The sequence below is a fragment of the Oncorhynchus tshawytscha genome, linkage group LG34, assembly GCF_018296145.1.
Source record: "Oncorhynchus tshawytscha isolate Ot180627B linkage group LG34, Otsh_v2.0, whole genome shotgun sequence".
Classification (NCBI taxonomy): Eukaryota; Metazoa; Chordata; class Actinopteri; order Salmoniformes; family Salmonidae; genus Oncorhynchus; species Oncorhynchus tshawytscha.
The window spans coordinates 2,160,467-2,232,555 of record NC_056462.1 but is presented as its reverse complement, the minus strand read 5'-3'; the positions used below and the strand labels follow the sequence as shown (position 1 = coordinate 2,232,555).

Sequence of the window (72,089 nt, the reverse complement as noted above, 5' to 3'; positions counted from 1 at the left end):
CATCACTACAGACCCCGGTTCGATCCCAGGTGTATCACAACCGGCCGTGATCGGGAGTCCGGGGTAGGACCGACATTGTAAATAAGAATTTGTTCTTAACTGACTTGCCTAGTTCAATAAATGATAATAACAAATATTAAAAATCTGTCAACTGGGTCAGGCCTGAAGCTGTAGCTAGCGAACTTGCAACATTGTATCAACTATCTAATTCCGGGCCCTCAGAATTTCCTGCACCAGTGAGCACGGGACAGACAGCTGTTTTTTTTAGGATGTTGCTGCTGGATATATGGGATCATCAAATCATGATATTTTGTTCTTTCACATCAAGACTTGGTGATTAGCAAGACCTGGAGTGTGTTGAAAATATTTTTCTAATACTGTGAGGAACTTTTATAATTCACAATGGATGTAAAAAAAATAATTAAAAAAACTCTGTTTATTAGTGGTGGATGTAGTGAGTTAAGATAATCAGAAATCAAATATCCCAAATGGGCTATTTACACAGCAGGCCAGGTAGGCCTACTTCTATGCGAGCTCAGGGGGATGAAACCAGACACATTGGGAAAGGGAGGGATACCTAGTCAGTTGTACAACTGAATGCCTTCAACTGAAATGTGTCTTCCGCATTTAACCCAACCCCTCTGAATCAGAGAGGTGCGGGGGGCTGCCATGATACACTAGCACAGGATGCCGCGTGGAGAAACACCGCTTCCCATTCATTTCAATGGAAGGAAAGCGGTGTAGAGGGCGGGGGACCTTTGGGTGGTGCGAAGGTGGCGTGGAAGGCAGTGAAAAATCTAAACTTTTCCCAACTTTATGCAAATCACCAGAGGCGACCAATCATGTCGAGTGGTTCCCATGACAAATTTGACAATATCCGACCCAAAGCTGGAGACGTTCTTCAGCAAAGATGTCTGACAAAAATACTAGGATGGAAGCAAATATAAGTGATTATAACGTCATAACGAATCATGCTAAAAATGTCAAGTTGACAGGAATATGTTAGTTAATGTAGAGACAAACGATTATGCATCTTTTTTTTAATCATAAAGTTAATTTACCAGCAAACCAGGCTGTCGTCTTCTGAAACAGTGGATATAAAGAATCTAGCTAGCTAAAGCATTTACTGGAATTTGAATGTACAATTTTGTAAGCTTGCCTTGCTGATATTTGCCATGAAATGCAGATAGATGAAATAACGTAACTAGCTAAATATGTTCTTGCTTATTGTGCATTGGATTATAAAAATACATGTATGCCTAAGGATGTGTAGCTAGCTATCTAGCCAATCTGCGTATGGACCCAAACATTTGGTATACATATTAGTTCAGAACCTAGCTATGAACCTCAGCTATCATAGCCAGTTGTATCAACTTCAAAACAGTCTAAATGACATTAATGAAGCCCATGGATTGAGTAGAATATAATATAGCTTTGTGCCAATGTAACAGTATAGCTTCCGTCCCTCTCCTCACCCCTACCTGGGCTTGAAACAGGGACCCTCTGCACACATCAACAACTGCCTCCCACGAAGCATCGTTACCCATCGCTCCACAAAGCCAAGGGGAACAACTACTTCAAGGTCTCAGAGCAAGTGACATCACTGATTGAAACGCTATTAGCGCGCACCCCGCTAACTAGCTAGCCATTTCACATCGGTAACGCCGATGTCGTATATACCAAGTCGTATATACATGTAGTTATTACTATGCATGAGATCCCCACATTGTAGCCTGTACATTTAATATATTCACTGATCGTGTACTCTACCTTGGCAAATAAAGGTGCAGTACAGGTATGAATGTCTTTTTAGACTATTTTTCAGTCATATCCAATACCAGGAGTATCAAATTCCAGTCTTTGAATGACACTGTGTTTGCATGTATGTATTACAATTTTGGTCCTGGGACATCAATGGTTACAAATTCTAACGAATAGACTAGAAACAGGATTTAACTAGTAAAAGGCTGATTTGTAATTCCTATATACAGAAAAATAATTTTTAAAAACTGTACAGTACATTTCCTATGCATCATGTAAATACTCTAAAACCGGTTCATCGCAACATCTATTGCCCTTCGTCTGCATTGATCTGATAAACACAGGATAAGGTGTAGTATTTCATCAAATGAGACTTAATTTCAACCAGTAGAGAATGTGAAACACTTTATTGAAAGAAGTTCATTATCAAAGTGTTCTAAATACATGCATAAATATAATTGTAATATTATAAATACAAGTACAATCTGTACTTCAATGCACATCTGTTGTGCATTATAAAAACCGAGGGAGAAAGAGGTGAAATGCAAAACTGACCTTGGATCATTAACTCTGTGACTACTGCATCTCTATCTGCATTTCAATGTTTTTTTTATTTATTTCACCTTTATTTAACCAGGTAGGCAAGTTGAGAACAAGTTCTCATTTACAACTGCGACCTGGCCAAGATAAAGCAAAGCAGTTTGACACATACAACAACACAGAGTTGCACATGGAATAAACAAACATACAGTCAATAATACAGTAGAAAAGTATATATACAGTGTGTGAAAATGAGGTAAGATAAGGGAGTTAAGGCAAGAAACAGGCCATGGTGGCGAAGTAATTACAATATAACAAATAAACACTGGAGTGATAGATGTGCAAAAGATGTATGTGCAAGTAGAGATACTGGGGTGCAAAGGAGTAAGATAAATAAATACAGTATGGGGATTCAGTAGTTGGATGGGCTATTTACAGGTGCAGTGATCTGTCAGATGTTCTGACAGCTGGTGCTTAAAGTTAGTGAGGGAGTTATGGATCTCCAGTTTCAGTGATTTTGCAGTTCGTTCCAGTCATTGGCAGCAGAGAACTGGAAGGGAAGGCGGCCAAAGGAGGCTTTGGGGTTGTCCAGTGAAATATAGCTGCTGGAGCGTGTTCAACTGGTGGGTGCTGGTATGGTGACCAGGGAGCTGAGATAAGGCGGGGATTTACCTAGCATAGACTAGTAGATGACCTGGAGCCAGTGGGTTTGGCGATGAGTATGAAACAAGGGCCAGCCAACGAGAGCGTACAGGTCGCAATGGTGGGTAGTATATGGGGCTTTGGTGACAAAACGGATGGCACTGTGATAGACTGCATCCAGTTTGTTGAGTAGAGTGCTGGAGGTAAATGACATCGCCAAAATATAGGATCGGTAGGATGGTCAGTTTTAAAAGGGTATGTTTGGCAGCATGAGTGAAGGATGCTTTGTTGCGAAACAGGAAGCTGGATTGGAGATGCTTAATGTGAGTCTGGAGGGAGAGTTTACAGTCTAACCAGACACCTAGGTATTTGTAGTTGTCCACATATTCTAAGTCAGAACCGTCCAGAGTAGTGATGCTGGATGGGCGGGCAGGTGCAGGCAGCAATCGGTTGAAGAGCATGCATTTAGTTTTACTTGCATTTAAGAGCAGTTGGAGGCCACGGAAGGAGAGTTGTATGGCATTGAAGCTTGTCTGGAGGTTAGTTAACATAATGTCCAAAGAAGGGCCAGAAGTATACAGAATGGTGTCGTCTGCGTAGAGGTGGATCAGAGAATCACCAGCAGCAAGAGTGACATCATTAATGTATACAGAGAAGAGAGTTGGCCCAAGAATTGAACCCTGTGGCACCCCCATAGAGACTGCCAGAGGTCCAGACAACAGGCCCTCCGATTTGACACACTGAACTCTATCAGAGAAGTATTTGGCAAACCAGGCAAGGCAGTCATTTGAGAAACCAAGGCTGTTGAGTCTGCCGATAAGAATGTGGTGATTGACAGAGTCGAAAGCCTTGGCCAGGTCGATGCACGTCTGCACAGTATTTTCTCTTATCGATGGCAGTTATGATATCGTTTAGGACCTTGAGCGTGGCTGAGGTGCACCCATTACCAGCTCTGAAACCAGATAGCATAGCGGAGAAGGTATGGTGGGATTCGAAATGGTTTGTAATCTGTTTGTTGACTTGGCTTTCAAAGACCTTAGAAAGACAGGGTAGGATAGATATAGGTCTGTAGCAGTTTGGGTCTAGAGTGTCTCCCCCTTTGAAGAGGGGGATGACCGCGGCAGCTTTCCAATCTTTGGGAACCTCAGACGATATGAAAGAGAGGTTGAACAGGCTAGTGATAGGGGTTGCAACAATTTCGGCAGTTAAGTTTAAGATATTGGCTGATGGATCTCTTCAGCTAACAGTCCAATATGCTCGAGACAGCTAGCAGGCTAGCAGATGGGCATTCGGGGGACGTCACGACGATGTAGCCAGTTGAAGTACACCCTCGGGCAGATTATGTCGGTAGTCCAGTCATGAAGGATCGGTGGGGCTCCGAACCGGCAGTAAAATGGCGCCCATTGGCAAAATAGGTATTGTAGCCCAGGAGTGGCTGATGGACCCCTTCAGCTAGCCGGGAGATGGACCTAGCATGGGCTAGCTCCAGGCTAATTGGTGCTTGCTTCGGGACAGAGAGGTTAGCTAGGGGAAGCCATTCGGATTGCAGCTAGCTAGCTGCGATGATCCAGGTGAAAAGGCATATTAGGTATAATGTAAGGTATAATGTTAGTTATAATATTAGGTATAATGTAAAGCATCTCTTTAATAATACTTCCTGTTGGCCTGACCAAGTGCCCTCTATGTAGCCAGTTCAGATGTGGGAGGGGTTCTCCGACACAGGGAGAAGAGGGATGAAGTGAAGGAGAGAGACTGTTATTGAGAAAATAAGGTAGTTAAAGTGACAGTGTTCAACAGGAATCTGTGCATGTGTCCTCACCTGGTGTCCACACCACACTAAGTTGCTGCAGAGTATTTAATGCTGAAAAACTTGAACGGACACACGAGGACAAACAATATAGCGTAATTATGGAAATAATGAAGTGTCTTGTTATTCTCCATGCTTGGCCCTCTTGCCTATTCTTTGAAGGTGAAAGGTGCCACAGTTATACACCTTAGCCTGCTTACTGCACAACACAATCCATCAATCACATTTATACAGGAGAGTGTAGATTTAAAATAGCCTGTTGTGCTTTTGTATAGACATCACACCCTTACCTAAACAGCACCCTCATTTGAGAAGTAGAAATCAAAGGGGGAGAAACTGGGAATTTAATAACTGTAGTTGACATAGCTAAGTAAATGGAAGGGTACTCTTATTGCAATGTGAATTACTCTTAAGAGCCGTTGGTTGTGTATAGTGTTGCCAGGGAACAGCACCCTCTTCGAAGAAGTAGGAGGTGAAGATCTCCCGCACACGGATTGCCTTTTGCTGCGTTGTTGGACCCCATCCTTGAAACATCCTGCAGAGCAGGAGACTTCTCCTCTGGCACATGGCAGCGAGCTGCAGATCCCCTCCTGGTCCTCGTGTCCATCCTCATGAAGTTATGCAGGACACAGGTAGCCTTCACAAATCTGAATTCCTCCAGCAGGCAGTCCCAGATGGCCCTGATCACCCAACCTTGCAGTGCCCTACACGTTAACTGTAGGCAATCGTTTTGAAGGAATCTCCAGTTACAAGGTATCTGTAGGAATATGGAAGACAATGTAATTATTAGACTTAACATCACCAGGTCATTGTGGATTACTAAAGTATAATATCCCTGATAACAAATCATGATAATTTTGGATTGATAGACGCATGGGCACACATAAACATCCCTTTTTCAGGACCCTGTCTTTCAAAGAAAATTCTTAAAAATCCAAATAACTTCACAGATCTTCATGGTAAAGGGTCTAAACACTGTTTCCCATGCTTGTTCAATGAACCATAAACAATTAATGAACATGCACCTGTGGAACGGTCGTTAAGACACTAACAGCTTACAGACAGTAGACAAATAAGGTCACAGTTACGAAAACTTAGGACACTAAAGAGGCCTTTCTACTGACTCTAAAAAACACCAAAAGAAAGATGCCCAGGGTCCCTGCTCATCTGTGTGAACCGTGCCTTAGGCATGCTGCAAGGAGGCATGAGGACTGCAGATGTGACCAGGGCAATACATTGCAATGTCCATACTGTGAGACACCTAAGACAGCGCTACAGGGAAATAGGACGGACAGCTGATCGTCCTCGCAGTGGCAGACCACGTGTAACAACACCTGCACAGGATCGGTACAGTCGAACATCACACCTGCGGGACAGGTACAGGATGGCAACAACAACTGCCCGAGTTACCCCAGGAACGCACAATCCCTCTATCAGTGCTCAGACTGTCCACAATAGGCTGAGAGAGGCTGGACTGAGGGCTTGTAGGCCTGTTGTTAGGCAGGTCCTCACCAAACATCACCAGCAACAATGTCGCCTATGGGCACAAACCCACTGTCGCTGGACCAGACAGGACTGGCAAAATGTGCTCTTCACTGACGAGTCACAGTTTTGTCTCACCGGGGGTGATGGTCGGATTCGCGTTTATCGCCGAAGGAGTGAACGTTACACCGAGGCCTGTACTCTGGAGCGGGATCGACTTGGAGGTGGAGGGTCCGTCATGGTCTGGGGCAGTGTCACAGCACCATCGGACTGAGATTGTTGTCATTGCAGGCAATCTCAACGCTGTGCGTTATACAGGGAAGACATCCTCCTCCCTCATGTGGTACCCTTCCTGTAGGCTCATCCTGACATGACCCTCCAGCATAACAATACCACCAGCCATACTGCTCGTTCTGTGTGTGATTCCCTGCAAGACAGGAATGTCGGTGTTCTGCCGTGGCCAGCGAAGAGCCCGGATCTCAATCCCATTTAGCACGACTGAGACCTGTTGGATCGGAGGGTGAGGGCTAGGGCCATTCCACCCAGAAATGTCCGGGAATTTGCTTCCTTTGGTGGAAGAGTGGGGTAAACATCTCACAGCAAGAACAGGCAAATCTGGTGCAGTCCATGAGGAGGAGATGCACTGCAGTACTTAATGCAGCTGGTGGCCAGATACACCAGATACTGACTGTTACTTTGATTTTGCCCCCCCCCCTTTGTTCAGGGACACGTTATTCAATTTCTGTTAGTCACATGTCTGTGGAATGTTTTCAGTTTATGTCTCAGTTGTTGAATATTGTTAAGCTCATACAAATATTTACACATGTTAATTTTGAAAATAAACGCAGATGACAGTGAGAGGACTTTCTTTTTTTTGCTGAGTTTATGTGCATGTGTAGCATGTAACAATAACAGGATGATATCAAGGATAGCATCACAAATGAATACAGAAATACCATATGAAGCTTGATGATGAGTTGATCATTTGAATCAGCTGTGCAGTGCTGAGGCAAAAACAAAAATGTGCACCCATTTGAGTCCCCAGCACCAGGACTGAGAACCACTGCTCTTCATTGGGACCTCTTCATATGCAGACAGGCTTTCATAGCTCTCTTTATCTGAGAACAGAAAACCTCACAAGACTTCATTATAGTCAAATTACACTGCACTAAATATTATGTTACCATTATCTCCATCCTCACTTCTAGGGACAGGAGCTACACAAAAGTACCTGCCCTATCCAGAATAGCCTGCTCTCTCACTGACAGTTGTGTCTACTATCCTATCACCCGCCTCCATGGCTGTTAGCTAGCTACCTACAAATGGATTTGGAGTTTGTTTTTTACAGTGATAAATACATTAAGATAGCTAGCTAATATGAAGTTAGGTAGAGGGTGATATTTGATTCACTTAGCTATCTATACAGTATGTGAAGTTGGCTAGATAGCTAGCGAGCCCACTAGCTAGCTCATTTGAGTTAGCCTGCACTGTAGCTAGTTAGCTAATAATATATCGGGGTTTTTTCTTCACATTTTCGAAATGTATTTACTTATGCGAATAGGTTCTCCCAGCCATGTGGACAATAGGAAACAGGGTAGCAAATGTTGTTTGTCACCAGTGCGTTTTAGAGGATATTACTATTGAACTATGTACTAATTTAATAACCAGACCTTCATACAAACTTGCTATCCTAAATTATTGACACACAATTGAATATGCTGCCAGCACGCCCAAAGCGAGTCCACGTCTTCCGCACGCCCGTGGAACGGTGGGTTAACTGCCTTGCTCAGGGGCAGAACGACCAATTTTTACCTTGTCAACTCGAGGGATTTGATCCAGCAACCCTTCTGGCCCAAAGACAATTAATACATTCGTAATTGCTGGTTATGAAATTAACCAAAACTTGTTTCTCACAAATGTAGCAGATTGTGAATTATGCAAACAATGTTTCCACTCAGAGAATGAGAATTGCAAGTGACTGTAGCTGAAATTAATACATGCATTAACATAATTTATGCAACCAAATTATCTAACATTTACTAGGCCTACTGGTGACATATGTAATGGGGAATTTATAAAAAAATATATATTTAAAAAAACAATCATAAGGCAAACAATTCGCACAATGAATTGGCTGAGTGCATGCATTCTGGAGAGAGATGCTACATATCTTTGCCACACACTCCTCCCCTCTCAACATTTTAAATTATACTCAAGACAAATTATCTTCACACATATTTTAGATGCTTTTCACTGACAGCCACAACTCAATAATCAGTCAGGCCTATTGCCACATGCGCTGCCCAAATTGCAGGCTTCCCAAATAGTTATAGGCCTGCGCACTTATGATTTGAAACAATCCAGAGCAAAAAAATGAAGAAGCTAATGATCCTCTGTGGCTAAGTCATGCTCTCTGGTGAAGTATTTAGAATTATTTTATTTAGACAGGAGTAATTATGTAATTTTGGCGGGAAAACAGCATCTGAACAGTACACTGACAACTTTCCATTCTAAAGTGACTGAAACCAGAGATCTGGTGCCCCAAGGACCAACTTCCCCCAATTGTTTTATTTGTAACAGGCACTTCTATTGTCCCACAAGCACGGACTTTGCTCATACATAGTGTAACGACCCTGGGCATGCTTTTGCGGAACAGTCGATAGCGCGCCGGACCTCGGGCTAGAACGTCGAGCGTTCGAGACCTGCTCCCTGCCGTTTCATTACAATATGTTGAGTGAAAATATACTTAATACAATTGTAATGTGTTGTCTCAACTAGATATTTTAAGATGAATTCACAAATGGTTAGTAACTATGGATAAGAGTATCTGCTAAATTACTTAAATGTAATTAGGAGATACTCATGTCTCCACCCTAACAATGGGAGTAGTTGTCCTAAAGACGGGAAGGCAGGCAACAAGCTTTGGCATATTCAGCCCATAGAAATCTATTGGGTCTATTCTTGACAGATTTTGGAGCGTGAACACTCTGGTTTCCCCTCTTCCTCTCTGCTGAAAATATCTAACCAGAGAAAGCATCCGAGCGAGCAAAACTGCGCCCCTCTGTGTTACTATATGTAGGCCATGTGTCCGATTCTGTCTGGACATAAATAGTATGGCATGCCATACTATTCTTATCCAGACAACATAATCTACATGTTCTGCACATACTTAGACAGGGGCTTTATCTGAGCTCGACGCGTCTTTCTGTCCGCGCGCCTCTGCACGGGGCATGATGATCAATATTTCAATATTTTATTTGGACAGGCAAAGAGGTACGGCAGTGCGGGCCAGGACCTCTAACGCCGCTCCTGGGTGTGCATGCGTGCAGAGAATGTACGATGTATTTCTTTAAAGTTGGCAATTTCAAAAGAAAAGTGTGCTTCAACAAAATAGGAAAGAGTCAGCGAGGTAGAAACCTGAGGCTATTTTTGCCTCATCGCCTGTCACACCGGCACAGTGCGATGCACGTACACTTTCTGACCTCCGCGATCGAAGCTGTCGCTCGGAGGGTGGCGGCCGTTCCTCTCGCCTGTCTCATTATATGCGCAGCGAGATAAAAAGCTTGACTGTGGCTGTGTGCTCACTTGGCAACAGTTAGTAGAAGGAGAATAACAAGTAGAAACTCCTGAACCTCAGAACCAATAAAATTGAAATTCCACAGGCAATTTGTATTATGGTAATTTCTCAAATGCAGATTATAAAGTAATTGCTAACAATGTATACATAATACGTCTTGGCCACTTACGGGTTGAAGACAAAGACTACACGGATGTCCAGTATACTGCCCTACCAAGAGAAAGAGCAGTAACTGTGCATTTGGTCCAACATTTGTTATTGACTTTTTTTCCATACATTAAATACATGCTTTATCATGTGGACAAATATCCAGCCTCCATTGTGTTGTTGCATGGAGAAAATGGGAGGGGGGGGGGTCATGTTTGCAGTAACTACAAAAAGTTAAGGTGAAACCAAGGAAAAGGACAGTAAACTGCCATCACTGAGCTTTGTGCTGCAGTGTCTATGGTTGACCTTAGTATTATGTATTGTTCTTCGCTGATACAAGTATCAAACTATATGACACTGACAGCCACATACAAATAAATATATTAACACAAGTTTGTGTCAAAAACAATCGGCATGGAAACCTGTTCCAGTGGGTGTAGCAAACGAGAAGGCAGTATTATTATGTAACAACATTTGGAAAAAGTGAAGGGGTCTTGATACTTTCCGAATGCACTGTACTTCCATCATTTTTCACAAACCGGAGCTGGTTACCTTAAGATGAGTCCCTTGACACTTGTGGCGGTCGTAGAGCAAAACGGAGAACACCATCGTGTTCGTCAGAGTCTCCCCTTTCCATATAGTTTGTGGGTCAATAGTTTTGTAGGTCAAACCGTTCTGACACTACAGACGTTTTCAGGAGAAGACCGATCTTCGGGATGTCTCATGGTCTGACAAACACCATTCTAGCTCTGCCAACTTTCAAGTGCGACATCAGCGGTGGAGTAAGATGCATCCAATGCAAACACATCTGTAGTTTAAACTATATCACAAGCTTAAACTGATGGATTTTAAATGGGGACTATTTCAAATGATGTTACTCAGATTGACAACTCTAAGGGGGTTAAAACACTTATTGCACACAGAGTGAACCCATTAAATGTGTTATGTGACTTGTTAAGCACATATTTACTCCTGGACATATTTAGGCTTCTTACAACAAAGGGGTTGAATACTTATTGACTCAAGACATTTCAGATTTTCATTCTTAATTCATTTGTAAACAATCTTGACATTATGTGGTATTGTGTGTAGGCCAGTGACAAAAACAATCTAAACGTAATCTGTTTTATATTCAGGCTGTAGCACAACAGAATGTGGAATAAGTCAAGGGGTGTTAATACTTTCTGAAGGCCTCATTACAATTATCTGAGTTCTACGGACATTTCCTTGGACTTCATGGAATAGTTTCTGACTTGCACTTCTTCAGCGAGGTTTAATGGTGGTTGGCATTTTTTTATTTCACCTTTATTTAACCAGGTAGGCTAGTTGAGAACAAGTTCTCATTTACAACTGCGACCTGGCCAAGATAAAGCAATAGCAGTGTGAACAGACAACAACACAGACTTACACATGGAGTAAACAATAAAGTCAATAACACAGTATAAAATATATAAAAAGAGTATATACATTATGTGCAAAAGGCATGAGAAGGTAGGCGAATAATTACAATTTAGCAGATTAACACGAGTGATAAATGATCAGATGGTCATGTGCAGGTAGAGATATTGGTTTGCAAAAGAGCAGAAAAGTAAATAAATAAAAAAACAGTATGGGGATGAGGTAGGTAAATTGCGTGGGCTATTTACCGATGGACTATGTACAGCTGCAGTGATCGGTTAGCTGCTCAGATAGCAGATGTTTAAAGTTGGTGAGGCAGATAAAAGTCTCCAACTTCAACAATTTTTGCAATTCTTTCCAGTCACAGGCAGCAGAGAACTGGAAGGAAAGGCGGCCAAAGAGGTGTTGGCTTTAGGGATGATCAGTGAGATACACCTGCTGGAGCACGTGCTACGGGTGGGTGTTGCCATCGTGACCAGTGAACTGAGATAAGGCGGAGCTTTACCTAGCATGGACTTGTAGATGACCTGGAGTCAGTGGGTCTGGCGACGAATATGTAGCGAGTGCCAGCCGACTAGAGCATACAGGTCGCAGTGGTGGGTGGTATAAGGTGCTTTAGTAAATGCTGTTGAGAAATGCTTGTTGCATTACCGCCCCCAACTGCCCCCAACTGAACTCAAGTATAGATCCATTACACTTTGATACAAAATGGGAAAGGGGAAGCAGGAAAAAAAAAAATATAGGTAACAAGTTCAAACAGGTGCCATTAATAAAGGTAACGAGTGGAGGACAGAGGAGCCTCTTAAAGAAGAAGTTACAGGTCTGTGAGAGCCAGAAATCTTGCTTGTTTGTAGGTGACCAAATACTTATTTTCCACCATAATTTGCGAATAAAATCCTACAATGTGATATTCTGGATTTGTTTTTCTCATTTTGTCTGTCATAGTTGAAGTGTACCTATGATAAAAATTACAGGCCTCTCATCTTTTTAAGTGGGAGAACTTGCACAATTGGTGGCTGACTAAATACTTTCTTGCCCCACTGTATATCCTAACATGACTTTGTCAGGTAAATACTCAATCAAAGCTCAAACCAACAGACTGAGTCACCTCTGTTTCACTGGGTCTGCGTCGCACCAAACTCCTGGTGTTTGTTACGCCCACCATCTTCAACTGCTCCACCTCCACACATAATGCTACCCCAGAAATCACTTCTTTCAATGGTGCCCTGTGCCGAACCACAAAGCAAGATACATATCTTTCCCCAAGTTGGGTCGCACAGAGCGCCTGCACCTTCTGATCTGAACAAACATCACAAGTCCACTTCTCCTCTTCTACACCTGCATTGCTTGCTGTTAGGGGTTTTAGGCTGGGTTTCTATACATCACTTTGAGATATCAGCTGATGTAAGGAGAGCTGTATAAATACATCTGATTTGATCTCCACTCAACCTGAAACCACCCATGGATCAGCCAAAATGCCTGGTTCCACCCTCTTCAAAAGTCTTACTCCCACATGACCAAATGTATCTTTATCATAGACATGTCCATCAATGCAAGGCTAGGGCTCCGAGCTATTCACAACACCTTTTCCCCCTTTCCATTTCACCCCTCCAGAACTCATACTGGTCTCCGGCTCACTCTGTTTGAACTTGACACCAATCTTCCTCAACATACAGTCTCCCTTGTTATTGCTTACTTCAAGAGATTCAAACCCATCCTTTTCAACCCCCTCTCTCTTCCCTCCAATGCTCTTCCCTTAACCAATTACCCGACTGCTTCTGAAAATATTCAACTTTTCCAAACCAAAATGTATTTTTATCCTCCCAGAAAGACATGCTTAAGCCCTGTACTACCTCCACTTCAAATTCAGTCAGCCAATCTACCTCGGTGCCCGGTCAAGACCAGTCTGACATGCATTTCTTATTCGGCGGAGTTTAACAGTGGTTGGCATCCAATATGTTACATTACCACCCCAAACTAGAGTATAAATCTATTACACTTTGTTATACAAAATGGGAAAATTCAAATAAATATGTATTTTTATGACCATACCAACTAACTACTCTCCTTAAAAACCCAATACCTCATCCACAACTTGAACCCTATCCGCTCCTGCACCATGCCATCGGCCTGGGAGGACGGACCACCACTCAACACACCCTGTAACACTTCTGAAGTCAAACCTCATAACTTCTCTGCAGCTGCCACCATGACATCCATTTTCTGTGATTTCCATTCCATTTCTATAGTACAGTTGATAACCATTTCTAAGAAGCCAACCTTACTGAAGCATATATCATGCGTTGGCCATGTAGTATCTGTGATCTACATCGGTTTATATTAGTTACTATGCTGTTACTAAGCAGTAATGTTTTACGGCAGTGTTATATTACTACACCTAATAGGAAATGCACATGCGCACCATTGGGCCGGGGGCTGTAGAGCACGAGAGGTTGACTAAACGAAACTAACTGTACTCCCGTCTCCTGCCTGGTCATTTCTCCACAACACAAATATTACAGGCCTATCCCTCTGTGCTGTCACAGATCTACTACTCACAGGTGTCCTCTCAGGATCCCTCACCCATGACCCATCCTCCTCCACTTTCTTCACTGCCTCAACAAATAAAACCTGCACTACTTTGACCACTTCAACCTGCCTCTCTCACAGGCCTACTCACAGGTGTCCTCTCAGGATCCCTCACTTCCAATCCCCCAGCAACATGAGCACCCCTACAGTTGACAACTTTATCCACAGAAACTACACAATCATGCCCTCCTGCACACTTCCCACAACTTGGAATCTCCCTCCTACACACTGCTGCGACATGACCATAAACGTTGCACCTGAAACAGAGCAATGGATTTGGCACAAAAGCTAACAGGATAACTGATATATACTAACATGACCTTGTCAGGTAAAGACGGACTCAAAAAGGACTGACAGTGACTGTTTCACCACCGGATCTGCGTCGCACCAAACAGCAGGTATCACAAACACCAGGAATCTTCAACTGCTCCAGCTCCACACTTAGAGCTAGGGCTCTAACCACTCGGGCGGCAGGGTAGCCTAGTGGTTAGAGCATTGGGCTAGTAGCCAAAAGGTTGTAAGTTCAAATCCCCAAGCTGACAAGGTACAAACACATCTGTCGTTCTGCCCCTGAACAAGGTAGTTAACCCACTGTTAGTTTAAAAAAAACTCCTTACAATTGTACACCTGTCATAAGAGCAAAGCAAGAAACAGATCTTGACAAATTACGTGACACCTTGTGCCCACTCCCTCTGGTCAGAAGAAACACAAACAAATATCACAAGTCCACTACATGTCACTGATTCAACAGCACCCAACTCCTTTCTCACCCACCCTGAAACCACAAATGGATCCACAAAAAGGCAAGGATCCACTTTCTCCAAAAATATCACTCCTACTGGACCAGATTCTTCTAAATGCCCATTGAGTTCCGAGCTCCTCACTTAACTCACACTCCTTCACCTCCAGAACCTGTTCTTGCTCACTGTCTGCACTCAACATCCCAACTCCATGTTGATCACCTTTCTCAAATTGAAATCCAACCTCTGCTTTCCTAATTATTTTCTTCCTTCCCCATTCCTCAGAAATCCACCTTTCTGCGTGTCTGTCCCAACACTCCTTTTCTCCAGACTTCACTTGCAGCCCAGTGGCATCCCAATGCAACTCCCATCTCATAATCATCCTGCCCACCTCCGAAAAGTGTCTCCTCTAGGAGCCAAGATTTTGAGAGCATCTTCCCTACAGTCCTCTCCATTCGCTTTCCTTCTCATGTGCCTGCAAAGCATGCACTGGGTTTGGGCTGAATTGGCCACAGATGGAAGCCAATCAAGTTGTAGTGACATCTTAAGTATGATCACATTTTGTTGCACCTGAGCTCAATTTGAAGTGGCATAGCAAAGGGGTGTGAATACTTATGTAAATGAGATTTCTGTATTTCATTTTCAATACATTTGCTAAAGTTTCTAAAAACATGTTTTCACTTTGTCATTATGGGATATTGTATGTTGATGGGTGGGAAAAAAGATTTAATCCATTTTGAATTCAGGCTGAAACACAAAATGTAGAATAAGTCAAGGGGTATGAATACTTTCTGAAGGTTACTGTACGCTCTACTAGTCTGGACAAGGTACACAATTCATTAATTGAATGTCGCCTACAAGTGGGCCAATTGACTGAGGCTGTGATGATCAAAATGCAATGCCTGATTCACACAATACTACTATGGTGAATTCTTACCCAGGCTGATCTACAAATAATGAGTAGTTATGATGCAAGGGGATTTGTAGGCACCTGCACTGTCAAAAAAGCCCATAAACCCCATTGATTGGTCTTTTGACTAAATGTAAAATCTCAAAAGATCTGATATGATTGGTCAAAAAACTAATTAGTTGGGGGAGGGGGTAATCAGAATTGGGCTGCTTCTGTAAACACAGCCTAAACACAGCAGTTGTGAATTGAGAAGGAATTAACATTGTCATCTGGTATACAGTTTCAACATTTGTCATTATGTAATGAAGCAATGCAATTATACTTTAGGACCAAGAAAAGCCCTCCTACACACTTTCCCTTTCCAATGAGGCAAAGAGAATAAGTGTGCAAATGCAAATCCTGTATTAGGTGACATGTGAGCTCTATTATAGCACCTGAAATCCCTGGATTGTATATACACTGCCTCCTAATTGGCCTCACCAGGGAGTGACACTGTATGATGTGGGAGTGCGATTGGATGAATTCAGTTCAGTGGAGACCTTTTCAAATTGGAACAAAAGAAAAACATCTTCCAAATATAGTTTAGTATTACATACCATTTCCAAACAGACATGGTATGTAAATGCTTTGACACTGTAAAGCTTAGCAGAAGCATCCATACCTCATAAAACCAATAACACGTTCACACGGTCATGCCAACCTGTGTGCGCGCGCAAAAGAGCGAGAGACCAGCATAAAAATGAACCCACAACCAAAACTGTGTTTGACAAATATTTTCTTATTCGGGTGTATAGCCAGTGGGAACAGACGTTTTAATGGAATACTTGGTTACAGTAGGAGAGTAGTAGAAAGACAGACACCAGACCACCTCAGTTACCATGGCGTCCCAAAATAGTCAAACTAAGATACACATCAAAAGCTACCATAACGGATGGCAATAACTGTCCTCTAAAGGACACTTTTACTTAAGTCTATGACAAGCATGTTATCATGTTTTGAAAAAGACACCATCAAGACATACTGATATAATTACTCTCGTGTAAATGTATGAATTCATAGCTGAAATTAAAAATACTGCGTAGTGAGAGTGCATATGGTAGTTTCAACTGAACTGCAGGAGAGGGCGGGTCTGCAAGTTGTAGGACGCTGGAGGGCAGTGCGACCTCAAAATCAGGGTGCTCGGCTTCGTTAGGGGAGATGGGGGGGTGTTGCCTCTCGCCGTTTACAACATCTTCCTCTTCTCAAACTCCTGTGGAGAGAGGGACAGAACAGAGGGGGGAAAGAGAGATTATTTATTTATGTGGATTCACAGTTTGTTTACATCTGGAAGCTACAGGGGGTGGGGGATGATGGGTGCTAGTAGTCCCCAAAAACACACTTTCCTTTCTTCCCGGGGGTTGGGGGGGGAAGGAATGTCTTCGTCACAAATGGCACCCCCATTCCCTACATAGTGCACTACTTTTGACCAGAGCCCGATGGGTGCCATTTGGGATGTAGACAATATATTTATCTCATCGGGGATTAATGAAGAGTTTATAAGTACAAATAAATTCAGAATTGTTATTTCAGATGCAAAGATAAATACCTTACACACCGAATAAGGCGCTATGCAAGGCTCATATACAGGGTGGAATAGTCCAAACACAGAACACATGTATATTCACACCAAAGCATCAAGATCCATAGGCATGTGACATGACAGCGAAAGAAATATGTGAAAGCATATAACCAAAAGGATAAAGGAGAACATCACACATGGGATGTCACCATTTACATACACCATTTCCTAAATATCAGCAGAGGAAGGGCGATAGAACAAATACTTCCCTTCCTCCTAGAATTTCCAATTTCACAGGGGAAAAAGCTTATTTTATGCAAATGTCATTTATCAGGTCTGCAACAACAGATGCATGTTGCTGCCCATTGGAAAAGGCCTTACTCTTAAAATACCTGGATGTCTACTGCCACCAAGTGGTTGAACAGATCTACTTCGGCTCAACACTCAACTTTGACACAGTGCTAGAGCAACTTGGCGGGGGTGTGCATGTGTCATCTGTAATGTAATGCTCAGGAGTGTTAAGGGATGGGTTAAGTGGATCTGTACGCGCTGATCAAGGTCAGGCCCTTGACTTTGAGAAAGAGGGGAGAGAGAGAGAGAGGAGAAAGCGCATGGGGTTGAGCGGGGCTGTATTAGGGCTTCATGGTGGCCCCGAGGCATCAGGCACTCTCTGATGGATGAAAGGAGGCAAAGGATGGAAAAAGGGTCCACTCAGAGAGTGTTCTGTCTGCTACTGCACGGCAAGTGGTACTGATGCACCAAGTCTGGTCCCGACAGGACCCTGATCAGCTCCTAACCCCAAGCCACTGCTAAATAGTTTACTATTTAATAGCTACTCAAACGTACGCTTGACTCGTCACATACGCTGCTACTGCTTATTACCTGTCCTGTTGCCTAGTCATCCGTACCTATATGTACAGATCTGCCTCAATTACCTCGTACCCCTGCACATCGACTCGGGACCCCATGTATATAGCCAAGTTATCATTACCCATTGTGGATTTATTCCTCATGTCATTATTTTTCTGTTTTACTTTTCTATTTTTTTGATGCATTGTTGGGAAGGGCCTGTAAAGTAAGCATTTCAATGTTGGTCTACACCAGTTTTTTTTTTTTACAAAACGTGACATTAAATGAGATTTGAAGAGGGCGAGAGAGCGAGCGAGAGATGCAAGAAGGATCGTCCTTGTGTGTGACAAATAGTCAGGAGGGGAGAGTGTCAAAGGTGCTCAAGACAGAAAGAAGGGGAGAGGCGGAGCAAGATGAGAGATGAGGGCAGGATGAAGGAGAGGAGAGAGGGAGGGATGAAGAGTGCTGGTGTGCGACAGGGACATTTTGTCAAGAAGGGAGGCCATGAGAAAGAGTGAAAAATGGAGAGAGCAGCACACATGGGTGAATGGAGGTTTATGTGGGCTTGACAGAGTGCGTAGAATGCTAGGTGAGTGGAGTTTGTACTTTTGGATCTATTCTATCGGTGACAAGCAAGCTTAATCTAGCGCAGTTACAGTATTTGAAAGAAAACAAATACTTGAATCTAGGTGTGGACACAAGGGGAGCTTCACTGACCAAGCAAAAACACTAAAGGGTTGGGCATTGTACTGTACTGAGAGCTGAGCATGTTATACCAAACCAAACTACCCCCCACGGGCACTACTTTCTTTGTTTGCTCTGGTGTGTCGTGTGTATTATTACGCCGATTACAGCAGCCGCCAATGAGATTAACAGAGACGTATGAACACAATGGGCTGGGAAATTAACAGGCCGGGAAAGAGTTTTTCATCATTATGCGCAATGATTATGAATTAAACCAAAACAGTGCTACCACCGCACAAATCCATATCTGTGTGTTCGGGTTTGCCACACTGTGCTCGCTCGTAATGAAAGAATAAGATGATGAATGGGTGTAATACACACTTTAACTTTTTATACGTCTTGTTAAAACTGCCGTCCTCCGGTGATAAATTGAAATAAACAGGCAGCAGCAGCGGAGCTAAATTGCCCGCCCCGGCATCAACAGCCATGGTTATTCATTTCCCCCTTTCACCTCGCTGTTGCCTTTTGTTTATTACGTATTCAAAAAAGTTAAATCCCAAGTCCCATAACCTTGCTTGTTAACGAACCCAAACACTGAAAACATCAACAGACTCAAGTAGAAAAAAACTCAAAACGTACTCAACCAACAGTAAACTCTGTTTAGTTCATAGTTTTTAGTATATTTGAGGGAAGAGGCAGAGTTGGGATGTGGGACTAAAGTAACCCTTTTGCCATCCTCCCCCAGCTGCGATGCGAGAACGGTACGGTCCGTCGCACCACTGAATGACAAATGTTCTCTCTCTACTGGTCTCACCCATAGAGTTGGCTAGAGGGCTCTTGAACCATGGAAAAGAGAGATGAGCTCTTTAATACATATCTCTAGTCTCACCTTGAACATGGTGCTGCCCAGCTGGGCAGGGGACATGCTGACCACAACGCCCGCCTGCTGTAGGGCGGCAATCTTCTCTTTGGCTCCGCCCTTGCCCCCTGCGATGATGGCACCGGCGTGACCCATCCTACGGCCCGGCGGGGCAGTGAGCCCGGCGATGAAAGACACCACAGGCTTGGCATTCGCTCCCTGGGGGGGGGAGAGAGCCCCAGTCACTCTTGTATTCTCAGACAAATAACAGAATAGACGCTGCAAAACAGACAAAATGTCTTCCTTTTAACAGCCCCTCTTAAATAGGCATTCTTAGAAGCCATCTTACATTATTATTAAAACAGAAGGTAGTGTACAGTAAATGTTTCATTCACATTCATGTCAATACGATATTACATGCTCTGTCCAGATGTGTGTGAAAGAGTCAATAAGACCATTTAAATTGCATGGGTGTGAGCGTGGATGGGCACACATACACCCTCCACACACACACCCCTCCCTGCCATTTCATATGATCTCATTCTTGCAGAAGCAGGTAATTAGTCACACGGACACTGATTAGCTCTGGCCCCGTCCGCTCAGCTCGTCCTGATGGATGGCTAAATTCAACATTCGAGATAATCTTCCAGTGCTGGCGGGAGGGGAGAGAGAGCTAATATTTCACACTAGGAATAACATCATACTGGGGATGAAAGACGTAAGGGTGGTGCTTGTTCATTAGGGCACGCGAAGGAAAACATTTTGAAATGGGTAGCGAAAAATGAGCGTTTCCCATTAGACCAGGTACTGTCGTAACTACCCATTTCGGTAATTTTTTTGCCAAATGAACACAATCCAGGCCTCTCTTCAGACGCTCTTTCTTGGGTACTTGCCTTGTGATAAGGCTCTCCCTCCATCTTTCTCTTGCGCTCCCTTTCTCTCCCTCATTCCGTATCCTTCAGGGGCGTTAACACGGCGTGTCAAACAAACTGGCCGACAAGCCAGGGAAGGTGGGCCTCCTGCCTATGGCTTGACTTCACTTCTACCATTTCAACACAGGCGTTCCAAATGGAACGCTCCTGAAACTGGCAGGTAGGTACAGCAAGACGACTCCTATTCATTTCAACACGCTTGAAGACACTGGATAATTGTTTAAGCAGAGCAGCCAATCCGCTCGTCTCTCAGCCAAGAAAATCAATTTTTAAAAGTTTAAAAAATTTTTTTATTTTTTTTAAACTTGGCTAACAACGTACAGTATTAACAAGAGATGGCTCTGAAAGCAAATGTTCACTGAACGGGGGAATATGACTGCAATCAAGGGGAAAAAAGGTGCCGAGAGGATTCTAATTATTAGAGGTGAATGTTTCCTCTTGTAAGGTGGCCCAACATTTTTCCCTTTAAAATGGGTGAGATCGAGGGTGGCCATGCCGTCCTGCAGGCTTTTGTTCCACACCTGAATCTACTACTCAGCTGCTTTTCAGGACCTTGACGAGCTGAAGCAGGGCTGGAGCAAAAGCCTGAACATTCAGTAGCTCTCCAGGTGGAGGGATGGCCACCCCAGTTTCAGAATCTCTATTCACAATGCCTGTCCCTGTTCATACAATCTTATTCATTATGATCAACAAGTCAAAACTGATCCTGGATTCATCAATGCAAGCCCAATGCCGTTCCTCTAGCTAGGCCCTCAAGACTCCAGTTCCGGCACTCGCTTGTCCCGTCCTAATGAATTCACAACTTTGACAAAATGAACCATCCCCGTGTGTATCAACACTTAAATCTACCTAAACATGTTAGGCTGTAATTAGTCAATTAATGTTTGTCTTCCCTCAGAGAAGAAATCGGTGCATAACAAGAGAAGCTGAATTAGCATTTGAATGTTCCCACCGCCTTTGTCCTCCATTGTTAACCGGGGAGATGCATTACTTTAGTAATGGAACGAGAGAGAAGAGGAGGAGAAGGTTGTTTCCCCACCTCTTCTTCAGTTCGTTCCCCCACAGGAGGGGTGGAGCAGGAGGCAGGGGTTGTTTCGAAAGGGGGAAGCCTTGCTGTATTCTCGAGGGTAGAGCCTCAATCTTGTCAGATTAAGACAAACAGACAATTACAAAATTTACGAGGCCCCCTGTTCACACACTAGATGTGAATGAGTCTGCTGCCCCACCTCTTTCTCAAATCACTCCCCTGCCCTCCTAGACAACAATTGGAGTGTTAGTGAATTACAAGGGCTTGACGTCATGCGTAAAGCACCTAGGAGAGAGAGAGAATGCAAGAGCAGGGGCTAAGAGTCAGAGGATAAAATGAAAAAGGATTAAAGGATACGTTTAGTGTTCACGGAGGGTTAGCTGCCAAATACTCTACACCTGTCTCATTGGAAAGCAAGGGCCCAACGGTGTTCGGTCTTAGTTAGCCGTTTAATTTGACAAATGCATGGAGACTGAATAATACTAGGTGGGATTTAGAAGTCTCAAAAAGAAAAAAAGAGAATGAGACCTTCTGTAAAGGTGACTTACACAGAATAAAAAAAAATAAAAAATGCAACATGCAACAATTCCACATTTTTTTACAGTTACATAAGGAAATCAGTCAACTGAAATAAATAAATTAAGCCAAAATCTATTTCACATGACAGAATACAGATCTGCATCGGTTGGTCACAGATACCTTCTGCCTCATACAGTGTGACACCTCTCCTTCTCAGAGTTGATCAGGCTGTTGATTGTGGCTTGAATGTTGTCCCACTCCTCTTCAATGGCTGTGCGAAGTTGCTGGATATTGGCAGAAACTGGAACACACTGTCGTACACGTCGAGCCAGAGCATCCCAAACAAGCTCAATGGGTGACATGTCTGGCGAGTATGCAGGCCATGGAAGAACAGAGACATTTTCAGCTTCCAGGAATTGTGTACAGATCCTCGCGACATGACCATAAATAAATGCAATTGTGTTGGTTACCCGTAGTTTATGCCTGCTCATACCAAAACCCCACGAGGCACTCTGTTCACAACGTTGACATCAGCAAACCGCTTTGCCCACACGACATCATCTTCCCGGTACAGTTGAAAACGGGATTCATCAGTGAAGAGCACTTCTCCAGTAGTTTGTGCAGAAATTTTTGGGTTGTGCAAACCCAGTTTCATCAACTGTCCAGGTGGCTGATCTCAGACGATTCCACAGGTGAAGAAGCCAGATGTGGAGGTCCTGGACAGGCGTGGTTAAACGTGGTCTGCTGGTTGGACATACTGCCAAATTCTCTAAAATGACGTTGGAGGCGGCTTGTGGCAGAGAAATGAACATTCAGTTCTCTGGCAACAGCTCTGTTGGGCATTTCTGTAGTCAAAACTTGAGACGTCTGCCTCCCGGGCTTTGTCGCAGACGGCCGAGAACAGAAAACGGCGCACAATTGGCCCAGCGTTGTCCGGGTTAGGGGAGGGTTTGGCCAGCCGGGGTGTCCTATCGCGCTCTAGCGACTCCTGTGGCGGGCCGGGCGCATGCACGCTAACACTGTCACCAGTTGTACGGCGTTTCCTCCAACACATTGGTGCGGCTGGCTTCCGGGTTAAGCGAGCAGTGTGTCAAGAAGCAGTGCGGGGTTGTGTTTTGGCGGACAACATGGCTCTCGACCTTTGCAACAATGGAACAAGACTAACTACCAATTGGATACCACATAATGGGGAGAAAAAGTGTTAAAGAAAAATCATAAGAAAACTTGAGCCATCTGAGGCATTGTGTTGTGTGACACCTGCACATTTTAGAGTGGCCTTTTGTCCCCGGCACAAGGTGCACCTGTGTAATGATCATGCTGTTTAATCAGATTCTTGATATGCCACACCTGTTAGATGGATGGATTATCCTGGCAAAGGAGAAACAATCACCAACAGGGATGTAAATAAATGTGCAATTATTATTATTATTTTTTCAGTTCATGAAACCAACACTTTACAAGTTGCCTTTATATTTTTGTTCAGTATATTAAAACAGACAGGTTGGAAAGCAGCCCACAGTTAGAGGAATAGTTTTAATATGTAGGCCATGCAATGACCTCTAAAGTGTGTACTAATTTTAGCTCTGCGAAATGAAAAACATCAGTGCACCTTTTGCGTGCATAGATCTCCCTTTTAAAGCTCCTCTTTAGTAAATTAGTTGATTGTCTATTTTTAATCCATCCCATTCCTTGTATTGGGCACATTGTGTCAAGTGTTACACTTTTAATAAAGACTGATTCGACAATTTGATCTCCATCCCCTAAACTTCAATCGTGTACAAGTGCTCACCAAATGGCTGATCGCGATCTTCAAGACATTTCTAGTCGATCACCAAAAATGTCTGTAGAAAGGCCAATGAATGATAAAGGCTTGCTTTTTTTTTTTGCGCTGTTGGCGGAAGATACACTTGATTCAGAAGCCCTGCGCATCAGGTAGGCAAAGTGATCCCATTTTGAACCATTTAATTTGTCTCAAAACATCGTGCCTACAGCTTTCACAACCCCGGCCACAGCAAAGTTTGATACTAGCCTACGTGAGATTTCATAACTTTTAAAAGAATGAACAGAGGGAGACTTCAACACCATTACAAAACGATAATGATAATGTATTTGACCTACTACACAAACCTCATTCCTACAGAACTGTTTTTATTAGGTTAACGTAAGTTAAGTAATGTTTTTTTTATTTTTTATCTGAGAAGTAGATCTCTGCCTTCTTTTTGACTGGGAAAATGATCTTGACTTGAGTCTTTACCCAGCACAACCAAACCTCTGCCAACCGTAAAGAATATTTATGGACAAATTACTTAAAACATGCAGGTAAAATGTTGTACAACTTATGAGAATTTACTAGATGTAATAACGTGTTTTCATAAGGCTTAAGTAACATTATCTTATGTCTATGTATCAAAATGTCAACTGACTCAAAATCAATTTAAGACCAAGAGCTCCGCTGTCTGCCCTGTCTTCCGTAATGGAATCGATACGAGGACGTCGTTAACAGTGGCGACGTCTCAAATGCACCCTAGTCCCTAAATAATGCACTACTTTTGACCAGAGTCCTATGAGCCCTGGTCAAAAGTAGTGCACTATACAGAGAATAGGGTGACATTTGGGATGCACCCAGGGGACATCTAATACATCTCTTCCAGGAAGATAAAGTTCAATTCATGTAATGTTGCCTGACCGTTCATTGATCATGTCCTCTGCGTATTTCACACCAAACCCTCATTTGTAATCTGTCCAGTGTGATGAAATTCATTAAGGAGCCGTCCCAAATGACACCCTACTCCCTACCACACTACTTTTGCCCATGGTCCGGGCTTTGGTTGAAAGTAGTGCACTATATAGGAAATAGGGTGCCATTTGGATGCACAGCCTAGGATGATGTGTCTGCTGTAACTAATAGATTGACTGACGGGTTTGAAGGTTTTTCATCTGTGCAGAAAGAGATCATTTTGAAATGTCAATCTATACTGGTAAGGGCATACCAATGTGATATTGTATTCTACTATTCATCAGTCCCAAATGGCACCCTATTCCCTAGTGTAATTGTATTGTACTTTTCATGTATGATTCCCTTAAGTGTCTGAAAATATGCCGAGCTGATCTTATGACGAATTAGAGTAAAATAAATGTATTTGTGTGCATGTTGTAGATTCAAAAATTCAATACTGACAATAGTATTTGTGTTAGAGAGTATTCAGATTTTCATACCGTATTACTGGAAGTGCACACAGGGAGCTCTATTTCTAAATAAATACATTTTGTATTTATTTTTGAAGCACAACCTATTTTTTTTTTTAGGCAATATGGATCTTGCCATCTAGCCACTTAGCTAGCAAACCAAATGCATAGATGGAGCCCTGAGCTGGATATCATTTACTTGGCAAATACATGGTTAACTTAGTTATAACTTGCAGTTTTCTGAAAAACCTGGGGAATTTTGGGAAAGCTACTGACATTTTGCAACCCTAGAACAGAAAATGTCTGATGCATGGAATTGTTCAATGAGAATCTAAAGAGAGGAACGTCAATTTAGGGCTGGCTTTGCATTCAGTGTTTTCATTTCTCAACGTTGACAGAACAGCAGCCCAGATGAAACAATTTCAGGCTTTGGTTAAACTGCTGCCTCTGTGTAGAGCGTTGAACACCAATCGACTATCTGAGAACTACCCGCGGCTTACACGCTCAAATTGGATGAGCCGGTTTGTACATGAGGAAGGGAGAGAGGCAGCGTCCCAACTGGCACTGTAATCCCCATGTAGTGCACTACTTTTGACCTGGGCCTAAAGGGATCTGGTCAAAAGAAGAACACTATTTAGAAAATAGGGTGCCATTTTGGCCTTAGCCAAAGAGTTGTTCTCCCGACACAGAGGGTGGTGAGAGAGAGATTTGCATGCATTAGGGCAGCAGAAAGCACATCAAATTCATATTTATCTGCCGAACACCTGACACAGACAAACCGCATAGTGTGTGCACACATACACGTCACAAAAATCTCCTTGCTCAATCAAAATTCTGTGTCTTGACAAATCTAGAGGGCAACACACACACTTGGCAATAACTGTCGCTGAAAGGCACTTAACCACTTTTCAAGCCTTGCATAATTCACCAGCCATGCTCCAATCGTCAGTCTCTCCCACACCTGCCTGCCTGGAAAGTGTCAATCAAAGGTGTGTGCCGTATTCTGCACCATGAACCCTAACCCTCTCCCTCACTGGAAGTACATGCACTCTAGCTCACACCCTCAGCCTATCCAGAACCCAAGGTCCATTAGCAGGTGGAAATACACACAAACAGTGTCTTACTTTACTTGAGGACTTTTGAGAACCAACAATTGTTTCCTATTGAAAATCCTATTTTCCCTAACACTAATTCTAACCTTAAAATAGCCTTTTTACAAGTGAGGACCGGCAAAATGCCTCACTTCTCTGAATTTTAGTTAGTTTACCATTCTTGTGAGGACTTCTGGTACTCAGAAGTATAGTAGAAATGCGTCCACTCGCAAACAGGTTTTGGAACTGGGGGCTCTGGGTGTGCCCTCCTGAGGGCAGAATCAAAGCGATGAAAGGGAGTACCTGACAGAACCACTCATCTTTCCAAAAGGGTCTGGATGATTCACGAAAGCACTGGTGGACCATTGACAAAGTGTTAACAGTCTGGTAGGATGTTAATGTGTGTCTCTCCCCTTACAGAGTTGTGCTGTTTGAGGTAATCGGCAGCATTCTCCTCGGCGTTGCCGCCGATCTCGCCGATCAGGATGATGCCGTCAGTCTTGGGGTCCTGCAGGAACACCTCCAGGCAGTCGATGAAATTTGTCCCATTGAAGGGGTCCCCACCGATGCCTGAACAAAAACCACACAAACCATTAGAACAGTTACGCTGCTTATATCCATAAGATGGATGTCAGATGTGACCGTAGGCATAGAGTACAATGTACTTGTCATTTTTCTTTTTGATTTAATATGTCACTAGGAAAGTGTTATGTACGCATTAAAAATAACTACACTGAGTGTACAAAACATTAGGAGCGCTTTCCTAATATTGAGTTGCACTCTTTTTCGCCCTCAGAACAGCCTCAATTCGTCAGGGCATGGACTCTAGGTGTCGAAAGCATTCCACAGTGATGCTGGTCTATGTTGACTCCAATGCTTCCCACAGTTGTGTCAAGTTGGCTGGATGTCCTTTGGGTGGTGGGCCATTCTTGATACACACGGGAAACTGTTGAGCATGAACAACCCAGCAGTGTTGCAGTTCTTGACACAAACCAGAGCGCCTTGTACTTACTATCATACCCCGTTCAAAAGGCACTTAAATATTTTGTCTTGCCAATTCACCCTCAAGTCTCTATTGTCTCAAGGCTTAAAAATCCTTCTTTAACCTGTCTCCTCCCCTTCATTTATACTGGTTGAAGTGGATTTAACAAGGAGCATTCAACAAGGGATCACAGCTTTCACCTGGTCAGTCTCGTGGAAAGAGCAGGCGTTCCTAATGTTTTGTAAACTTAGTGTACAGTGTCTTCAGAAAGTATTCAGACCCCTTGACTTTTTCCAAATTTTGTTACATTAGACTTATTCTAAAATGGATAGAGAAAATAAATCCTCAGCCATCTACACACAATACCCAATAATGGCAAAGCGAAACCAAGTTTTTCGAAATGTATTTGAAATAAAAATGTTTTAATACCCAATTAAAATTAAACACTGTCAATTCCTAAGAATTTGTAAGACTCTTATTAGCATAAAATGGACAGAGACCAGTCTCAAAATCAATCAGCAGTGTATATTCTCGAGAGTACTGAACATGATACAGTTTACCACAGGTTATAAACCGAAAATTACAGCATTAGTTTTGGAACTGACCCGTCTCTTCTTCACCCTGGTACAAAGGCTGTGTAGTTCTCAAATCTTCCCACATCGTCTCTCCCTACTTAGATAATTTACGACCGAGCCAAGGTCTGCCTGTGTAGATAAGTATTCTAGCCAGTCTGACTATAAGTTAATTCATTTCTACCAAGGAACAGACAGTCATTGTTCTATTTCTTGATTGTAATTACACACATTATATTCAGTACTAGGATAAAAAGAAAATTCATACATCTATACAGTAACATAATGGTATTCTGATTTGTCAGTCCTGATTGAAATGTATACATAATTAGTCATTATTGATAAAAAATCCCTTAACACTTATTTACATAACTATTCATACCCTTTGCTATGAGACTCGAAATTGAGCTCAGGTGCATCCTGATTTCATTGATCATCCTTGAGATGCTTTGACAACTTGATACGAGTCTACTTGTGGTAAATTCAATTGTTGGACATGATTTGGAAAGACACACACTTGTCTATATAAGGTCCCACAGTTGACAGTGCATGTCAGAGCAAAAAACAAGCCATGAGGTTGAAGGAATTGTCTGTAGACCTCCGAGAAAGGATTGAGTCGAGGCACAGATCTGGGGATGGGTACCAACATTTTTTGCAGCATTGAAGGTCCCCAAAAACACAGGGGCCTCCAGCATTCTTAAATGGAAGAAGTTTGGAACCACCAAGACTCTTCCTCGAGCTGGCCGCCCAGCCAAACTGAGCAATCAGGGGAGAAGGGCTTTGGTCAGGGAGATGACCAAGAACCCAATGGCCACTCTGATAGAGCTCCAGAGTCATTTGTGGAGATGAGAGAACCTTCCAGAAGGACAACCATCTCTGCAACAGTCTACTAATCCAGGCCTTTATGTTTGTGGCCAGATGGAAGCAGCAACTCAGCAAAACGCACATGACATCCTGCTTGGAGTCTGCCAAAAGGCACCTAGACTCTCAAACCATGAGAAACAAGATTCTCTGGTCTGATGAAACCAAGATTGAACCCTTTGGCCTGAATGCCAAGCGTCATATCTGGAGGAAACCTGGCACCATCCCTATGGTGAAGCATGGTGGTGGCAGCATCATGCTGTGGGGATGTTTTTCAGTGGCAGGGACTGGGAGACTAGTCAGGATCGAGAGAAAGCGCAAAGTACAGAGAAATCTTTGATGAAAACCTGCTGCAGAGCGCTCAGCACCTCAGACTGGGGCGAAGGTTCACCTTCCAACAGGACAACGACCCTAAGCACACAGCCAAGACAACGCAGGAGTGGCTTTGGGATAAGTCGTTGAACGTCCTTAAGTGGCCCAGCCAGAGCCCGGACTTGAACCCGATCAAACATCTTGGGAGAGACCTGAGAATAACTGTGCAGCAATGCTCCCCATCCAACCTGACAGAGCTTGAGAGGATCTGCAGAGAAGAATGGGAGAAACTCCCCAAATACAGGTGTCCCCAAGCTTGTAGCGTCATACCCAAGAAGACTCAATACTGTATTCGCTGCCAAAGAAGCTGTAACAAAGTACTGAGTAAAGTGTCTGAATTCTTATGTAAATGTGATATCAGTTTATATATATATATATATACACACACACTTGTCTATATAAGGTCCCACAGTTGACAGTGCATGTCAGAGCAAAAAACAAGCCATGAGGTTGAAGGAATTGTCTGTAGAGCTCCGAGAAAGGATTGAGTCGAGGCACAGATCTGGGGAGGGGTACCAACATTTTTTGCCATGAGAGAAGTTTTTATCTGCGGGACTACAAGAAGGTCTGCTAGTTGTTAATGACATTATGGGTTAAGGTGTATAGATTGATGAGGGGGAAAAAATGATTTAATCAATTTTAGAATAAGACTGTGGTAACAAAAAGTCAAGGGTTCTGAATTCTGTCAGAAGGTGCTGTATTTTGTCTATACCAGGGGTGGACAACTAGCAGACCTTCTTGTAGTCCCGCAGATAAAAACTTCTCTCATGGCAAAGTGTAGAATTGCATTAAATTACTCTAAAACTTAAGAATATTCTCTCTGCTGAAATTTTCCTTTGGGCTCTCAAAAGGCTAGGGCCGGCTTTGACTGCATGGGTGGGTACGCAGACCCGCGAGCCACTGAGGCCCCTCATTATCAGTTCAGATGTGTTAGTGGCTCCCGCCCCATCAAAGTTGTATATCGATGGTTTATAAATTTGCAGTATCTTTATATCATAACGTTTAGTCCCACGTACCGATGCAGAGAGACTGTCCCAGGCCAACTTGTGTAGTCTGGTGCACAGCTTCGTATGTGAGAGTTCCCGACCTTGAGACAATGCCTGAAAGATAAGGAGAGAATGAGGACAAGTTCCAATTCTCTTAACAAGCATCCTTCCCTTTTCCCCTTCTTGAGCGGTAAGGAGGAAGAATGCATTTAAGTATGGGAAAGGACCTGTATTTATACTGTATGGGTGCGGCCCAAATTGCATTCCTACTTAAGACACTCCCTCTCTCCAATACTTAGTTTATGCCCAACAGGAAGAAGGTAACCAGATACTAAACCATGATTAATCCCTTAAGGGGAACTGACCTCACCCCTCACCTCCTGACCTCAACCCCTCCTTCACCTAATCCACAGATATCCATCTGTCTTCCCTATATCAACACGTCGCTCTCCTCTCCTCCATCAAACACATGTCAAAGCCTTCTGGCTTTCTACAGAGAACCCTTAACTTCTGACATAAAGCCCAGTCTCTCCCACTCTTTCTATTCAAGGCTTCTTCTCTATCATCTATTTAAAATCTCAATGTTCAAAATGTCAAACCCAACACTATACAGTGCAATACGTTTGACTGGAGCCCCATAGACTATAGTGAATAGGGTGCCATTAGGGACGCACACTGTATGCCTTTGCAACGAGCAGCAAGTGGTCGAGGATGTCAGTGCAGCGATGCAGCTCCCCAGCAGTCACTCCATCACTACACCAGTGCAGGCTGGTGGGAGGAGCTAGAGGAGGATGGGTTCATTGTAATGACTGGAATGGAATAAAAAGAAACAGAGTCAAACATGTGGTTTCCATATGTTTGATGTGTTTGACAGCATTCCATTAATTCCATTCCAGACGTTACAATGAGCCAGTCCTTCTATAGCTCCTCCCACCAGCCTCCAATGCACCTGGAGAAACATTTGCTATGGCTGCGTCTGATGCCTAGTGCCTACAGCACTGACATCTTCTCAAACTGTCTGCCGGGAGACAGTGAAGAAAATAAACCGCTTGTTCGCTCACCGAGCAACTAGCGTGGATAGCCACATGGGTCCTTTCTCCTTCTCTGACTCATTCTCCCGATTCAACTACACACATGTCATTTTGGAGACTGAAGCATGTATCGTGGGATCTCTAACCTACTGTTAACTTTCCATAAGAAACAGAACAAGCCGTTGGTCTGTCAGCATTATGACACTGCTGCCAAGTAAAAGCGGATTTTATTCAATAAATCACTGAGATGAATGCAAGTGAGTTAGGCAAAAATATCTCACCAATCCTTCCTTTCTTGTGAATGTGGCCCGGCATGATCCCGATTTTGCATTCTCCCGGCTGCAAAATAGGAAAACACAAAGTTGATACCAAAAGTGTGTGTGTGTTCTAGCCTCTTACGCTGATCATTCTAGAGCAGTTGCTGCCGATGAGGCGCGTAGTGCCCTGGCGCAGCAGCTTGTGTGTGTATATATATGTGTTCTTACATTAATAACTCCGGGGCAGTTGCTGCCGATGAGGCGCGTAGTGCCCTGGCGCAGCAGCTTGTGTGTGTATATATATATGTGTTCTTACATTAATAACTCCGGGGCAGTTGGGGCCGATGAGGCGCGTAGTGCCCTGGCGCAGCAGCTTGTGTGTGTGTATATATATATATGTGTTCTTACATTAATAACTCCGGGGCAGTTGCTGCCGATGAGGCGCGTAGTGCCCTGGCGCAGCAACTTGTGTGTGTGTATATATATATGTTATTATATATAATAATATATATATATATATATATATATATATATATATAGTATATATATATATAGCATATATGTGTGTGTATATATATATATGTGTTCTTACATTAATAACTCCGGGGCAGTTGCTGCCGATGAGGCGCGTAGTGCCCTGGCGCAGCAACTTGTGTGTGTGTATATATATATGTGTTCTTACATTAATAACTCCGGGGCAGTTGGGGCCGATCAGGCGGGTGGTGCTCTGGCGCAGCAGCTTGTGTGTGTGTGTATATATATGTGTACTTACATTAATAACTCCGGGGCAGTTGGGGCCGATCAGGCGGGTGGTGCTCTGGCGCAGCAGCTTGTGTTTGACCTTAACCATGTCCTGCTGGGGGATGCCCTCTGTGATGCACACCACCAGGGGCATGCCGGCGTCAATGGCCTCAATGATGGCGGCACCCGCGAACGGAGGGGGCACGTAGATCACTGTGGCCTCTGCCCCGGTGCCCTCTCTCGCCTGTAGGTGCGGACAGAGGGACATGGTGAATTTAGGGCTTGCTATTCATCAATGTATGCATTTAATTAACCATTTCTTAACCAGGCAAGTCAGTTGAGGACCAGGTCTCGCTTAGGGCTGAATTAGACCAGAGACAAGAAATAGCGGAACACATTTAACCTCCTTGACAGAGTTGAAGACGGGCACGCCGAGGTGTGTCCTCCCCCCCTTGCCGGGGGATACGCCACCGACTAGCCGGGAGCCATAGTCGATTGCCTGCTGGCTGTGAAACGTCCCCTAGAGATGGAGAGAAGGAGGAAGAATCAGAGAGAATCAACTAGTCCCAATCCACCCAGTCGTTTCTCACTTGACCTTAGCCCACTTCAATGTTTGATTGCAGATCTGTAAGATGGAAGCAATATCGTGGAGTTCCTTCAGTTCAAAGGATTAGGGCCAAGGGGATGGGAGGCAGCGGCTGACTGTGATAGATGGAGCGGGGAGTTGTCCAGGTCACTTGCGGCACCAATCGCAAACCTTGAGATATCATTAAAGCCAGGTATAAGGGAATGAGGAGAACAGGCCTGCCATCCACCATTAATCAACGGGGCAGAATGGTGCCCAGTGCCCACTGAGGGAGGGGGCACGGGAATCAAGCTGACATGGATGGGCACACGGACACTGCCAGCATATTAAGACTAGGTACAACAGCAGGTAAATCAAGGACTATGTGAATGGTGGTCAGAGAGGAGATTTGGTAAATGATATTCAGGTATTAGACTTTGTCTAAATTGTCACTTAGTCATGCATTTAGGTCAATGGGAAACTAAATAAAAATTCTACTTAAATGTAAGTTAGGATTCGCCTGTAAGTGAAAGGGGCTTAGGTTGGCATCACATACAATCAGTTTAAATCCAACTCAGGCACACTAAACGACCATAATCAATGGCCTTGTCTCTGTATTTCAAGAGGTCATCAATAAAAAAGCATTTTTTCTTTTTAAATCACTCACAGTCCCAACTTTACTTTTTCAGGGACACAGAGTCCAATAATGTGTCGTAATATTATTAATATTCAACCTGCCAAGTTCCATCAGCCTTCTCAGTTAATAATTACAGAGGCTGTCTAGAAACGCTATAGATAAGTGGCTACGAGGGCCAACTACGACACGTCCAAACCAATGACCCTAATGTTAAAACTATAATTACCAGCAGTAAAGAGAAAGGAAAGACTGAGCCAGCACTTTTTTTCCCCCTCGCAATGCAGATATCTTTACATTTCAATACTTCTTCCCTCCGCCAGTCCTTCCTCTGTTCATTTATAATGCAACGTCTGCTCACTTTGCTCTTTTCTCCGGTGGTGGCGGTCCTAGCGATCATCCACTAATGAGCGGACAATGAATTTGAAGTATGGTTTGCTTATCAAGCCACGGAGGAAAGTCAGTGCGCAGCAGCAGCGACACTTGAGTCATTGCTCAGCCCTTTCTAATTAGCATGAGTATTCATTAGAAGAACTATATTTAATAACCCTATATTAAGTTGATGAAGAGTTGTTGGAGGGGGGTATTAACCTAGAGGAGAGAGTTGTTTGCTTGTTGGACAATGATGCCGATACTCTTCTTTTGACTGGGCCTACCATCCTCACCTAAGACGATATTGGGGAACGAGATTATGCTGTCATCTATCTGGGGATAAAGTGCTCAGTTGCAGATAAACTAGCTACTGTAGGTAGATTGTCAACTATGTCTGTTGACTGTGAAACACAACCCTGATTGGGTTATTGTGTTTCACTGTCAATAGATAACCCAATCAGGGTTGTGTTCATTCGGCACCAAACGGATGAAAGCAGATAGACAGAGGGACTACCTGGACTTGTTCAATAGGAAATGCAAATTTTCAATAATTTCAGTTGCAAAAGTTAAGATTTCCTTTGAGTGCCGTAATGAACACAACCCAGTTGAATGCAGACAGCAGCCGGTGTCGGCCAGGTATTGTGTAGCCGACATACCTGCTTCCCTGTGAAGCCTTGGCAAATGACTTTGGTGTCTTTATCAATGTAGAGGTTCTTTCTTGAAGCAGTATAACAGCTCCTTACTCCATTTTGCTGCACTGCAAACAGAGACAGAAGGAGGTGACATTTCACACACACAGGTGACATTTCCAAAAAACTCTATTGTCATGATGGAAAGGGGAGAAGGATTGCCATCTAGGAGACAGTCCAGTGTTGTTGCCTGAGCTGTTGTCACATGTGCCTCCGATTACTTTAAATCAAACAGACCTGATAGGCCCAGAGCCTATGTTCCAAAACTTACAGTAGAACTGTCAGCAGTAAAACACACATACATTATCCAAGCATAGTGGTCTATATAGCGTGTTTTTGCTGCCCATTGTGCCTTTTCTCTCATAATTGATATTGAAAGGCAGGGAAAGGGGGATACCTCGTCAGTTGTACAACTGAACGCATTTAACTGAAATGTGTCTTCCACATTTAACCCAACCCCTCTGAATCAGAGGTGGGGGACTGCCTTAATCGACAACCTACTGTTCCCCAGGTGTGGATATCTGCCTTGCTCAGGGGCAGGAAGACAGATTTTTACCTTGTCAGCTCGGGAATTTGATCCAGCAACCTTTTGGTTACTGGCCCAATGCTCCTACCCGCCAAAATAAGCCTATGAATGGCATTAGTCTGTGCAGTTCTGTATGACAGTCATGGTGAGATTATTATTTCACTAAAGGCAAGTTATAAATAAGGGAAATGAAACAAATGACCATGAATGTGTATGGTAATCTACAGACATTTGTGAGACTCAGAAGTGGAAGTGGAAATTCTGCTATTTGGCCATGAAGGCTTGCTTAAACAGAGGGCAACATCATGGTTGCATGTAACGTTCGTTTGCTAGCTAACGGTTAACACTTCATGTTGTTGTTTGTTCTCCATTTGTGTTGAGCATTGAACTAAACTGAGGCAGAAAATCCATTTAAAAAAACATTGATAGGATCTGATAGGCTACTGATTGATAAGGTTATTTTCAGGCTTCTGCTCAGGGGCTGCTGGTCCACAGAATTAGCCAAGAACCCTATGAACTTTTGACCTATGCTATTTCTATGAGCTGATCAATGTGTAGCTAGCAGATAATAACAGGTTTATGTGATACTACTAATGTGATACTACGTTAGCCGTTACAGGATAGGTGCTGTTTGGCGTAGCACAGAATTTGAAACCAACCTTAACGAACCATCTTCGTTCTCGATTCGGCCAAACGTATCGCCAATTAAGGATGGTCGAAAATGATCTGTGCTATGCCAAACATGAACTTACTTATCCGCTAACGGTTAATGGAGCAAATGAAATGCTAAAAACAATTGAGTAAAGAGAAGAGACGGAATGGATGGGTGACTTAAGTCGTTTCATACCAACCAACCAGTGTTGGAGTAGTGAACTACATGTACTTCAACTTGCAGTATCTTGGTGGTAACGTTAGCTGAACTAAATTCAAATATAGGCAACGTTAGTTGTCATCAGTTAATTTTGTTCCCATGTGTAGCTAACTACTAAAACGTCAGTACTTTTTTAGCAAAGAGAAAAGTAAATGGGTTAAGTAGTCAATCATTTCCTTTATTTTTCGGCATCACTGCATCAGACCTGCCTAATTCTCACTTTAAACAGCTTTGTGTTTAATATGCTAATGTAACGGATGTAAAATAGCTAGCTAGTTAGCGGTGGTGCGCGCTAAATAACGATTCAATCGGTGACGTCACTTGCTCTGAGACCTTGAAGTAGTGGTTCCCCGGCAAGGGCCGTGGCTTTTGTGGAGCGATGGGTAACGATGCTTTGTGGGTGACTGTTGTTGATGTGTGCAGAGGGTCCCTGGTTCGAGCCCGGGTATGGGCGAGGGACGGTTTAAAGTTATACTGTTACATTGATGCTGTTGACCCGGATCACTGGTTGCTGCGGAAAAGGAGGTCAAGTGTAACGGATGTGAAATAGCTAGCAATTAGCGGTGGTGCGCGCTAAACAGCGTTTCGATCGGTGACGTCACTTGCGCTGAGACCTTGGAGTAGTGGTTCCCCTTGCTCTGCAAGGGCCGCGGCTTTAGTGGAGCGATGAGTAACGATGCTTCGTGGGTGACTGTTGTTATGTGCAGAGGGTTCCTGGACGGTCTAAAGTTATACTGTTACACTAAATCACACATTCTGTTAACATATCTATTATATATGTACAGGTGCAGTGATATGTGAGCTGGTGCTTGAAGCTAGTGATGGAAATAGGAGTCTCTATTTAAGTAAACCATTTCTTAAATTTAAGGTATACTAAAGCTGTTTTTTCAGAGTAAAATAATTGGTAGCTTGGTTAACTCTTCAGAGTACTAGTAGCTTCCCCCAACACTGCAACCAACAGCCTGTAGCTACTTCCATATAAAGAGATGTAAATCACAAATGGAAAGCTTTACTAGCTGGTTGCAGCATACAATACAATGGGGGAGTAACGTTAACGTTAGGTGGCATTAGCTTACCAAGCTACCAAAACAACTACATGACAGTTACAGTATAACTAACTACATGTCCTAATCTCGTTTATAGAATTGACATGCTAAATATAAAGCCTAAAGGACAAGCACGGTCAAAGTTCAGTAGTTCGGACTGTGGCCTGGAAATTGATGCGCTATCAGCATGCTAAAAGAGTTAGCCAGTATAGATGTACGAGGGCTGAGTGCCATGGCTACCCTGTGAGCAAGAACCAACAAATCCCGTGCAAAACGTGCTCCGTGAAGCACTTAATTTACCAGAAACTAAACATTGAATACTTTTAAGGAGAACACATATGTTGTTCTACTTACAGAGCAGCCGGGCAAACAATCTACTATGCGACATCTCCGGTCATTCACCAATGACACCGGAGGCTAGGGACCTAAACGTAGAAGGCAAAGGGCTGACTATAAATATGCCCAACTAAAAAAATGTGTTGCAAAAATGTTTGGACTTGTTCAACCGAGATACCAATGAAATATGTTGTCATTATACCAATTATTTAAGTCGCTGACAAAATTAGTACAACCAGTGAGATGGAATTTTCTCAAGGCAAATATTCAAGGTTGGCTTTAAACAGCAAAGAATTCTGGATAGTGGAGTTCAATCACTTTCATCGTCAACTCGGATGAGGCCTGCATGCCTCATATACTAGAGTGCGTGTTAAACCCATCATAGAAATCCCAAGGGTAAAACCTGCTATGGAAATGTGATTCTTAGAGTGAACAAAAATGTAAAAGCAACATGCAACAATTTCTATTTTTTTACTGAGTTACAGTTCATACCAGGAAATCAAGACATTTAAATGATTTCAGTAGGCCCTAATCTATGTATTTCACATCATTTAATAAATGCCATTTAGCAGACACTTTTACCCAAGGCGACTTACAGTCATGCATGTCATGGGCTCCCGAGTAAAACTGCCTCTCAGTGCAAGAGGTATCATTGCAGTCCCTGGTTCAAATGCATCACATCCAGCTGGGATTGGGAGTCCGATAGGGCAGCGCACAATTGGCCCAGCGTCATCTGGGTTTGGCCAGGGGTAGGCCGTCATTGTAAATAAGTGTTCTTGACTGACCTGCCTAGTTAAATAAAGGTAAAATGCATGCATACATTTTAAGTATGGGTGGTCCCATGAATCAAACCCACTATCTTGGCATAGCAAGTGCCATGCTCTATCAATTGAGCTACAGAGGACCACAACTGGGAATTCCCAAGATGCATCTGTTGGTCACAGATACCTTGAAAATAAAGGTAGGGACATGGATTTAAAAAAAATGCTCAATGGGTGACATGTCTGGTGAGTATACAGGAAAATGGGAGAAATTTAAAAAAAATTCAGCTTCCAGTAATTGTGTACAGATCCTTGAGACATGGGTCTATTATTATGCTGAAACATGAGATGATGGCGGCAGATGAATGGCATGACAATGGGCCTTAGAATCTCATCAAGGTATCTCCATGCATTCAAATTACCATCAATAACATGCAATTGTGTTTATTGTCCATAGGTCTTGCCTGCCCATACCATAACCCCACTGCCACCATGGGGCACTGTGTTCACAACGTTGACATCAGCAAACCGCTCGCAACACGACACCATCTATCCGGTACAGTTGAAACTGGGATTCAGAGCACACTTCTCCAGTGTGCCAGAGGCCATCAAAGGTGAGCATTTGCCCACTGAAGTCGGTTACGACGCCAAACTGCAGTCAGGTCATGACCCTGGTGAGGGCGAAGAGCACACAGATGAGCTTCCCTGAGACGGTTTCTGACAGTTTGTCCAGAAATTCTTCAGTTGTGCAAACCAACAGTTTCCTCAGCTGTCCGGGTGGCTGGTGTCAGACGATCCCGCAGGTGAAGAAGCCGGGTGTGAATGCCTTGGGCTGGCGTGGTTACACGTTGTCTGCGGTTTGGACGTACTGCCAAACTCTCTAAAACAACGTTGGAGGGGTCTTATGGTATAGAAATTAACATCCAATTCTTTGGCAACAGCTCTGTTCAACATTCCTGCAGTCAGCATGCCAATTGCACAATCCCTCAAAACTTGAGACATCTGTGACATTGAGTTGTGTGACAAAACTGCCGATTTTACAGTGGCCTTTTATTTTCCCCAGCACAATGATCATGCTCTTTAATCAGCTTCTTGATATGCTACACAACATTTGGGAGAAATAAGCTTTTTGGTGCTTATGGAAAGTTTCTGAGATATTTTATTTCACCTTATGAAACATGGGACCAACACATAACATGTTAAGTTTATATTTTGGGGGGGATTCATGAGGAAATAAATATCAACTGGATATGGAAAGTACAACGGGATGCATGCTTTTCCTCTGTACATTTCAATAGTCCTTCCATTCATCAAAGGTGAGTTGAAATAATTTGTCAGGCGTAAGCAAATTCTCTGAACACATCATCATTCACAAAGACTTCACCTCTTCTGTGTTTTTAGATCACCACAGATTGCATGACGGAGGAGACAAGGACAAACCATTTTGTCCAATGGAGAGAGAAAAAGCCATCTTTTAAACTGAAATCATTTGAGATTATGAACGATGCCTAAGACATAGATATATGATTTAAATTGCCCCTAAACCTTTAAGTGGATCCCATTTGTAGCCAACTACCCACATCACACACAGACACACAAATACACAGACTGGATGACTATGCAAATAGATACATCCCAGCCTGTTTAATTTCCTCTTGAAGTTCTAATCAAATTATTATTATGTGAGTTAAATTATGAGTATACAAACATTTACACGTTTGCTTAGTAATTACACGTTTGCTTAAATTAGCTACTTTCTATGTATATGCTCCATTATAAACTGTCCAATCAGATGACACCAACTCTGCCAACGTTCATTGGCTACATGTTTTAGCGTCATCTTCCGCAATTGCGTCTATTCACCAACACATCTACGCGTCTTCTCTATTTATTTCTATTGCACGGACAATTTTTACGCACCGGTCAAGACTTGAGCTTCTAAGATAGCGTAATGACGCAAACGGACCTCAGGAAATATCCAGCTCAAACTAAAACCTGCCTATAGTTTCATTCAAGATGGTTTTAGAAACGATTTCAAGGATCATAAAAATCCAGCTTCCAGCCTACCTCAAGAAGCTCCCCCTTCCCGAAACGATTGGAGGATTTGCGAGGTTAACAGGTAAATGGTTACAATGTTGCAATGGTGAAAACAGGAAAGACAGAAAAGCTTGTCCCCATGCATGCACGCCTACAAGATTAGCCACAGTAGTTCGCCAGTTTTAATGTGTTTTTTTTCCCCCAAATGTATTATAGATTGTCGGGGTTTTCTGTGTGGTTGTTAAAGTGCTAATCCACTTCATATTGAATAAAGTTCCTTACTTGGCTCAAGTCAAGTTGATTGAACATTGAAGGGTAGTTTAACAGTGCACTACTTTGAGATACATTGTAACCGTACAAGCAAACGTATCAGACTCAGAGTGGAATCATTGTATAAAGTGTACTGTACTGTACGGTAGGTGTAGGCAAACAAATGTTTCGTTTGTATCTAGCACATTTCCTCTCTTGGCTATGGAAGGGAACTAAACCATGTTATTCCAAGCATATGAAACACGAGGCTACAACAAAATAGATGTACAAATGAAAATCCAAGTTGAGGCTGTTTTATACTTTGATATACAGGCTACAGTGATGTGTGTTTGACATACTCCTGTGTGCATAAGCAACCATCTCCAAGCTTCAGTTGATGGAGCTCATTGCTTGACATGAGCAAAGTATATGCTATTAGCAGTGATGATTCTTGCTCTCATGGCAGGCAGGCACATTGAGACCAGTCAGTCAATGAAGCAAAAGTGTCTAGCTTCTGAAAGTCACCTAAAAACAGAGGGAACCAACTATAGGCCTATTGGCAGTCTAAATGTTTATAAGACAATAATACAACTTGAGAAGCTGCTTCAAGTAAAACGTTACCGACCAGTCACATGTAGGCTAATAAGACTCACTGGACAAGACTTTATAGAAGTTCCTTTTGAAACGGCTGCTAATATAATTTGATGTCACTAAACAGTGCGTCTACAAACCTTTCCTTTGCCTTAGCTGCAAAACACTAAATACGCTCTCACAGTATTCCCATAGAGCAGTGTAAATCTAGGACGGCGTGCTTACTCAATGGAGAACAGATTCCTCTCACCCTACACCTGAACGAGGCTCACACACTGGCTTTTCTGAGTAGTTGTGAGAGAGAAAAAAAGGTCTGACGACAGTAGCTGTCAGTGCACAACATTGAAAAGTTATGCCTTGAATTTAAGTACTATGACAAACCCACTGTAAGTGTTGGCTTTAAATGAGCTATGGGACCTCTTAGTAGTTTCAAGCTTTGACAACTTGAAGAAACACTTAAGTTTGACCTTTGGGGTGAACGCTGAATGCACCCATGTAGGAAAGTGTCAGATTTGGGACCTAAAAATAGCCCTAAACTAGTGGCTGGGGTTCTGAGTTGGGCCTTCATACCAGATATCCTTGAGTGTGGAGATTACATGCCCCTTGCTAAGGAAAACAGCAGACCCGGGTTCAAGTAATATTTCCAAATCTTTCAAATGCTTTTAGTGTTTTCCCCTATTCTGTCTGGATTGCCAGATGGGAGGGGTATGCAGTTTTGGGACTATTCTATTTGTCCATTAAGCCAGGCATGCTCAATCAAGCACAGACAATATTTGAAATGAATTCAAATAGGATTTGAAACCAGGTCTGGAAAGCAGTAGTGGTAAATTATGGTTTCTCCCATTGCCCTGAGGTGCTCCATACTGAGAATCATTGACGTTGTAAACATTGATTTAATAAGTCTTCGCTAGCAAATCTATAGGAGATGCATGAACATGAAGGGACTGGAATAATTGGCATGGCAATGGAAGCTCAATTATAGTTCATTTCATTGCTATGTAGCTTTGAAGTTATAAATTGCCTGAAGTTGGTAGCATAAGTACTGAGGTTTTTTCCAGGCCTATATTATATTTGTCATTTTAATGTTTTCACTCTCAGGAAAAGATGGTCAAGTGAAATGTCCCTGCAGGAATCTGAAGACACTATGGCTGTGTTTAGACTGTCAAAAGACCAAATAGTGGAAAAAATATATAAGGCTGTGTTTACACAAGCAGACTAATTCTGGTATTTTTTCACTAATTGTTGACCAATCAGGTCAACTCTGAAAAAGATCTGATGTGAAAGATCGGATGTGATTGGTGAAAAAAATATCAGAATTGGATGCCTGTGTAAACGATGCCTCCGTACAGCCAAATTCAGTCTAGCAGCTTCAAGGATGAGCGCCTCGTTCAATAATTTTATTATTTGTTCGGATTTGATGGTGTTTTTACATTTGCCTTTTGAATTAGAGATAAATCGTATAATGAGATCAACATTCTCCCATTAGGCACCCTTCTTTTTAATCAAAAGCCATTTCATTTGATTGCCGTGAGATTCAAATACACAGCCCTCAAAGGTTTCATAGGCGTCATAGCATCGGATACTGATACAGGGCACCCAGGGCAGAATATTATGGGAACCGCAGGGATGGAACAATTTGAGGAGATCCAACATCTGTGTGTGTGTGTCTGATTGTGTGTGTTTTCTTCCCAGTCTCTGACTGGCTCCGGTTGCTGCCTCTCCTGGGAATCTTGGCCCTGCTGGGCTACCTCACCATCAGGCCCTTCCTGCCCAAGAAGAAGAAGCAGAAGGACAGCCTGATCAACCTGAAGATCCAGAAGGAGAACCCCAAAGTGGTCAACGAGATCGATATTGAGGACTTGAAGAGAACAAACGTCTGCTACTGCCGCTGTTGGCGCTCCAAAACGGTAAATTGGACTAGAAGTAGAGTAGAATGGTTATTGCTAACACTACACCTTCTTAGTAATTTCGGCACCCATATTGCCTAGTTAAATAAAAAATAAATATTCACAAAGTCTCTCAGGAGTGCTGAGGATCAATGTTGCCAGACAGATCATGAATAAGACTATATGGACAGGGGGAACCTAATCCTAGATCGCATTTCTACTCTGAGACGCTTTTTGAATACAGGCCCTGATCAGCCTTTATGCGTTGGGGCCAAGGAAATTGGATGGGGGGTTGGCTTGAGATTGATTTTAGATCATGCTAGACGCAAAGACTTATTGCTATAGCTAGTGGTCTTTCTAACCTCTGCAATTTATGCGGATGTCAGCAGTTTCTTTTTCCATTCTCGCGGTCTTTTGAGGCCAAGGGGAAGCAATAAGACTAAATAAATGGTCAACTATGCAGGGGGGGGGGGGCTCTAGTTCGCCTTTCTATAAGCAATTCCTCGTACTGTGTATCAGCTAATATTAAGTTGTTTCCTGTTGCAGTTTCCTGTTTGTGACAAATCACACATAAAGCACAACGAGTTGACTGGAGACAACGTGGGGCCTCTCATACTCAAGAAGAAGATATTATAATCCATCTTTAACACTGTAATGGAGTCGTCGTCTTTATTCCCTTCTGTCTTTAGTTACTTTAAACATCTGTCTTTTTTTGTCTGTATTTTAGGGCATGGCCTTTTGCACTCTGCCAATTTGTCTTTTTTTTTGGTTAAAAAAATGATGTGGCGCATACTTTGCTTTTGGTAATGATATGCTGGAGAAATGTTGGTGACGCCTTAACTCCTCAAAGATTTTTACCATCAACACTTTTGTGAATCCTATTTATTTGAACTTGGCAATAACTGAGAAGGTTTGAAAGGTTTTATGTTATCACCACTCCCTCTTATTGTCTCCTGACAAGTTTTTGTACAGTGGCCATTTTCCAGTCCGGCTATCTCTCACTCTCTCGTTAGAAACAACAGTTTACCTTGGTCTCCTTGGTAGCGCCGCTCGGTTCCAAACTATTGGGACCACATTGAGGGGAATTTAAGACATTTCAGAACATCTTAATTTCACTAAACTCCTCCCCTCAAGAAACAATGAACCCTTGTTTTTCTACACCAAAATATTTAAGTAACTCATTTTTTTGCCTTTACAGTATCAAACATGTCAGTTGTCCAATTTCCTTTGCATTCAGACAATGTCATGCAAATATTTCCTAATTCATTCAACAACATAAGATTTGAAGAAGGGATCTGCTCCTTTGGTTACTGATCCTTACGTTAATGACCAATTACAGTACATAGATCTGTATTTTTCATGTTTTACTGGAATTTAGGCAAACTGTGCCCGCCTGCATACTTTTGTAAAATAAAAGAAAATTGACCTGAGTTACTTTGTTTCAGAAAATTAGTGTCTTCAAATGGCAAGAAGAAAGAAACCGTTTAGACAAGTGATTTACAATCATTTGACACATATTTTCCATGGGTTTGTCTGAACAAAAATGTTGACAACTATTGGGTGGTGTTTTCATACTCCAACATATAACCTGTGCAGCACCAGTTACTATTTGCATCTGTTTTCCATTCCAAAACATTGACGCTAGGACCCGACCTGTGCTTTCTGAAGGTGATAGGAAAATCTGACCCTTTATAATAAAATATCACCACATTAAAGATAAGATCTTTGCTCACCTCTAACACACAACAAAAAATGGCGACTACAATACGTGTGGAGCAGCAGGGTAGCCTAGTGGTTAGAGCGTTGGACTAGTAACTGAAAGGTTGCAAGATCGGATACCTGAGCCGATAAGGTAAAAATACATCTGCCGTTCTGCTCCTGAATAAGGCAGTTGACCCACTGTTCCTAGGCCATCGTTGAAAATAATAATTTGTTCTTAACTGACTTGCCTCGTTAAATAAAGGTAAAATAAAATGTAGCTTCTACGCTGAGTGTTAATATTAAGGACAATCTAGAGGCGAAAGAAATACACCTATTTATAGGCGAGGTCCTGGCTAGTGGAGTAGAACACTTAAAATAAAGGAGAGCCGCTCAGATGTAAAAATATTTATGTCCAACGTTTCAACAGACAAGCTGTCTTCATCAGGTATAAGACCGCTTGTCTGTCAACGTTGGACATAAATATTTTTGCATCTGACCTAGAGTGTGCGGCTCTCCTTTACTTAAAAATAACAAACATTAAGGACACCTGCTCCTTCCATGACAGACTGACCAGGTGAAAGCTATGATCCCTTATTGATGTCGCTTGTTAAATCCACTTCAATCAGTGTACTGTAGATAAAGGGGAGGAGACAGTTTAAAGAAGGATTTTTAAGCCTTGAGATGTGGATTGTGTGCATTCGGAAGGTATTTAGACTCCTTGTATTCGGTCTCCACAATTTGTTACGTTACAGCCTTATTCTAAAATTGATTTAAACCCCCACCCAATCTACACAAAACACCCCCAAATGACAAAGCAAAAACAGGTTTTCAGATTTGCACATTTATTCAAAATAAAACTGAAATATCAATATTTACATAAGTATTCAGACCCTTCACTCAGTAATTTGTTGAAGCATCTTTGGTAGCGATTACAGCCTCGAGTTTTCTTGGGTATGACGCTACAAGCTTGGCATACCTGTATTTGGGGAGTTTCTCCCATGCTTCTCTGCAGATCCTCTCAAGTCTTGTCAGGTTGGATGGGGAGCTTTACTGCACAACTATTTTCAGGTCTCTCCCGAGATGTTAGATCAGGTTCAAGTCCGGGCTCTGGCTGGGCCACTCAAGGACATTGAGACTTGTCCTGAAGCCACTCCTGCATTGTCTTGGCTGTGTGCTTAGGGTCGTTGTCCTGTTGGAAGGTGAACCTTCACCCCAGTCTGAGGTCCTGAGCACTCTGGAGCAGGTTTTCATCAAGGATCTCTGTACTTTGCTCTGTTCATCTTTCCCTCGATCCTCACTAGTCTCCCAATCCCTGCCGCTGAAAAACACCCACAGAACGATGCTGCCACCACCGTAGTGATGGTGCCAGGTTTCTGCCAGATGTGACGCTTGGCATTCAGGCCAAAGAGTTCAATTTTGGTTTCATCAGACCAGATAATCTTGTTTCTCATGGTCAGAGTTCTTTAGGTCTCTTTTGGAAAACTCTAAGCAGGCTGTCATGTGCCTTTTACTGTGATGTTGCTTCTGCCTGGCCACTCTACCATAAAGGCCTGATTGGTGGAGTGCTGCAGAGATTGTTGTCCTTCTGGAAGGTTCTCCCATCTCCACAGAGGAACTCTGGAGCTCTGTCAGAGGGACCATCGGGTTCTTGGTCACCACCCTGATCAAGGCCCTTCTCCCCCGATTGCTCAGTATGGCTAGGTGGCAAGCTCTAGGAGTCTTGGTGATTCAAAGCATCTTTAATTTAAAAATTATGGAGGCCACTGTTCTTGGGGACCTTCAATGCCAATGCTGCAGACATTTTTTGTACCCATCACCAGATCTGTGCCTCGACACAATTGTGTCTTGGAGCTCTACGGACAATTCCTTTGACCTCATGGCTTGGTTTTTGCTCTGACATGCACTTTCCAAATCAATTGAATTTACAACAGGTGGACTCCAATCAAGTTGTAGAAACATCAAGGATGATCAATGGAAACAGGATGCGCCTTAGCTCAAGTCTCATAGCAAAGGGTCTGTTAGCAGTTAATGTTACGCTTCAATAACACAGACCCCAAATCAGGTGGAGAAAAATAGGTTTATTCAAAGAGGACAAATCATAGATGTTATGCTGAGAGGCAGATGTTCATTCTTCCCTGTCCTCAGTGATTCTCTCCACAGAACCAAGTGACAGGATGTAATTTATAACCTAACCCTAGCCTGTGGTTGACCAATTAGAATTCCTTGCAATAAAACTAGGCCAATGGCCAAATAACAAGTACCTTGTTTCAGACAACGTATAGACAAATTCCTCCCATGTCTCTGATCCATTGATCATTAATGCCCTATTACAGAAAAAAACGCTATTTCCATTGATCGTTAATTCCCTATTACAGAAAAACCACTATTTCCATTGATCATTAATGCCCTATTACAGAAAAAAATGCTATTTCCATTGATCGTTAATTCCCTCTTGACCTTTAGTCCTCTGCATTGTACATTTATCTTCAAAATATTCTTACAGGTCTGAATACTTACGTAAATAAGTTTATTTTTAATAAATTTGCAAAAATGTTTCAACCCGTTTCAGTCATTATGGGGTTGTGTGTAGATTGAGGATTTTTGATTGAATCAACTTTATAAGGCTGTAAAATAACATAATATGGGAAAATAAGGGGTTTGAATACTTTCTGAATGCACTGTATGTGCCATTCAGAGGGTGAATTGCCTTTGAAAAGTGTATGGCACCGGTTTGTGTCAAGAACTGCAACGCTGATGGGTTTTTCACACTCAACAGTTTCCCCACGTGTATCAAGAATGTTCTTTGAATGCTGGACATTCCAGCCAACTTGATACAACTGTAGGAAGCATTGGAGTCAACATGGGCCAGCATCCCTGTAGAACACTTTGTCCATGCCCAGACAAATTGAGGCTGTTCTGAAGGGAAAAAGGAAGGGATGCATCTCAATATTAGGAAGGTGTCCTTCATGTTCTCTTACAGTGTCAAAAGACTACCACCTTCGTTAAAGGGCCAGTGCAGACATGTCTCTCTCAATATCAAATCCTTTCTGGTATGAATATATAATTTCCGGGTATAATATTCTGGCTGAGCTAGACCTACGGTTTATATGCTCTCCGGAGCAAATTATAATGGAATTAGTTTGTGTAACAGATCAAATTGGCATTGAGCTTTTTGAAGTTCAGGTTTCAAAAGCTATACAGGACTTTTACATGGTATGATACACAACAAATTACTACTGAAAAACCTAAGGGACCCTTTCAAGAGTCCATATAAAACGTAACAAAAATGAAAATCTAAATCAACTGCATAATTAAATCTTTATGGAATCAAAACTATAAATACTGAATAATAAGAATAATAAAAACAAATGAATAGAACAAAAAAAACAGACCATTTTGGCAGTCTTTTCTTAAAAACATTGATTTTACAGTTATATTGCTCGGAATGTGATGCTATTATCTGAGCTACACTGATTTTGTGTTAAAGACGAGTCTTAAATATATCTTAGCTAGGGGCCCATATTATTCATGTTTTTTTGTGACGTTCACATTTAGTACACACATGATTTGAATATTGCTTAAATGGAAACGTACAATAAATAAAAATGTCTTGCCTTTGTCCAGCGTCTAGCTAGCAACAACCGTCCATCGCTAAATATAATATTTTCTCTGTATCAAACCACAGTGCAACACACTTCTCAAATACATTACATTCACACAGAATACAACATCAACAGCTGGTAAATTGATGCCTAAGGACAAAACATTTTGTGAGGGCGTACATACAGTGTACGACTGTGTGATAATGAACACACAACACATGCCTGATGGTCAATGTCAAACACATTCAATTCCAGTGGCTCCGCTCTTCGAACCACTTAATGATCGGGTATAATTTTAGTAGTAGCATCACTGAATTTTCAGCCATTGTATCGTAACGTTACAGTATAGTGCAGAATGCTTGGATATCGTGGCAGCTGTAGCTCGAGGCCTGAAAACTACCCTCAGGGGAGATATAAATAAACATGGCAGGGTGTCAAACACACCAAGGACAGATACACAGATGAAGTGGCAAAGGCCCTCTGAAAACCCCACTGTCCGAAAGGCAATATCCTGGGTGTCACAAGAGTCTGACATAGGAACCCTGTTCTCAATACAGTACAGCACTTTCAAGGGAATAGGGTGGCATTTTTACACTAGAATAGGATGCCCTTTAGATGCACCTTTGAAGTGCCCCCATTTCCTCCTTGGTGAAGTGTTCTTCCTGGTTCCCACCACCGACGTTGGTTTGGTATCAGAGGGTACTCTCGTAGGTGATTGGGGACTCGGTCATAGTTCCGCTTTGCTCCCGCTCTGCATATCCAAGGAAAAAGGGTAGAAAATTATTTTTAAATGGCTTTTACTGTGTGTATGTGTGTGTGTGTGTGTGTGTGTAACTGAACTGCCTCTGAGTATAAACAAAATATGACTATAGGCCAAATGGTCAACATGGAAAATGTCTCAGTGAGTGTAGTCTGAGACACAGCGATGGGCAGGTAAAACGTTTCACCAGGACACACAGTGTAGTCATTAAAAAAATCTCCCTGCAAACCTGAAGAGCAAAAAAAGCCACCATTGTTTGGTGACAGTGCTGAGACGAAGCATGACGCAGGAAACAAAAGACTACCTGAAGCCACAATGCAAATCATTCTCCAACCCACGGCTTCTCTTTATTAGCCTGAGATTCTGACTGATAAGCTCTGTTTCACCACTGTCAACAATGTTGAAACAAAAGCATAACAGTTTGGATTCCAGGTTTTCCAAATAAAGATAATCTCCGTCATAAAGGGACACTGCTTTTCATAAACATGCTTCCTTCCCTATGCTGTGTGGACAAAGCAATGACAAGCTGGTTTAAAAACAAAAAAAGCACAATGGTGTATAATAGGAGTGGAGGTTAAAACCATAATGTGCTGTATAAGGTCACCGTTTATGTCATGTGGAGGATGACAGCTGTCACTCAAGCAAGGTTAGTAATAGTTGTGGGTTTTTGTGTGCGCTTCGATTTTAAAAACACTGAGATGGTGAGGCAGTCCTTCCTATTACTGTGTGTGTGTGTGTGTGTGTGTACACTTCGGTCTGTGCATTTATGCAGACGACGTGTTTGCACATTCTGTGTGTGCGTTCTCACCCCAGGCAGGGTTCTTTGGTTTCTGCAGCAGGCGAGGTCCTGTGAGTCCGATGACCAGGGCCCCTATGGGGGCGGTGAGCAGGATCGAGAGCACGGCCACTGTCAGCACGTCCATGCCGTACTTCTCCAGCACCTTATCCTCCTTGGTGCGGGCCATGTCCAGCGCTGTGGAGCCGATGGCCGCCTGGGGAGAAAAGAGGAAGGGAGGAGATCGACACATTGGCCACGTTACCCTCAACATTGTGAGTTAAAGCACCTACAATTTATTGGAAAACGCCGACACTGGGAACGATATGACAGATGTTGCCCAACCCCTTCCCCTTCTCATGCAGAGAGCACCAGAGTGTGCTTTTTTTTTAAACTCACAATACTAATATTGCTACAGACAAAAACATGTTGCAATCACAAGTTAGTTACAATATTCAAATGCTATGGTTATTTTGCTTGTTGAAGCCTTTCATTGTGTCAGGAAAATTTTAGCCTTAGAATCTTGTTCTTGTTTTTGTTTTTTTTAAATAGAGAGAAAGGTAGGAGAGTGCTGAAAGAGCAGTAAGCTGGATTCGAACCCGTGCTGGCAGAGGTAAATCGTACGTGTGCTCCACAGGTAGCGGCTTAGACCACTCCGGGCCACCTTGGTCCCTGTTTAACGTTAAGTACCTGTACGGTGGCTTTGGGTAGCCAGGCCAGAGCGATGAAGAGCTTCTCTTTGAAGTTGAAGCCGGCACACAGCACACAGACGAAGGTGAAGAGAACACGCACCAGCAGACCAATGGCCAGAGAGCCTATGCCCAGGCCTGGTGAGACAGGGAAGGGAATAGGGGATAGAATGATAAACACTTTATTCAGGTTAAAGTAGGAAAACACACCTGATAGAAGATCTCCAAAGAGCGGGGTATAAAGGTATATGTGGTGTGTGTGTTCTTACCGACTGTGTGTTTATGCGTGTGTTTGTGTTCTCACCGACAGTGTTTTTGTCCAGCTCTGAGATTTGGATCTCAGCCCCGATCAGGCCAAAGAGCAGTGGCTGGAACACTTCCCAGGCAATACCCACTATGTCCTCCACAGGGACCTGCACACAAACACGCAGAGTCAGTCAGACACACACGTTACGGTTTCTCAAATTACTGACGTTTTCAAACAATTTGTGAAAGTAGTCAAATGGAAGGGTTTGAGAAGCACTATCAAGACAAGTGATAACAAAAACATTTTTTTTAAAAACACTTACCAGACACAAACCAGACTACAGAGAGAGTTCAGCAAACACCAAGACTTCACAACTTTGTTTCTCTACTAGAGAATCTGCCTCCCAAAGAGACTATATCAGATGTGACTCTGAATTTAGGATTGGGCCTCTGTATACTGACTGGAAGGGTCCCACTGTGTCTTAAGACAACAGTTTGTGCTACACTGGAACGTTCAAGCTGTCCAGCTGCTATCCGATGCTTTAGTTTAGTCCACTGTGTTAGAGGTAAGGGCTGGAGGGGCATTTGGGTGTTGGGTGAGAGAGTAAGCGCCTAGCTAGAAGATGCAGGGTACGGAGGGTTGAGTGAGGGGTCGGCACGGGATGGGGTCGTTGACTGACCTTTGATCTTCTCCAGCCTAGGCCAGCCAGGAAGGCAAGGACCAGGGTGCAGAGGCCCCCCGAGCCGGGGAAGCCGGCCACGTTGCTGCCGAACACGGCAAACACCGACAGGCCCAGCAGCAGGAATGAGCGCTTCATCACGACGTTGTCCTACAGGAGAGAGAGCGAGAGAAGGAAGAAAGGACGCATTAATAAAGTTTCCCAAACAAGGACTATGTCCCTGGACTAACATTACTGAGAAAGGGAAACGCTACTGAGAAAACTGAGCTCTGTTATAGGTCAACTCTACAAGCTAGTTTCCTAGACCTGGCCTACTCCTAGACTAACAGCTAAGTGCTTTCGATGGAGATTCCTACCTGGTCTTTGCTGGGAAAGTAGCGCAGCAGAAATCCCAGCAGTACCCCAGCTACCATTCCCCCTCCCACCTCCAGTATACCTCTCAGCAGGTTGTACCACATGGAGCCTGCAGAGGGAGACACAGCACAACAAAACATATGAAGTTAATATCAAAACAGATGGGATCGTCCCAAATGTTACCCTGTTACTCCTATGTGGACCCTGGTCAAAAACAGTTCACTCTATAGGGAATGGGATGCCATTAGGGACGCAGTATGCAGCAGGAAGTCAATAATACAAATCATGCAATACAGAGGAAGACACTGTAATAGCTCATACTAAATGGTCCTGTGTAAGCTCAGTTGGTAAAGCATGGCGCTTGCAACATGGTTCGTAGGTTTGATTCCCGAAGTGTGAGGGCGTCATCTATTGGATCCAGCACGGATTGCAGGAAGATCTCTAGTAACGTTGCAACAAAAACAGATAATAAAGTTCTATTTTTTTCTAGTGGTCTCCTCTCATCATTGGCTCAGAGCAGAGGCACAAATCAACATGCTCCCGACTAATTGGATCCCTACCGGTGGCGAAGGCCATGCCCATGCAGGTGGTGAAGCCGGTGATGGCCAGGATGTCGTCGAAGCTGCCGGCGGCCATGAGGAGGGTAGGGATGCCCTGCTCCAAGCCGTAGCCGTCCTTCTGCAGCAGCAGCATGGAGGGAACCACCACGGCCGGGGACACGGCTCCCAGCACAAATCTACAAGAGACAGGAGAGCCAAAGTGAGGGTTAATCATCATATTCATCAGGTTCGGGTTGCCAGGCTGAAGAACGACCTCCGAAGTAACAACCTGTAATATGAATAATGATCATATGACCATTTAGCCAGTACAAACCTACAGGAGAGGAGACACACTATGAGAGTTCATCATATAATATGGGCCCGTGGAAGATGCTTTCAAAGGTCGGGTTACTGTAAAAGCACTTTGACAACTGTTGATGTAAAAAGGGCTCTAAATAAAAATAACACATTTGATTGATTGATTTGAAGACATCAAACCTAGAAGGGACAGGGGAGGGGAGAATACAATGAGTAAAGACTAAGTGTTTAATGATGCAGCTTTACTAATAGGGATTAGTTTGAGATATACACTATATGTGGACATCCCTTCAAATGAGTGGATTTGGCAATTTCAGCCACACCCAATGCTGACAGGTGTATCAAATCAAGCACACAGCCATGCAATATTCCATAGACAAACATTGGCAGTAGAATGGCCCTACTGAAGTGTGGCAGATCATCAACGTGGCAGATCATCACATTTCTGCCCTGCTAGAGCTGCCCCGGGCAACTGTAAGTGCTGTTGGCAATGTCTAGGAGCAACAACGACTCAGCCGTGAAGTGGTAGGCCACACCAGCTCACAGAACGGAACTGCCGAGTGCTGCAGCACGTAGTGTGTAAAAATCACCTGTCATCAGCACAAGAACTGTTCGTCTGGAGCTTCATGAAATGAATTCCCTTGGCCGAGTAGCTGCACACAAGCCTAAGATCACCATGCGCAATCCCAAGCGTCGGCTGGTGTGGCGTAAAGCTCATCAGTGCCCAACCGCACTAATGCTCGTGTCTGAATGGAAGCAAGTCCCCGCAGCAATGTTCCAACTTCAAGTTGAAAGCCTTCCCAGAAGAGTGGAGGCTGTTATAGCAGTAAAAGGGGGGGACCAACTCCATATTAATGTCCATGATTTTGGAATGAGATGTTCGACGAGCAGGTTTCCACACACTTTTGGTCATGTAGTATATTTAGAGGGATGGATGAATAGAATGATGGACAGATCAGAGTGAGAGACCATAAAAGTGGAGAGGACAAGAGAGGGAGCAAGAGGAGCGAGGACGAGAGAAATAGAGAAGACAGAGATATAGCAAAAGAGAGGGAGAGAGCGAGAAAGAGAGGAGAGAGAAAGAAAGAAAGAGAACAAAGGGCTAAGTGTCAGGATGAAATGAAAATGTATAAAGGCGGCGTCTCCAATCCTGTTCATCGAGGGCTAACCATCCTGTCGGTTTTTGCTCCAACCCCAGTTAGAACTAACCTGGTTAGAGCTAATTATTAGAATCAGGTGCACTAGATTAGGGTTGGAGTGAACTCCTACAGGACGGTAGCTTTCCAGGAACAGGATTAGAGAGCCCTGGTATAAATGATACTTCAAGTGTTCATGGTGAGGTAGCTGCTAAAATACTCTACACCTGTCTTATTGGAATGAAAGCGGTGTTAGGTAGCCCTTTAGCTTTACAAATGCATCGGGAGGCAGAATACTGAATGGGATTTAGAAGAAGAAGGCTCAGAGAGGACGACAGAGCGACAGCGAAGAGAGATCGAGAGAGAAAGAGAGACAAAACGAGACCGAGAAAGAGAGTTTACCCTAGGATGAATCCCCAGATCCAGGGCAAGCCCATGAGGAAGTGGGAGACGCTGGCGACGGTGCAGGCCTCGATGATGCAGGGTCCCATTCCCACGCGCGCACATACCATACTCAGCTTCTTCAGAGCCTGGGAACACACATGTACACACACCAATTAAAGGAAAAATCCACATTGCATTAGTCCACTGTGGATACATTCACAAAATGTTTTGCATGTCTGCAGTCAAGTTTTGAAGAAATAGGATTTTCAAGAAGCAAAGTGTCACTTGCTACATCATGATGATGATGATGATGATGAGTTTTACACCATGACGACGTGGCAAGTGACACTTTGCTTCCTGGAAGTCATGAAAACTTAACTGCTGAAATGCAAAACATTTTGGGACTGTAACAGTGAACTAATGAAAAAGATATACACATGTATAGTTTGAGGGGATGTTTCCTTTAACACAGGAACTTAAATAATAAAAGACAAGTACTAAACACTAAAAGCGTCGGCCTATGGAGAGAGATGAGTGTTTGATTGACATACCGAGCCGTCCAATCCCAGGCCTGCTCGGACCAGGATGACAGCGAGGGCAATGTTCCTCAGGGAGGCAGACCATCGGAAGTCGATGTACACGGCGTCCGTTACCATGGGGATATTACGCAGCAGGAAGCCCGTCAATAGCATACCTGTAGAGAATGACAGAAAACAAGGATAACTTTAATATAATAGTATGATAAAGTAATACTTTTATAAACAACCATGGTGTTATTCTTTGGACTTTCTCTCACAGCAAAGGGGGGGGGGAACAATGTCTTCCTGTTATTCTGAAGACAACCATGTTTTTTTAAGAGTTAAACAGAAAACTTCAGGCTAAGATATTATTCCCATCTTCACAATGGTTCAAATGCCAAGAAATAGACCTTTTATGGAACTGAATATTCAAAAAGTTGAAGATCAATTGGTTTAAGATATCAAAGGCTTCTAGGCATAGGAGTCTTTTGGGAGTAAAGGAAAAACCTTTCCAAGTAGGAATAATGCAAACATTGGAGTCTTTAATCTACTGTATGAAATTGAATTGCCTTTTGAAGGTCAGAAAGATCAATGTGGTCCTGTGTGGTTCAGTTGGTAAGAGAGTGGCATTAGCCAACGCCAGGGTTGTGTGGATTTGAGGCAACGTAGGCCAAAAAAAGGTCTGTTCAGTTCAAACAGTGAAACGGGGACTTTGAACTGGGAAACAGAGTTCCTCTGGGTTTACACAAAGAAAAACAGGGGTTGGAGAGACATTAACTATCAAAGATGTACATCCAACAATCAGGACTTTACTTCTGAACTATGGGAGTGGCCTCTGATCGTTAGTGTAGTGTCTATCCGACAAAGATGGCAAATCAAAAGACCCACCAAACACTTATTTATTATCTCCAATCTCCTTTCTGGACTGTTGAAAGCGAGGAGTAGGTTATGAATCTAAACGTCTGATTATCTCCTTGTGGGCTGAACGAGTGGCCACTGTCTTATTATAGGGGTCTATGCAAACTACAGGACTTGTCATGTGGTTACCAGCATCAAGACTTTGGTCAAAGCTGCGCCGTGTCTCAACCAAGTCTCTATATTATGTTAAGAAATACAAATACATTTGAATTCACTCCCTATCAGTCTAAGTCAACAAGGTAATCACGTCACTGTCTAGGTATGGTAGTAGCACATGTATGACGTACTACACACGAAGTAGCAGTGTTGGCAAAGCCAGACAGAATAATAAAAGACTGTTTGACCATGTTACATGCAGCTGAAACAGTTCCATTTGACATGTATAGTAAAGAGCAGTACTGAGGGGACAAGCAAGTGCATGCATGCTAAATATAGTGAGTGGGTGTGTTTAATCTGAATGTGGGCTTATTATAGTAAGTAGTCGTGTGTGTTCTATCTACGATAACAGCAGATATATTACCAGCAGCCAGGCCACCACTCCCATATCAAAGACAAAAAAAAAGATGGCGTCTCTGACTGTTACTGGGGGCGGCAGAGTAGCCTAGTGGTTAGAGCGTTGGACTAGTAACCGGAAGGTTGCGAGTTCAAACCCCCGAGCTGACAAGGTAAAAATCTGTCATTCTGCCCCTGAACGAGGCAGTTAACCCACCGTTCCTAGACCGTCATTGAAAATAAGAATGTGTTCTTAACTGACTTGCCTAGTTAAATAAAGATAAAAAATGTAAAAAATCTAAAATTACTAAGGAACATGTATGGCACGCAACACCCTGAAGATGCCATATTGGCATTATTGTCTCACTCAACAAGTGAAATGAGGTAGAGGTTACAGAAGATAACCTGTTGTATAGTGCACATACACATGCAGTCATGGACAAGACAGAGCCCATCACCTACAACACACAAACACATATATATATATACACACACTCTCTCTCCATTTGCATTACCTACCCAGTAACGGGGGAAAGGGAGGCAGTTTGGGCAGCTGTATGAGGCCCACCAGTTTGCCCCCGGTGACCGAACAGATGAAGAGCACGGTGATGCCGAACAGGTTCCCCCCCGGCAGACACTCCTTCTCTGTGATGGACCACACCACGCCAAACAGCACTAACGCAATGAGGACTGGGAGGGAGGAGAGGTCAGAAGTCAGTACGTGGCCAGTTAGCAGTTTTTGCCTTTCACCTGCCAAATGTGCTGTACTTGATTTGAAAGGTATAATCTACTACTAAGCCTAAATGTTAACTTGTATATTTCAGTACATCAGGGACAGTGCCTTAGTCCATCTGTAAATCTACTCCATTTGTGCTGTATAAATGCCTCAGGGTATAACTGTGGCACTGTTCAACAGCATGCACTGGATAAAAATCAGCAATTCTAGAGGACCTTTGTGCCCTTTATTGACACACACTGGTTCTACAAACTCCATCCTAACATATTACCCGCTCTCTCGATTTTCCACTCGCCCAAGCACAAAACACTACAAGATGCCAACCCCTGATCCCATAGCAACGTCACCAAGGTAACATTTCTACGGTAGCATTAGCCCCCCCTGGTGCCCGGAATTAAATAAAACACAGACCACAATGGCATTATCAGCACATTGTAGCATTATGAAGGTTCATTAGGCAAATATTGTATCTCTATTCTGGTGTCCATAGAAGTAGAATTCAATTTCTATGGGTACCAGCATAGAGACACAATATTAGAGTGGCCTATTTCTATGCTGGTGCCCACCCTTGGTGATGAGGGAGGACAGGAGGCCTCGGGGCGGGCAGGGGCATTCCCGGCGGAGCCTGCCACAGCAGATGACCGGGGGGTCGGTGTTGGTGCCCGCATCCACCACCGGGTTACGGGGGATGAAGTAGGTCTCCTCCGTGACTTGGGGGGTGGAGCTCCGGCTCACCACCACCTGAATCTGGTTCACACCCAGGAACTACCGGGGGAGGGGGGGCAGAGACGTAGAGGGAAAGGGTCTTAGCTCCAAATGAAAATGTGTCAGTAGTCATACTTTTCAATGAAACTTTCTTACTACAAAAATGAAATTTCAATACAAGCTTCTGAAAAAGTAACACCCTATTGGATATTTGTTTATTATTTTGCCAAAGAGACACTTGACACGAAGGGACACTTCGATGTTTTTCCAAAACTTGCTTCCAAAAAGCATCCTTACATCGTACTCTGATCCCCATTAAAAGGTGCAATATGCAGAAATTGCTCCGCCATTTCCTGGTTGCTAAAATTCGAATAGATCTCTTAATTTCAGTTTATGTAACAAAACAAGCAATGTATAGTGTATGTGTAACCTTTATTTAACTAGGCAAGTCAGTCGAGAACAAATTCTTATTTACAATGACGGCCAACACAAGCCAAACTCGGACGACGCTGGGCCAAATGTGCGCCGCTCTATGGGACTCCTAATCATGGCAGGTTGTGATACAGCCTGGAATCGAAACAGGGACTGTAGTGGCGCCTCTTGCACTGAGATGCAGTGCCTTAAACCGCTGCGCCACTCGAAGTAGAGAATCTTGTACCATTTAAACCTCTGTGAAATATATTTTCAATAACCAAATATATTGTTTTTTCAGCTGTTTGAAGCTGGTGTACAAAACCAAAAGATGCAAAAACAAACTTAACGGAAGCATTGAAATAGTGCAAAGAGAACAGCTCTTGCTTTCAATGAGAATGACTGATCTATAACTAACATTTCCATGCGAATTTGGACAGGTCGCCCAAAAAGTTGCATATTGTAGCTTTAACTTCTCGAGTTGAAATTATTGCAATCTTTCAAGAGAGAATGATTGTGGTGTCAGGAAATTGTTTAGTGTAGCCTCGCCTAACAATTGAAAGTTGATAAGAATTAGAGGTCAGACGATTATGATTTTTCAACGCCGATACCGATACCGATTATTGGAGGACCAAAAAAAGCTGATACCGATTAATTGGACGCTTTTTTTAAATGTATTTGTAATAATGACAATTACAACAATACTGAATGAACACTTATTTTAACTTAATATAATACATCAATAAATTCAATTTAGCCTCAAATATAAAATGAAACATATTCAATTTGGTTTAAAGAATTCAAAAACAAAGTGTGGGAGAAGATTAGAGGGGATTAATCCCCTCTACCACACGGAACCCCACTAATCTACTGACGGAACGCAAGAGGTGGCTAACAACAGACCTCCATCCTATGCTAGCTTGCTACCGATGGCCTGGCTAGCTGTCTAAATCGCCGTGACCCCCAACCAACCTCTCCACTCACTGGACCCTTTTGATCACTCGACTAAGCATGCCTCTCCTTAATGTCAATATGTCTTGTCCATTGTTGTTCTGGTTAGTGTTTATTGGCTTATTTCACTGTAGAGCCTCTAGTCCTGCTCACTATACCTTATCCAACCTATTAGTTCCACCACCCACACATGCAATGACATCTCCTGGTTTCAATGATGTTTCTAGAGACAATATCTCTCTCTTCATCACTCAATACCTAGGTTTACCTCCACTGTATTCACATACTACCATACCTTTGTCTGTACATTATACCTTGATGCTTTTCCTCCTTTTACTCAATGTTCCAGACGTTCTAGACGACCAATTCTCATAGCTTTTAGCCGTACCCTTATTCTACTCCTCCTATGTTCCTCTGGCAATGTAGAGGTGAATCCAGGCCCTGCAGTGCCTAGCTCCACTCCTATTCCCCAGGCGCTCTCTTTTGACGACTTCTGTAACCGTAATAGCCTTGGTTTCATGCATGTTAACATTAGAAGCCTCCTCCCTAAGTTTGTTCTATTCACTGCTTTAGCACACTCTGCCAACCCGGATGTTCTAGCTGTGTCTGAATCCTGGCTTAGGAAGACCACCAAAAATTCGGAAATTTTAATTCCAAACTACAACATTTTCAGACAAGATAGAACTGCCAAAGGGGGCGGTGTTGCAATCTACTGCAAAGATAGCCTGCAGAGTTCTGTCCTACTATCCAGGTCTGTACCCAAACAATTTGAACTTCTACTTTTAAAAATCCACCTCTCTAAAAACAAGTCTCTCACCGTTGCCACCTGCTATAGACCACCCTCTGCCCCCAGCTGTGCTCTGGACACCATATGTGAACTGATTGCCCCCCATCTATCTTCAGAGTTCGTGCTGCTAGGCGACCTAAACTGGAACATGCTTAACACCCCAGCCATCCTACAATCTAAACTTGATGCCCTCAATCTCACACAAATTATCAATGAACCTACCAGGTACCTCCCCAAAGCCTTAAACACGGGCACCCTCATAGATATCATCCTAACCAACTTCCCCTCTAAATACACCTCTGCTGTCTTCAACCAAGATCTCAGCGATCACTGCCTCATTGCCTGCATCTGTAATGGGTCAGCGGTCAAACGACCTCCACTCATCACTGTAAAACGCTCCCTGAAACACTTCTGCGAGCAGGCCTTTCTAATCGACCTGGCCGGGGTATCCTGGAAGGATATTGATCTCATCCCAGTCAGTAGAGGATGCCTGGATATTTTTTTAAAATGCCTTCCTAACCATCTTAAATAAACATGCCCCATTCAAGAAATTTAGAACCAGGAACAGATATAGCCCTTGGTTCTCCCCAGACCTGACTACCCTTAACCAACACAAAAACATCCTATGGCGTTCTGCATTAGCATCGAACAGCCCCGTGATATGCAGCTGTTCAGGGAAGCTAGAAACCATTATACACAGGCAGTTAGAAAAGCCAAGGCTAGCTTTTTCAAGCAGAAATTTGTTTCCTGCAACACTAACTCAAAAAGTTCTGGGACACTGTAAAGTCCATGGAGAATAAGAACACCTCCTCCCAGCTGCCCACTGCACTGAAGATAGGAAACACTGTCACCACTGATAAATCCACCATAATTGAGAATTTCAATAAGCATTTTTCTACGGCTGGCCATGCTTTCCACCTGGCTACTCCTACCCCGGTCAACAGCACTGCACCCCCAACAGCAACTCGCCCAAGCCTTCCCCATTTCTCCTTCTCCCAAATCCATTCAGCTGATGTTCTGAAAGAGCTGCAACATCTGGACCCCTACAAATCAGCCGGGCTAGACAATCTGGACCCTTTCTTTCTAAAATTATCTGCCGAAATTGTTGCCACCCCTATTACTAGCCTGTTCAACCTCTCTTTCGTGTCGTCTGAGATTCCCAAAGATTGGAAAGCATCTGCGGTCATCCCCCTCTTCAAAGGGGGGACACTCTTGACCCAAACTGCTACAGACCTATATCTATCCTACCGTGCCTTTCTAAGGTCTTCGAAAGCCAAGTCAACAAACAGATTACCGACCATTTCGAATCTCACCATACCTTCTCTGCTATGCAATCTGGTTTCAGAGCTGGTCATGGGTGCACCTCAGCCACGCTCAAGGTCCTAAACGATATCTTAACCGCCATCGATAAGAAACATTCCTGTGCAGCCGTATTCATTGATCTGGCCAAGGCTTTCGACTCTGTCAATCACCACATCCTCATCGGCAGACTCGACAGCCTTGGTTTCTCAAATGATTGCCTCGCCTGGTTCACCAACTACTTCTCTGATAGAGTTTAGTGTGTCAAATCGGAGGGTCTGCTGTCTGGACCTCTGGCAGTCTCTATGGGGGTGCCACAGGGTTCAATTCTTGGACCGACTCTCTTCTCTGTATACATCAATGAGGTCGCTCTTGCTGCTGGTGAGTCTCTGATCCACCTCTACGCAGACGACACCATTCTGTATACTTCTGGCCCTTCTTTGGACACTGTGTTAACAACCCTCCAGGCAAACTTCAATGCCATGCAACTCTCCTTCCGTGGCCTCCAATTGCTCTTAAATACAAGTAAAACTAAATGCATGCTCTTCAACCGATCGCTACCTGCACCTACCCGCCTGTCCAACATCACTACTCTGGACGGCTCTGACTTAGAATACGTGGACAACTACAAATACTTAGGTGTCTGGTTAGACTGTAAACTCTCCTTCCAGACCCATATCAAACATCTCCAATCCAAAGTTAAATCTAGAATTGGCTTCCTATTTCGCAACAAAGCATCCTTCACTCATGCTGCCAAACATACCTTTGTAAAACTGACCATCCTACCAATCCTCGACTTTGGCGATGTCATTTACAAAATAGCCTCCAATACCCTACTCAACAAATTGGATGCAGTCTATCACAGTGCAATCCGTTTTGTCACCAAAGCCCCATATACCCCCCATATTTCTTTTAGCTAAATATGCAGGTTTAAAAATATATACTTCTGTGCATTGATGTTAAGAAAGGCATTGATGTTTATGGTTAGGTACACATTGGAACAACGATACGCACCACATCGATTATATGCAACGCAGGACACGCTAGATAAACTAATAATATCATCAACCATGTGTAGTTAACTAGTGATTATGATTGATTGATTGTTTTTTACAAGATAAGTTTAATTCTAGCTAGCAACTTACCTTGGCTTACTGCATTTGCGTGCCAGGGAGTCTCCTCGTGGAGTGCAATGAAAGGCAGGTGGTTAGAGCGTTGGACTAGTTAACCGCAACGTTGCAAGATTGAATCCCCCGAGCTGACAAGGTAAAAATCTGTCATTCTGCCCCTGAACGAGGCAGTTAACCCACCGTTCCTAGGCCGTCATTGAAAATAAGAATGTGTTCTTAACTGACTTGCCTAGTTAAATAAAGATTAAATAAAAGTGTAAAAAAACATATATTTTTTAAAGAATCTGCCAAATTGGTGCCCAAAAATACCGATTTCCGATTGTTATGAAAACTTGAAATCGGCCCAAATTAAATCGGCCATTCCGATTAATCGGACAAACTCTAATAAGAGCGGTACTGGAGCAAATGCCAACGCTACTGGCTTTTTTGCCTCCATTTCTTTGACACACCTATGTTAAGTGGTTCTTCATTGTTGACAAAGAGGTTAGTCATACTCACAAAACACTACTGTGTTCCCAGTAAGTAATAGTTCTCATGCTTATCATAAAGAGTAGATACAGACTTTTACTACAAAGAGTGTGCCACAATGAGAACAGTTAGTGTCATGAAAAAGGCTGTTTTTCCAACTTATACCACACTCTGTGAAAAAAAATCTGCTGGTAGGGTACATCTCGAGGTATGTTTCAAATGACCTAACAAAACGTCAGCAATGATTTTACTTTTCTTTTCCCATAAATAATTGACCCCATCAATGCAATGTAAACTAATGCCTTCAAAACTGATTCTAGATCAATATATGGAACTAGTATTATGCCAAAGCTTCCGGTCAGCCATTTCTCATAGATTCAGTGACTCAGTATCATTAAATGATGTAAAGGCTATCTATTAGCAGTTTGGCTAAAGCACTAGATATACTATACCTCTGCATGGTTCGATACTGGCGAGGCTCCGTCACTGTGTTCTAGGTCCAGCAAGGGAGAAGGTGTAGGTGGCTTCGACTTGGTCTGGTCGTCCTCCATCATGGCATCTAGTACAGTTCACGTTCTCCTCCTCACTTCTCTAACCTCACAGCAAATGCGGTGGAGGGTTGGCCATCGGTGCATTGCTGCTCTGTTCCTGTTGTATCCCAAGGTCTGACTGTCCAGCACTAGCTCCCATTCAGTGAGTCGTCACCTCTTCATCAGTCAAAGGCAGTGAGAGTGAGTGTTTGCTTGGTGGAATTGGCCAGAGCCATTAGAGGCAAACACGGCTGTAGAGATAGGAGGTGGAAACCAGCCAAATGCAGGAGCAATCAAAGGTGAAGGTAAACAGTAACTGTAAAACAGACAATAAAGACTGAGGTTTTCAAATTTCAGCATTCTGCTATGAGTATGGAATGAGACTGGGAATAAGGGCATCAATGCATGAATTCATAACTTCATATAGAAATCATACTATGTTATTAGCCACATTGCCACCAATCTCCTTCTCCTATGATAAAGGCATTCAATATAATGGCATTTCAATTACAGCAGTATCCATTTTATCGGAACCAAGCTGAAGTTCGATTACTTTATATAAACACGTTCCACCCAGTTTTTATGCGAGTAAAGTCGTACTGAATAAAAATAAATCGTCACAGCTGTGATGGAAACAGGAAGTTTCGGTACAATTTTATAAATGCAGACAGATAATTTGTTCGTTCAACATGGTTGGATCTTTTTGAACTTCACAGGGTGGCGACAATGCACGGTGATGCGCTTGATGCCGCTTTCCAATACATATCTAGGGCCTTATTCTGGTGATATGATGATCGGTGCTTGACTGCCGTTCAACAAAAAATACAAATATTCTCATCATGTAGACTAGCCTACCCGCACGCGGAACTTCCTTTCATAGGATAACCAGATCCAAAGTAATTCTTATACAACGGGTGATTAGTTGAGCCTTATTTGAAGGCGTGACATCACTTTGAGCATCACCGTACCAGGCGGTGATACAGCCCGACAGGATGCTCTCGATTGTGTATCCGTAAAAGTTTGTCTGGATTTTGTGTGACAAGCCAAATTTCTTCAGCCTCTTGAGGTTGAAGAGGCGCCGTTGCGCCTTCTTCACCACACTGTGTAGGTGGACCATTTCAGTTTGTCCGTGATGTGCACACCGAGGAACTTAAAACTTTACACCTTCTCCACTGCTGTCCTGTCGACGTGGATAGGGGGGTGCTCCCTCTGACGTTTCCTGAAGTCCATGATCATTTCCTTTGTTTTGTTGACGTTGAGTTAGAGGTTGTTTTCCTGACACCATACTCCCGAGTGCCCTCACCTCCTCCCTATAGGCCGTCTCGTCGTTGTTGGTAATCAAGCCTACCACTGTTGTCTCGTCTGCAAACTTGATGATTGAGTTGGAGACGTGCTTGGCCACGCAGTCATGGGTGAACAGAAGGGGGCTGAGCATGCACCCTTGTGGGGCCCCAGTGTTGAAGATCAGCAAAGTGGAGATGTTTCCTACCTTCACAACCTGGGCGGCCTGTCAGAAAGTCTAGGACCCAATTGCACACGGTGGTGTTGAGAGACCCAGGGCTTCAAGCTTAATGATGAGCTTGGAGGGTACTATGGTGTTGAATGTTGAGCTGTAGTCAATGAACAGCATTCTTACATGGGTATTCCTCTTGTCCAGATGAGATAGGGCAGTGTGCAGGAAAATACATCGTCTGTGGACCTATTGGGGTGGTACGCAAATGGAAATTGAAGTGGGTCTAGGGTGACAGGTAAGGTTGAGATGATATAATCCTTGAATAGTCTTTCAAAGCACTTCATGATGACAGAAGTGAGTGAGTAGTCATTTTTTATTATTTTTTTACCTTTATTTTACTAGGCAAGTCAGTTAACAACAAATTCTTATTTTCAAAGACGGCCTAGGAACAGTGGGTTAACTGCCTGTTCAGGGGCAGAACGACAGATTTTGTACCTTGTCAGCTCAGGGATTTGAACATGCAACCTTTCGGTTACTAATCCAATGCTCTAACCACTAGGCTACCCTGCCGCGATACCTTTGCCTTCTTGGGTACAGGGACAATGGTGGCAAAATTGAAGCATGACTGGGATAGGGAGAGATTGAATATGTCTGTAAACACACCAGCCAGCTGGTCTGCGCATGCTCTGAGGACATGGATAGGGATGCCGTCTGGGCCAGCAGCCTTGTGAAGGTTAACACGTTTAAATGACTTGCTCATGTCGGCCACGGAGAAGGAGAGCCCACAGTCCTTGGTAGAGCGGACCGCATCGGTGGCACGGTGTTATCCTCAAAGCGGGCAAAGAACATGTGTAGTTTGTCTGGAAGCAAGACGTCGGTGTCTGTGATGTGGCTGGGTTTCTTTTTGTAGTCGGTGATTGCCTGTAGACCCTGCCACATATGTCTTGTGTCTGAGCCTATGAATTGCGACTCCACTTTGTCTCTATACTGACAATTCGCTTGCCTTGCGGAGGGAATGACTACACTGTTTTGTATTCGGCCATATTCCCAGTCATCTTTCCATGGTGAAATGCGGTCGGTCATGCTTTCAGTTTTGCGCAAATACCACCATCTATGTTGCCAACGTAGCAGTGCGCACACTGAACGATGTGGCACAGATGTTGGTCACACACTTCAACATTCTTCACTTGTTCGTGAGGATTCTCAATACCACGCGGTCTCATGAAAACAATTATGTGATTACATTTAATGTAGCTATGAGCTGAGTGTGGCGGTATTTCAAGTATAAAGAACTGGCTCTTTTGCTAGTTGTCCTGATGTATCTGTATACGTGCCAGGAGATAAGATATGACTATATATAGCTAGCTCCCACAGCCGGTCCAAGCTAGCTAGCTATATTGAACTAAAATATAACATTTCAAAGATTTGACTGAGTTACAGTTCATAGAAGGAAATCAGTCAATTTAAATAAATTCATTAGGCCGTAATCTATGGAGTTCACATGACTGGGAATGGGCGCAGCCATTGGTGGGCCTGGGAGGGCATAGATCCACCCACTGGGGAGACAAACTCATTCGGATTGCCTGGGCCTTTCCCCACAAAAGGTCTTTATTATAGAAAGAAACCTACGCAACCACAGGTGAAGAATCTGGATGTGGAGGTCCTGGGCTGGCGTGGTTACACGTGGTCTGCGGTTGTGAGGCCGGTTGGACGTACTGACAAATTCTCTAAAACGATGTTGGAGGTGGCTTACGTTAGAGAAACTAACATTAAATTATCTGGCAACAGCTCTGGTGGACATTCCTACAGTCAGCGTGGCAATTGCACAACCTCTCAAAACTTGAGACATCAGTGGCATTGTGTTGTGGGACAAAACTGCACAGAGGCCTTTAATTGTCCCCAGCACAAGGTGCACCTGTGTAATGATCATGCGGTTTAAAAATCTGGAGAAATGCTCACTGACAGGGACGTAAACAAATTTGTTCACAACATTTTAGAGAAATAAGCATTTTGTTTGTATGGAACATTTATGGAATCCTTTATTTCAGCTCATGAAACATGGGACACTTTACATGTTGTGTTTATATTTTTGTTCAGTATAGAAAGAGATTCCATAACGTTAGTTTACGCGAGTTACCTTGCCTCACCTCACCTCACCGAGTACGGTTATATTTACACAATATTACGATTATTGTGAATCATCAGATTAATATAATAGTTAGTTTAACACGTTTACATGTTTTGCCGGAATAATGATTTTGCTAATAATCCTGTTTAACGTTACATGGACACATTTGAAATCAGGCTACATGATGGGATTTTTTTTTTTTTAAGCAGAAAATCGCCAATCAAAATAAACATGTGCTCATACATTCATTAACACTAATAATTTGATATTCAACAGATTATAGGAGATGGCCGAGTATGGCGTTAAGTGTTTACATGACCATCTTAAATCGGCGTAACGTCAAAATCGAAGTAAGCATACACCGATTAAAACACCGGGTTTTCTAAGAAAATGTTGGAATTATTAGGGCACGTTAACGCTTAATTGGCGTTCAAGCACTGTAATTGATATGCGCATGTGCCAGCACCGGTAGCTCGAGCAAACGGGAAGTATACGTTTTAGAAATCGTTTTCACATACAAACTTTATATGTCCGAACTATTGTTGTGTGCATGTAACCGTCCTCGAGTCTCGACGTCAAACTGCAAAGTTACCACACAGACACATTATTGCAAAGCAGCCATCGGGATAGTGAAAATTATAACCAATACCGCCAAAAAAATATGACGTTGTTTATGCCAGTAAACTACACTGACCGACGTTAGCTAATCCAATTTTGAAGAAGAAAACACTAATCAATGCTAGGTTTAACGCGAGACCATATGGCACCTTTTGGAACCTAGCTACTTTAGCTGGCTAACGTTATTCTCAAGCCTATAGCATATGGTCTCGCGCATTAGCAACAAACTAGCTATTTGGCTTCATCGTATTGCGTGCATTCACATGATTCATATCGACGGCCTTTAAAAAGTATGTATTCCCGTAGACGCTTAACACTATGGCTAACTATTATGCCCCGGCGGTCTAAAAACGCACTGAATTACCGCGCGCAAACCTTCAGAAAAATAGCTACCAACTGTTGTTTTATAAATCACACCATAAAGTAGTCACAATGACTTGTCACTCACCTCAAAACGCAATAACTGCCGTACCCATTGTATGAACTGTGTGTGCCTGCTAACGGATTCCACAGGATTAGTGATGTCCTCTCCTGCACGGAGTTGCTACAGTACGTGATGATGGGCTGGAGGGATGACAAGACCATCCACATGAGATCAGTGTGTATTATTACAGTAACACACCGTTTTTAATTCAGGATTTTGACTGCTACAAGGCTAAGCAACAAAATAAAATAAAAAGTACATCATTTAAAAAAAGAAACATACATAGCAATAGTAGTTGGACCTATTGATCGGATCAGTATACTGTTCGTTCTATTAAAATCCGAATTTAAACATCGAAGACGGATATGAATTTCCACTGCATGACATTGTTTTCTAATCTCATCCACAAATTGTTACTCAATAACAGAAAGGCGTGGAGAGCAGCGGCTACAAACTGGATAAATACACACGGAGAGGCGTGGCTAAATGTGACCACGCCCCTGGGTAGGGTACAGTGGTAGTTTACTCCCATGTGTCACGCTAAACCAGGTATTCCCAAACTGGGGTACGCGCAATGCCGTCGGGGATACGCCAAATAAAAATGTGATTCACATTTTTATTTTTAATAAAAAATATTTAAAAAATCTTCACATTTTCAAACAGTCCATTTATATTTTCCAACAGGGCTATACATTTGGGTGAGTTTTTTTTCTCGCATCAGTAGCCTCCTTTCACTGCCAAAAATGAAAATGTTATTATCTAGCGTTCAGTGAAATAACAACACAATGTCAAAAACAGGTAGCCTAGTTAAATAATTAACATCCAATCACATTAACCATTACTCTCTCGTTGGAATTCCACTATGTAGCCAAACTTAGATGTTGCTCATTCCATTTGCTCGAAAATAGATAAATGATTTTAAAAAGTAAGTCCATAGAGACACATTCCAGCTCTACTGGTAGTACTGCTACTACCAGCAGTACTACACCTGACGACGACACAAGTTGTTCTGCTTCCACAAGCACATCCAATGCTAGCATCAGTAATTCTACATTTGTTGTTAGCCCAGCCAGCATGGACATTGACAGTTGTGAATCTGATGCAGCCGAAGAGCTACTCCCCATTACCCGGGAAAGCACTGAACAACAGACAGGGACGTTGGACCATTAAAGAGGCGCAAATATGATGAGAATTACATTGATTTGGGGTTCACTTATATTGGGTGTAGTGCCTTTCCTCAGCCACAGTGTGTTATATGTGGAAAAGTACTATCTCACAACTCAATGAAACCTTCACTCCTGCGAAGACATTTACAAACAAAACATGCCAATTTGAAAAATAAGCCACAGGAATTTTTTGAGCAAGAATTAAGAAGACTTTTGAGTAGTAATAAATGTATAGCAACAGATACCATTAATAGGAATGGGCTAGAAGCATTTCATATGGTGAGCTACCGAGTGGCTAGGACAGGCAAGCCCCATACTATTGTGGAGGACTTATTTCTTCCTGCTGCCGCGGATATGGCTGGGACAATGCCGCTCCCGACGCCACTTGGGTACACTGCAGCATCCACCGAGAGGCTCTTGCTGCCTGACAGCTTGAAAGACGTTTTGGACACTACAGTGAAAATGGTCAACTTTGTTAAAGCAAGGTCCCTGAACTCTCATTAATTTTCTGCACTATGCAATGACATGGGTAGTGACCATGTAACACTTTTACAACATGTAGAAGTGCGCTGGTTATCAAGGGGCAAAGTATTGACAGTTTTTAAAAAATTGAGAGATAAGCTTAAAGTTTTCAATACTGACCATCATTTTCATTTGTCTGACCGCTTGCATGATGACGAGTTTCTCACACGACTGGCCTATCTGTGTGATGTTTTTTCTCACCTGAATAATCTGAATCTAGGATTACAGGGAACCTTCGCAACTATATTCAATGTGCGGGGCAAAATTGAGGCTATGATTATGAAGTTGGAGCTCTTCTCTGTCTGCATGAACAAGGACAACACACAGGTCTTTTCCATCATTACAGACAATGTCAAATGTGATATAGCGAAGCACCTGAGTGAGTTGGGTGCGCAATTACGCAGGTAATTTCCCGATACGGATGACACAAACAACTGGATTCATTGTTCCTTTCATGCCCTGCCTCCAGTCCACTTACCGATATCTGAACAAGAGAGCTTCATCGAAATCGCAACAAGCGGTTCTGTGAAAATTGAATTTAATCAGAAGCCACTGCCAGATGTCTGGATAGGGCTGCACTCGCAGTATCCTGCCTTGGCAAATCGCGCTATTGCAACCACGTACCTACAGTTGAAGTACGTACCTACAGTTGAAGTCGGAAGTTTACATACACTTAGGTTTTTCAACCACTCCACTTGTTAACAAACTATAGTTTTGGCAAGTCGGTCAGGACATCTACTTTGTGCATGCCACAAGTCATTTTTCCAACAATTGTTTACAGACAGATTATTTCACTTATAATTCACTGTATCACAATTCCAGTGGGTCAGACGTTTACATAAACTAAGTTGACTGTGCCTTTAAACAGCTTGCAAAATTCCAGAAAATGATGTCATGGCTTTAGAAGCTTCTGATAGGCTAAATTACATCATTTGAGTCAATTGGTGGTATTCCTGTGGATGTATTTCAAGGCCTACCTTCAAACTCAGTGCCTCTTTGCTTGACATCATGGGGAAATCAAAAGAAATCAGCCAAGACCTCAGAAAAACAATGTAGACCTCCATAAGTCTGGTTCGTCCTTGGAAGCAATTTCCAAATGCCTGAAGGTTCCACGTTCATCTGTACAAACAATAGTACGCAAGTATAAACTCCATGGGACCACGCAGCCGTCATACCGCTCAGGAAGGAGACTGTTTGGCCATAATGACCATCATTATGTTTGGAGGAAAAGGGGGAGGCTTGCAAGCTGAAGAACACACTCCCAACCGTGAACCACGGTGGTTGCAGCATAATGTTGTGGAGGTGCTTTGCTGCAGAAGGGACTGGTGCGCTTCACAAAATAGATGGCATCATGAGTACGGAGAATTATGTGGATATATTGAAGCAACATCTCAAGACATCAGTCAGGAAGTTAAAGCTTGGTCGCAAATGGGTCTTCCAAATGGACAATGACCCCAAGCATACTTCCAAAGTTGTGGCAAAATGGCTTAAGGACAACAAAGTCAAGGTATTGGAGTGGCCATCACAAAGCCCTGACCTCAATTCTATGGAAAATTTGTGGGCAGAACTGAAAAAGCGTGTGTGAGCAAGGAGGCCTACAAATCTGACTCAGTTGCACCAGCTCTGTCAGGAGGAATGGGCCAAAATTCACCCAACTTATTGTGGGAAGCTTGTGGAAGGCTACCCACAACTTTTGACCAAGTTAAACAATCTAAAGGCAATTCTACCAAATACTAACTGAGTTTATGTAAACTTCTGGGAATGCGATGAAAGAAATAAAAGCTGAAATAAATCATTCTCTCTACTATTATTCTGACATTACACATTCTTAAAATAAAGTGGTGATCCTAACTGACCTTAGACAGGGAATCTTTACTAGGATTAAAATGTCAGGAATTGTGAAAAACTGATTTGAAATGTATTTGGCTAAGGTGTACAGTGGGGCAAAAAAGTATTTAGTCAGCCACCAATTGTGCAAGTTCTCCCACTTAAAAAGATGAGAGAGGCCTGTAATTTTCATCATAGGTACACTTCAACTATGACAGACAAAATGAGGAAAAAAATCACAAATCCAGAAAATCACATTGTAGGATTTTTTATGAATTTATTTGAAAATTATGGTGGAAAATAAGTATTTGGTCAATAACAAAAGTTTATCTCAATACTTTGTTATATACCCTTTGTTGGCAATGACAGAGGTCAAACGTTTTCTGTAAGTCTTCACAGGGTTTTCACACACTGTTGCTGGTATTTTGGCCCATTCCTCCATGCAGATCTCCTCTAGAGCAGTAATATTTTGGGGCTGTTGTTGGGCAACACGGACTTTCAACTCCCTCCAAAGATTTTCTATGGGGTTGAGATCTGGAGACTGGCTAGGCCACTCCAGGACCTTGAAATGCTTCTTACGAAGCCACTCCTTCGTTGCCCGGGCGGTGTGTTTGGGATCATTGTCATGCTGAAAGACCCAGCCACGTTTCATCTTCAATGCCCTTGCTGATGGAAGGAGGTTTTCACTCAAAATCTCACGATATATGGCCCCATTCATTCTTTCCTTTACACGGATCAGTCGTCCTGGTCCCTTTGCAGAAAAACAGCCCCAAAGCATGATGTCTCCACCCCCATGCTTCACAGTAGGTATGGTGTTCTTTGGATGCAACTCAGCATTCTTTGTCCTCCAAACACGACGAGTTGAGTTTTTACCAAAAAGTTATATTTTGGTTCTATCTGACCATATGTCATTCTCCCAATCTTCTTCTGGATCATCCAAATGCTCTCTAGCAAACTTCAAACGGGCCTGGACATATACTGGCTTAAGCAGGGGGACACGTCTGGCACTGCAGAACTTGAGTCCCTGGCGGCGTAGTGTGTTACTGATGGTAGGCTTTGTAACTTTGGTCCCAGGTCTCTGAAGGTCATTCACTAGGTCCCCCCGTGTGGTTCTGGGATTTTTGCTCACCCTTCTTGTGATCATTTTGACCCCACGGGG

At 43.1% G+C, this 72,089-nt stretch overlaps 3 protein-coding genes across 4 annotated transcripts; 1 reads left to right on the top strand and 2 right to left on the bottom strand.

Moving 5' to 3' along the window:
- Window positions 1-16,351: 16,351 nt before the first annotated feature.
- Window positions 16,352-37,258, bottom strand: suclg1 (succinate-CoA ligase GDP/ADP-forming subunit alph). The gene is made up of 9 exons (XM_024398434.2): window positions 37,158-37,258; window positions 34,328-34,428; window positions 32,504-32,620; window positions 32,132-32,344; window positions 31,384-31,441; window positions 30,102-30,185; window positions 26,717-26,868; window positions 19,574-19,762; window positions 16,352-16,842 (listed from the first exon to the last, which is right to left on the bottom strand). Exons 1-9 carry the CDS (start codon window positions 37,189-37,191, stop codon window positions 16,816-16,818), a joined length of 975 nt encoding a protein of 324 aa, XP_024254202.2. The 5' UTR covers window positions 37,192-37,258; the 3' UTR covers window positions 16,352-16,815.
- Window positions 37,259-39,755: 2,497 nt separating this feature from the next.
- Window positions 39,756-44,093, top strand: LOC112231709 (CDGSH iron-sulfur domain-containing protein 2A). The gene is made up of 3 exons (XM_024398432.1): window positions 39,756-40,019; window positions 42,470-42,684; window positions 43,210-44,093. The coding sequence occupies exons 1-3, from the start codon at window positions 39,917-39,919 to the stop codon at window positions 43,297-43,299; spliced, it is 408 nt and encodes a 135-aa protein (XP_024254200.1). The 5' UTR covers window positions 39,756-39,916; the 3' UTR covers window positions 43,300-44,093.
- A 3,570-nt stretch (window positions 44,094-47,663) lies between these two features.
- LOC112231708 (sodium/hydrogen exchanger 9B2) lies at window positions 47,664-67,859 on the bottom strand. Of its 2 annotated transcripts, none has more exons than XM_024398429.2 (14): window positions 67,698-67,859; window positions 67,440-67,555; window positions 62,715-63,108; window positions 57,078-57,276; window positions 56,295-56,465; window positions 54,399-54,541; window positions 53,866-53,993; window positions 52,031-52,206; window positions 51,473-51,579; window positions 51,117-51,266; window positions 50,495-50,603; window positions 50,192-50,328; window positions 49,535-49,718; window positions 47,664-48,717 (listed from the first exon to the last, which is right to left on the bottom strand). In XM_024398429.2, exons 3-14 carry the CDS (start codon window positions 62,814-62,816, stop codon window positions 48,659-48,661), a joined length of 1,665 nt encoding a protein of 554 aa, XP_024254197.1. In that variant the 5' UTR covers window positions 62,817-63,108; window positions 67,440-67,555; window positions 67,698-67,859; the 3' UTR covers window positions 47,664-48,658. The 2 variants fall into 2 exon arrangements, with proteins under 2 accessions (XP_024254197.1, XP_024254199.1); XM_024398431.2 differs by having other exon boundaries at window positions 62,715-63,043.
- Between the last annotated feature and the right edge of the window lie 4,230 nt (window positions 67,860-72,089).

Bases quoted from the DNA above. Each gene is read 5' to 3' on its own strand.
- suclg1 (XM_024398434.2), bottom strand. From the start codon at position 37,191: ATGTCGCATAGTAGATTGTTTGCCCGGCTGCTCT. The intron at 32,621-34,327 runs GTATGTCGGCTA...CTCCATCTCTAG, and splicing joins AAGGCTTCACAGGGAAGCAG to GGGACGTTTCACAGCCAGCA. The intron at 19,763-26,716 runs GTAAGGGGAGAG...TCCCCCCCCCAG, and splicing joins ACCTCAAACAGCACAACTCT to GGAGCGAATGCCAAGCCTGT.
- LOC112231709 (XM_024398432.1), top strand. From the start codon at position 39,917: ATGGTTTTAGAAACGATTTCAAGGATCATAAAAATCCAGCTTCCAGCC. The intron at 40,020-42,469 runs GTAAATGGTTAC...TTTTCTTCCCAG, and splicing joins AGGATTTGCGAGGTTAACAG to TCTCTGACTGGCTCCGGTTG. The intron at 42,685-43,209 runs GTAAATTGGACT...TTCCTGTTGCAG, and splicing joins GCTGTTGGCGCTCCAAAACG to TTTCCTGTTTGTGACAAATC.
- LOC112231708 (XM_024398429.2), bottom strand. From the start codon at position 62,816: ATGATGGAGGACGACCAGACCAAGTCGAAGCCACCTACACCTTCTCCC. The intron at 54,542-56,294 runs GTAGGTAATGCA...CATTCTCTACAG, and splicing joins TCCCTTTCCCCCGTTACTGG to GTATGCTATTGACGGGCTTC. The intron at 49,719-50,191 runs GTACTTAACGTT...TTTTCTCCCCAG, and splicing joins TACCCAAAGCCACCGTACAG to GCGGCCATCGGCTCCACAGC.